The sequence below is a fragment of the Triticum urartu genome, chromosome 5A (genome assembly GCF_056163025.1).
Source record: "Triticum urartu cultivar PI428250 chromosome 5A, HENAU_Tu73, whole genome shotgun sequence".
In the NCBI taxonomy this organism is placed as follows: Eukaryota; Viridiplantae; Streptophyta; class Magnoliopsida; order Poales; family Poaceae; genus Triticum; species Triticum urartu.
This window is the reverse complement of record NC_141877.1, coordinates 254,055,273-254,127,361: the sequence shown is the minus strand read 5'-3', so window position 1 is coordinate 254,127,361 and position 72,089 is coordinate 254,055,273.

The window sequence follows — 72,089 nt, the reverse complement described above, 5'->3', positions numbered from 1 at the left end:
GCTTCCCCAATAAGAGGTACACGCGAGGGGGCTGGACATGGGGGTGTGCCCAGGCCAGGCCTAGCACACGCCACCCTACCAGGTCTGGGTACCTGGTCTTCCCGTGCCCCTCCCAGGCGAAAGCTGGAGAGGAAAGGTATGGGGGCTCCGGATTAACCTCGCCGTCGCCTACGCTTCCTTCATGAGGGCCCCTCGCACGTCAAGGGGGACCTCCTGAGCATCAGGACTCAGGGCCTCACTAGTCACATAGCCCTTCATCCCTTGGTGGCGTCCTAGCAATCCGGACACCCCAACGGCGGTTGAGGTATGCGCGGGGCTGGGCCCTGCCGACGCAGAGCACAAAAGCAAACATGAAGGAAACCATGCACGAAAAGGAAACCGCAGAGCCCTAATAGTTATTACAAGCACGAGTGTTCCGCAAATTCAAACAAAAGTTTTACGCCTCCACGAGGCATGGTAAATGATTGTAGGAATAAAATCAGGAAGAAATCCACCTCCACCTTGGCCATCGCCGCCGCTAGCCCTGGCCGCCGGAAGCCTGCCAACGATGTCGCTAGCACCATCATCACGGCCACCCCCAACCTCCGCTGCCAGAGCTTCGGGGACGCAGAGGAACTTCTTCAGCAGGGCGTCTACATGATCCTTCACAGCCTCTGCAGCAACGGTGCAGGACTCAGTAGCCACCGAGTGGATCAGCGCGTCGAGGTTGAAGCTTGGGTCCTGGAGGTAGAGATGGCTGAAGACGCGTGTCGTAGCCGCAGTGAAGAGCGAGCGACTCTCCGCCTCCAAGAAGGAGTCCACTTCACCAGCGGCACCCTTAAGTGCTTCGGCCAGCTTGTGGAAGAGCCATGCAAGTCCATCTTCGGGAGTCGCCATCAGCTCTTCATACCATCCCCGTGAATGGAGCGCAGCGCCTCGTGAATTCTGAGCTCAAGGGAGAGGAAGGCCTCGCATCCTACGACCGCTTCCCTTCTCTGCAGCGGTAAGCACCTTCTCCCTGGCCTCCAACTGGGTTGTCTCCTCAGAGATGTGCCGAGCGTGGGCTTCCTGGGTGTCGGTCACCTCTTTCTTCAGCGCGTCCAGGCGGTCGCGCTCCGCGGCCTGGTCGGTGGCCACCTGGGATAGCTCTGCATCGCGATCGGCGAGCTTCGCATCATGCACCGGCAGGTCCTCCTCCCGCTGCTAGAGCCTTTGGTTGCACGAGGCTTGTTCCTCCCAGAGGGCCTTCAGCTTGGCCTCCCGATGCTGCATCACGAGCCTCCTTAGCTTTGGCAGCCTCCTTCCTGCTTTTCGCGGCAGTGGCCTTGGCCCGACCCTAGGCCGTCTTGACGGACGTGTCAGCCTGGAGCCACCCAGAGATAAGCCCAAGGTACCCCCTCATGAGGCACCTGTTGGCATCCTGAAGATTGGCCCGGAGCTACTCGAGCGCGGCATGAGCATCGTCCAGAGCGCCTGGTCTGATGAGGGGGGCGCGGTCCGCCAGCGCAAGGGCCTGGGGAGGAGGCAGCACCAACCCGTCGACTGACGCCATCACCGGGGAGGTGGTAGAAAGGATAACTTGGGGCACCCAAGGCTCTGAGCCCCTCACGAGCATGATAGGGATGGGTTGTTCCACGGTCTGCGGGCCTGTGGGGGCAGGCTCCTCCTGAGGCTGCACCACCATGTACTTAGGGGCCTACTCCACAGCAAGGAGACGAGGGTCGTCTTCCCCCGCCTGTGCCGGAGCCACTGTGGCTGCAGCAAGAGGTGGCGCCTCCGGAGTCTGGGCTTCTTCCTTACTCTTCTCCACCACGACGCCCATCCTAGTCATCAGGAAGGGAGCACTGTGAGCAGGGTACAAATATGCGCTAAACAAAAACAAGGTAAGGTGTTTACTTGTCGGGGTTGATGTATGCCCTCTTCTTCTCCTTCTGGGCCGGGGCTGGGACACCCGCGCTTTTCCTTGGAGCGTCCTTGGTCAGGTCGAGGGAGTTGGCGGGGTGCTCTTCGGCCGGCCTTAGGGCGGCGCTGCCGCCTGGCAAGGCGGAAGAGTCGCCCTCAGGGGCCACAGCCTACAGAACCACGTCGACTCCAACGGCGAGAGGGGAGCCCCTCGGAGGAGGTGCTGTCCCGCTCTTCCTTTGATTCACCTGGCCTAACCTTCCCAGGGCCCGAGGAGTGGCCCCTGACCTCCTTACGACCCCAGTGGAGCACAGGGATTCCACGGCCGGGGGCTCGTCGGTGAAGCCACGAAGAAGCTCGCTTCTTGATGGGGGAGAGACCTCCGCCACATCATCCTCGGTCGCCACCGAGTCCTCCTTGTCCTCTTCGCCAACACTGTCACTGGAGGACACCGGCACTGGGGAGTTGAAGTGCTTGGGCGACGCGAGCCCTAGCTCATTGAAGGCAGGCATGGCGGCGATCAGCGCCTGCCTGTCGGCACGGCGGTAGAGCGGGGCGTAGGCCTCTGGGAGGTCCCTGACTCAACCTCGAGCAGGGTGTTCATGGCCTTGTCCAGCTCCTCGCCCATCAGGCTTCCCGGGCGCACCTTGATGTCGTCCACTGCGCCCTGGAGCTTCCACATGGGGCGCGTGTGCAACTGGAGCGAAGCCAAGCGCTGCTCAGGAACTCCTTCACGAGCATGTCCCTCATCAGCGCCCTGACGTCCACGTCTGAGGTCATCTTCCTCAGGACAGGCACTGCCCGGGGGTCGGAGAACTCCTCGTGGCTCCACCTCTCGAGCCATTTGGACAGCACGATCGGCAGCTCCAACCGCTCATTGAGGCAGTGGGTGTCCATGAAGACCCAGCGGCGCCGGAAGTTTACCACCTTCCCGGCCCTCATAAGCACATTGTTCTTGTGGACTGCGATGAAGGACACGCCGCCGGAGCGCTAGGTTAGATTGTGCAGCCGTAGAGAGAAGAAGTGCCGGAGGAGGGGCACGGTGGGCCTAATGCCCACGAAGGCCTCGTAGTAGAAGGCGAAGATGGACAAGAGGAGGATGGAGAGAGGCTGAAAATGCAGGTCCTGGACGTTGTAGTGGTCGAGGATAGTGGTGAAGAACTCAGAGAGAGGAGGCACGAGCCCCGCGAAGATGTCGTGGACGAAGAAGGGGTAAACTGTCCATGCCAAAGTCCGTCGCTTAGCGGAGCCGGCCCAGATTATGGTCTCCTTCCACTCGTTCTTGTTGCTCACAGTGTATAGGAGCACGAGGGCAAGGTGTGCCTCCCCGGTGATGGAGGACGCGTTGAGTGCAGGCGTAGGAGAGGAGGAAGAGCTTGCGGCGTGCGTCGCAGGTTGCAACTTCTGGGGAGCCATCAGCGAACTCACCGGCACCAGAGTTGGAGAAGGAAGGGGAAGCTGAGCTCGATTGGATCTAGAGAGGTCCTTAGCAGAGGAAAGGGGATCTGAGGCAAGGCAAGAAGGAGTAATGATGGCCTAGCGGGGTGATCCTGTCTTTTGTCAGTCGGGACAGTTGCTGAGGCGACGTGGGGGAGCGAAGGCATCCACGTCTTGCCGCACGCCATGTGTCAGCCTGGCCCGCAGGCAATTTGGGCCCGCGGTGCTTCTCCCTTGCCCCTTGGCTTCGCCTTGAAGCCGAGCCTGAGCGCGCCTTAGGCCCGGGGGCTACTGTCGGTGTTCTGGGAACCAGGGTACCCAGACTTGCCTACCTACGGCCCACGGCGCGGCTCACTCGACGGCCTGGTACGGCCCATTTGCAAGACTGCCAAGACAAGACCCTCGCGAGGCAGAAGACACCAAGACCTCCCGAGGGAACGACCTCCCCGGGCGGCCTCCCGAGGAGCAGAGATTTCTATGCAGGTACCCAGCCTAATGAGGCTACGATGACGCAAGCATGATGACCAAGGCCAGGCGGGCACCAGCGGGCGCAAAGGAGGCAATTTCCTCTTTGGTGCTAAGGAGGCAAGGACAGGCGTGGGTTCCCCAGGAATCTGGCAAAGGTCTCCATTTCGGTGCAACGAGACCGACACGACCAGCACGACAGGATGGATGTCATTGCCGAGCCCACCGCTGCGTCACAACTTGAAGCTTTGTAGGCAAAGACCACCTTTCGTCGGGATAAGATGTACTACTTGTCCCCTTTTCAAGTTGGCCACTGTGTTGGTGCAACAAACCCGGCGTATGTTGCCCGGACTATACACAGGCCCAAGAGCAAGGTTGCAGCATCCAAGGCAAGGCCAAGTAGAAGAGATAGCTCTTTGAGAAATCAAAGGGCGGATCAAGAAGACCAAGACAAACCAAATGAGCAAGCTACCATTAAGGAAAAACAGAAGACAAGTCTCTAGACTCCCATGACAAGTTTGTTGGGGGCGCCGAGGGCAGGTTGCCCTGCCAAGGCTCCACGGCTCCACCTCACAGCAACGCAAGTCACCTATCAGTGCGGTGTGGAGCCCCCAGGTGATTAAGTGGCTGTCATTTGGCACGTGGCAGCCATTTCTGAGGAAGAGCACCCCTAAATGACACCTCACTACTGCAGGATGCTGCTAACGTGACACTATGATTAAAGACCCTTCGACGAAACTGTGTGCGATGCAATAATCGCAAACGGTGGTGTAAAAAAACGTCAAAAAGTGCAAAACATTTGCGATGACGGATGCATCAAACATGGTTCAGATTTTAGTTGTGTGTGCGATGCAGGGCATACGGTTCAGTTCAATTAACTGTTTGCGATGAGGAGGAACAAAAGAAACAGGCATCCAGATGAAGGTGTGTGCGATATGCAGCATGCGGTTCACTCGGATGAACTGTTTGTGATGAGGATGAAAAACAGAAATGGGCAGCTAGATAAAGGTGTGTGCGATTGAGGGCATATGCTTCAGAAGGATTAACTGTTCATGATTAGGCAACATAACAGAAACAATCAGCCAAATCAAAGTGTCTGCGATTGATGGCATACTTCACACTGATGAACTGTTTGCGATTAGCCACAACAAAAGAAATAGTTAGACAGATCAACGTGTGTGCACTAGACAGGCACACACTCTAATTAAAAGAAGCATGCGCGATGGTAATAACAAACACGCACGGTTGTTGGAACAAGACGTGTGCTGACATTTCCTATTACGGTGCACCCTATGGTGCAAACGCCACATATGCGGCCGATAAAGTGTGCCCATGTTACGCCTTCCAGGAATAGTGCCGCACTTAGAACCGTCAATAAATTTTGAGCCCGCATCCCATCACATTCCAAATTACTACCACGCTATATTCAATTGCATGCCTGTTCACACCGATCAAAACCTAAACAGTTTACCACTTAGGAGCGTATTAGTACTCGGTTATAAATACTACTGCTCCAAGATGACTGCACATTCCTCCTCAACTCCTCATCGATAAAAACAAGCAAGTCATTCGTCATCATTCCCTTGTGTCTACCATGGCTAGCGTGAGTTCTGGGTTGAGAGATTGCCACCAGGGAGAGGCGGGCATGGAAGCGGAAGCGCGAGATGTAATGCCTCACTGTGAAAGCAGACGGCATGTTCCGCCGCGCGGCCGTAGCAGCACAGAGGTCCCGCCGAGCTGCCGAAGTAGCACGGAGGTCCCACCGTGCCGTGGATGCAATAGATTGGTCCGGCCGCATCGCGGAAGCAGAAGAGATGTCCCGCCGTGACACGAATGCAGCAGAGATGTCTTACCGCGCCGCGGCCGCCTGGGAAAATGTCTCGCGGGCAGGCGGTGACTCTTATAGGCGCATGCATGCAATCGTCCATAGCCAGATGGATCAGCTCTCCGGTTGGGCGAGGGTGCAGGATGACATGAAAGCCTCGTTTGAACAGTCTACCTGTGTCATCCGGCAACTATGGGAGGGCAATGTGAAGCTCCAGGCCGGAAGGGCGAAGCAAGCGGAGGAGACCGCTGCTTGTTGAAGAGGACGGGTGTCATCGTCAAGAAACTTATGGACGAGAATGCCATGCTCCGCATCGAGTGCGAAAGGCTGGTGAAGGAATCTGTGGATGCTGCCAAGCAGCGTGTTAAGGACATGAAACTGATGAAAGAGATCATCGCCGCTCGCCGCGAGAACTAGTCTTCATGACCTGCAACTCATCAAGAAAGTAGAGATCAGCGAGCTAGATCGTTGTATGCGTCTTCCTTCTTCTTTTGCCCTTGTGTATTTCGGGTGTAGCCGCATGTGGCTTTTTTAATTATCTTCCTAATTATGTAAGACAATTATTATGCACTGTCATCGTCCTTATATTCACCAGTCTTGTTATAAGTCGCATTTTATGCTATATAGGTCCGTCAGATCTTACATCAAGATCCGTGCAAAACTTTCATTCAAATTTTCTTTTTCTCTCTTAAATCTCAGTCAAGTGAGACATAGCCATGCCGTGAAATAGGGGCTCGGGCGCCATTAATGGAGACATTTGGTGGGAGGTGCGTGGCGGATAGAGGTCAAAGGGCTCTCCTCCCGATGAGCACGCGTAGGGATTTGATCGCACGCCTCTGGTACTCAAATAGCTACCCCACATGGCACCTACTAGCCAATAAAAAGGGGGACACGGGGCGGCACGTAATTGGTAAGTAGAACGCCCATGGTTTCAATAATACTTGTGTTTCCGATTTTTAACATGACATCACCTATTCCAAAATGACTTTGTTGATTGCTAATGTGTGCGCCTTCGCAAATCGGACAAAAAAAATTACCACAACATGTTGGTGCCATGTCATGACACCATGCCAAGTTTCATGATCTTTAGGCGTGTTTTGGATTTACAGGAATGAAAAAACCAAGTTTCTCAATATTTCCAGCCGAGCCATGACGCCCAGATGTTTGAATTTCATTCTCATTTCTTGCATGGGACCTAGAAATCCACCCAAGGAGACACATGTGATTTTTCAACCAACTTTGGTGCACTGGAGCATGTGCTTGTAGTTCAAATTTGAATTACGCACATCAAATGCCTAGAAATTCAATCAATGTATAAAAAAGGCCAAACGAACCCAGAATAATTCCAGAATTTAGCATGATACTTCTATTTGGTATAATCAACCTGTGTAAAAAAATTAAGGCGGGAGAAGGCAGTTTATGTCGTTTCGCACACAGAGGTGACACGTTCCCTCTCGGAACCACGAGCCTTCTTGAGAGAAGCTCTGGTTTGCAAGAAGCTTATACCAAAGCTTGTCCCAGTTCGGCCAAAAAAATTCCCACAGCATGTTGGTGCCATGTCATGACACCATGCCAAGTTTCATGATTTTCAGGCGTGTTTTGGATTTACTGGAATTAAAAAAACCAAGTTTCTCAATCTTTCCGGCCGAGCAACGATGCCCAGATGTTTGAATTTCATTCCCATTTCTTGCATGGAACATAGAAATTCACCCAAGGACACACATGTGATTTTTCAACCAACTTTGGTGCACTAGAATATTTGCTTGTAGTTCAAATTTGAATTATGCACATTAAATGCCTAGAAATTCAATTAATGTATAAAAAAGGCCAAACGAACCTGGTATAATTCCAAAATTTAGCACGATACTTCTATTTGGTCTAATATGCATGTGTAAAAAAATTAAGGTGGCGGGAGAAGGCAGTGTACGAATGTCGTTCCGCACACGGAGGTGACACGTTCCCTCTCGGAACCACGAGCCTTCTTGAGAGAATCTCCGGTTTGCCAGAAGCTTGTACCAATGCTTGTCCCAATTCGGCTAAAAAATTTAGCACAGCATGTTGGTGCCATGTCATGACACCATGCCAAGTTTCATGATTTTCAGCCGTGTTTTGGATTTACATGAGTTAAAAAAACCAAGTTTCTCAATCTTTCCGGCGGAGCCACGACGCCCAGATGTTTGAATTTCATTCCCATTTCTTGCATGGGACCTAGAAGTTCACCCTAGGACACACATGTGATTTTTCAACCAACTTTGGTGCACTAGAGCATGTGCTTGTAGTTCAAATTTGAATTATGCACATTAAATGCCCAGAAATTCAATTAATGTATAAAAAAGGCCAAATGAACCTGGAATAATTCCAAAATTTAGCATGATACTTCTATTTGGTCTAATCTACCCGTGTAAAAAAAATTCAGGCGGGAGAAGGCAGTGTCTCATTTTGCACACGGAGGTGACATGTTCCCTGTCGGAACCACGAGCCTTCGTGAGAGAAGCTCCGGTTTGCAAGAAGCTTATACCAAAGGTTGTCCCAATTCGGCCAAACAATTTACCATAGCATTTTGCTGCCATGTCATGACACCATTCCAAGTTTCATGATTTTCAGGCGTGTTTTGGATTTACTGGAATTAAAAAACCAAGTTTCTCAATCTTTTCGGCCGAGCAACGACGCCCAGATGTTTGAATTTCATTCCCATTTCTTGCATAGGACCTAGAAATTCACCCTAGGACACACATGTGATTTTTCAACCAACTTTGGTGCACTGGAATATGTGCCTGTAGTTCAAATTTGAATTATGCACATTAAATGCCCAGATATTCAATTAATGTATAAAAAGGCCAAACAAACCCGGAATAATTCCAAAATTTAGCACGATACTTTTATTTGGTCTAATCTGCCTGTGTAAAAGAATTGAGGCAGCGGGAGAAGGCAGTGTACATATGTCGTTTCGCACACGGAGGTGACACGTTCCCTCTCGGAACCACGAGCCTTCTTGAGAGAATCTCCGGTTTTGCAAGAAGCTTGTACCAATGCTTGTCCCAATTCGGCCAAAAAAATTACCATAGCATGTTGGTGCCATGTCATGACACCACGCCAAGTTTCATGATTTCCAGCCGTGTTTTCGATTTAAATGAATTAAAAAATCAAGTTTCTCAATCTTTCCAGCCAAGCGACGACACCCAGATGTTTGAATTTTATTCCCATTTCTTGCATGGGACCTAGAAATTCACCCAAGGACACACCTGTTATTTTTTAACCAACTTTGGTCCACTAGAGCATGTGCTTGTAGTTCAAATTTGAATTATGCACATTAAATGACCATAAATTCAATTAATGTATATGTAAGTCCAAATGAATCGAGAATAATTCCAAAATTTAGCATGATACTCAAATAATTCTATGTTGCCTCTATTAAAAATCATGTGGGGGTGAGGGAGTCCTGGACTAAGGGGTGCTCGGGCGTCTGACCTATTGGATGTGGGCCGGACTGATGGGCCGTGAAGATACAAAGGCCGAAGACACTACCCGTGTCCAGATGGGACTCTCCTTGGCGTGGAAGGCAAGCTTGGCGACCAAATATGAAGATTCTTTTCTCTGTAACCGACCTTATATAACCCTAGAACTCTCTTGTGTCTATATGAACTGGAGGGCTAGATCCGTAGACATATTCGAATAATCATAGTCAGACTGACTAGACATTTAGGGTTCAGCCATTACGATCTCGTGGTAGATCAACTCTTGTAATATTCATATTCATCAAGATCAATCAAGTAGGAAGTAGGGTATTACCTCGATAGAGAGGGCCCGAACCTGGGTAAACATTGTGTCCCCCATCTCATGTTACCATCGACCATATACACACAGCTCGGGACCCCCTACCCGAGATCCACTGGTTTTGACACCGACATTGGTGCTTTCATTGAGAGTTCCACTGTGCCGTCATCAAGAGGATTGATGGCTCCTTCTACCATCTTCAATGATGCTGTCCAAGGGGAAGTCTTCCTCCCCGGACAAATATTTGTATTCGGTGGCTTTGCACTACAGGCCAACTCGCTTGGCCATCTGGAGCAGATTGAAAGCTACGGCCCTGGCCATCAGGTCAGATTGGAGGCTTGAACTACGTCGCAGATATCCGCGGAGACTTGATCTTTGATGGATTCGAGACCACGGCAGCCGCTCCCTGCCACCACGATGAACATGACGTAAATCTGTCATCGGAACATACCCAAGAGATAGTATCTGTAGCTGCTCAGGCTTTAGATCTGGAGCAGATCACGCCATCGGAGGACGGGAAGCTCAACCCCGCCACGGAAGCCGCAGACTCAGCGGCGTTGGAGCCGCACACAGACTTAACTTTAGGTGACATCTGTGTCATCGGAACCATGGACTCGTCTCCGGCTACAAGCTCCGAACATTGCGCGTCCACGTACGTTGAGCTTGATCGGTCATCGATCGTCGAATTCAGCTTCGTGGATATCTTCCGATACTCGTCTTTGGGTGATGTGTTAAACTCGTTAAGAGCCCTATCCTTAGTAGGGGGCTCACAGCTGAATTGTATCCGATTCGAACTGGAGGGTGACGAAGGAGAATTTTTCTTCCCACCCACCGCCCTCTTCATACACACTGTCGAAGACTTAACCAACATGCTCAATTATGGCTCCGAAGACATCGACGGTATGGACGACGATGCCGATGAGGAGCGGGGCCAAGACCCACTGTTTACCGGACGCTAGACGGCCACCCCTTCTTACGACATGTACATGGTGGATACACCTAAAAGAACTAATGACAATGACAAAGAAGATCCAGTTGAGGACAAACCTCCTGTAATACAACCAAAACGCCGGTGTCAGCGGCGCCGCTCTAAGTTGCGTCATGGAAAAGACAGCGATACTGGCACAGGGGAAAATAATATTCCGGACGATGCCAAAGATAACGAAGACCCCGTTGAGATAACCTCCGAACAGGAGTAACGGGAAAACGGGAAAGTTGGCCCCGACGAACAGGTCATAAAGGTTGACTCGGAGGACAGTAATTATCTTCCACTCTCCAAGGATGAGGTAAGCCTCGGCAGCAAGGATTTTATCGTGCCTGAGGAACCTCAGGAGCAGGAGCACTATAAGCGCCGGCTAATAGCCACTACAAGGAGCCTGAAAAAAGAAGTAGCAGCAGCTTCAAGCTGACCAAGATCTGCTCAATGACAGATGGACTGATGTCCTAGCAGCTGAAGAACATGGCCTCAAGCGCCCAGCCAAAAGCTACCCAAAGCGCAAATTGCTACCTCAGTGCGACGACGAGGCGGCGGAGCACATACCATCATCGCGCAATGCGGTTGACCGACCACCACGTGGTCGGGATAAAGCAGCAACTGAAGCCGAACACCAGTCCGCCCCACCTCATCATAAAAGCAGAGGTAAAACAGCTCGCAGTCATACATGCGACCTTCGGCAGGACCTAGACAATAGAGCAGGACATACCAGATCGATCTACGGATCGCGAGGACATGCCCCGACACGTGAGGACGGCTGTCTATTCGGACATGACAAGCCTAGCCACACCCGGGTCGAAAACTGTAGACTGACTCCATTGGAGCTACAACATAGAGGCGTCGCACACCCTCTTTGCTTCATAGATGAAGTAATGGAGCATGAATTCCCAGAAGGGTTTAAACCCATAAATATCGAATCATATGATGGAACAACTGATCCCGTGGTATGGATCGAGGATTTCCTTCCCCATATCCACATGGCTCGCGGAGATGACCTTCATGCCATCAAATACCTCCCGTTAAAACTCAAAGGTCCAGCTCGGCACTGGTTAAACAGTCTGCCTAAAAACTCTATTGGCAGCTGGGAGGTACATATGTCCAAGGTACATATGTCCGGCCACCAGACGTCGATGACTTAAGCCATATAGTTCAACAGCCCAAAGAATCAGCCAGGAAGCTCTGGACTAGGTTCTTAGTTAAAAAGAACCAAATCGTCGACTGTCCGGACGCGAAAGCCCTAGCGGCCTTCAAACACAGCGTACGGGACGAGTGGCTCGCCCGCCACATCGGTCAAGAAAAAAAAATCTATGTCAGCCCTTACTGCTCTGATTACCCGCTTTTGCATGAGAGAAGACAGCTGGCTCGCTCGTAGAAGTAACAACGCCAATTATCCGGGCACTTCCGAAGTCCGAAATGGCAATGGCAAACCTCAACGCAGCAAACACAAACGTCGCAATGATAATGAAAGAACACGCGACACAGCAGTCAATGACGGATTCACTAGTATAGGCAAAGGTGTCCCGTCTTTCGATGAGATGGTGTCTATCGTTTTGGAGGAAATCGACTTTGACGATCCGACTACGAACGTGCGAGGACGTCGGCCTTAGCAATCGCTAAACCAATTCCGAGAGGTTATTGACCACACCGAAGCACGATCAACCTGACCACGAAGGTCTGTTTCCTGCAGGAAAATGAAGAACAAGCAAGAAACTAAGATTGCAATCTGGATATTGCGAATATAAGATGAAAGCTTTATTGATCAAGGTGGGGTTCTGTGACGCCTTTGTCTGGTCGTTAAACACAAACGAAGTACGCAAAGTTGCTGCTATGGCGAACTTTAATCTAAACAAAACCCAAAGTCTAAATGACGCCCTAAGGGCTGTATATATGGAGGAAGAGGGGGGGATTTTGTGGCCCTTGGAGGAGGGGTCCGAAACCAACCCTAACTCTTGTTTCCCCACACATACAGACTCTAAAAACAGCCTATACTTGAGTATTTCAAAAATACATGGGCCTGGCCCAATAATAAGGTGACGCAGCACCTAAAATAGCCTCTGGACGAAATGTATGAAGTGGCATCTTGTATATTTCGTCCAAGGCTTCATGCACTCCTTATGGTGGCTTCAAAGTCCTGAAATCATCACTTGTAACTCTGTTCTTGATCCCCTTGCGCATGCCATCATCTCCATGCTTGAACTTGCTCCAAGGTTCATCTTTCTTGTCCAAGCTAGGCCTTTCATTTGCAAGCAAAACAAAGGTATCCAATTTAGGCAGCATCATATTCTCATGAACATTAGAATCGTTACCAAGAAACGAAAGTACCTGATAATTCAATTGGCATGCGCGAGCTCTAGTAATTGGACCAGTATGTATAGCAGCAGGGGCTGTGGGTGTAACAATGGTATTGATGTCCTCATCATCCTCCCCTTCTTGAAATGAAGTCGTCCTCGACGAAAGTCCATCGTCCTCACCCAAATAAGGCTTCAAATCTGCAATGTTAAAAGTGGGACTAACACCAAAATCTGCAGGTAGCTCAAGTTTATATGCATTATCATTTATTTTCTCTAACACCTTAAAAGGACCATTAGCACGTGGCATTAGCTTTGATTTGCGCAAATTAGGAAATCTATCCTTACGCAAATGTAACCAAACAAGATCTCCAGGTGCAAACACAACATGTTTTCTACCCTTATCTCCAGCAAGTTTATATTTAGCATTCATACGCTCAATGTTTTCCTTAGGTAACTCATGCATTTTTAAAATCAATTCAGCACGTTCTTTAGCATCAAAATTAACCTTCTCCGAAGATGGAAAAGGCAACAAATCAATAGGTGCACAAGGTAGGAAGCCATACACAATTTCAAAAGGGCACATCTTAGTAGTAGAATGCAATGAGCGATTATAAGCAAATTCAATATGAGGCAAGCCTTCTTCCCACATTTTCTTGTTATTCTTCAAAACAGCCCTAAGCATAGTAGACAATGTTCTATTGACCACTTCAGTTTGTCCATCAGTTTGGGGGTGACAAGTAGTACTAAAAAGCAGTTTAGTCCCCAACTTAGCCCATAAACATCTCCAAACGTGGCTAAGAAATTTAGTATCACGATCTGAAACAATAGTATTTGGCACACCATGCAAGCGAATAATTTCACAAAAGAACAAATCAGCAACATTAACAGCATCATCGCTTTTATAACATGGTATAAAGTGTGCCCTTTTTGAGAACCTATCCACAACAACAAATATGCTATCCCTCCCCTTCTTTGTTCGAGGTAAACCTAAAACAAAGTCCACAATATATCCTCCCAAGGAACACTAGGTATAGGCAAAGGCATATATAAACCATGAGGATTGAGTCGTGACTTAGCTTTTTGACATGTAGTGCAGTGAGCAACAAAACGCTCAACATCCCGTCTCATATTTGGCCAAAAGAAATGTGTAGAAAGTATACCCTCCACCTTCTTGATGCCAAAGTGTCCAATTAATCCTCCTCCATGTGCCTCCTGCAACAACAAAAGACGAACGGAGCTAGCTGGAATGCATAGCTTGTTAGCACGAAAGACAAATCCATCGTTAAGAACGAACTTGTTCCAAGTTCTCCCTTCCTTACAATTCTGTAATACATCTTGAAATTCAGCATCATGCACATATTGATCTTTGATGGTCTCCAAACCTAATATTTTAAAGTCAAGTTGTGAAAGCATAGTATAACGATGAGACAATGCATCAGCAATAACATTTTCTTTACCCTTCTTGTGTTTAATGACATAAGGGAAAGCCTCAATGAATTCAACCCATTTAGCATGTCTATGGTCCATTTTTGCTTGACTTTTAATGTGTTTCAAAGATTCATGATCAGAATGTATAACAAACTCCTTGGGCCATAAATAATGTTGCCATGTTTCTAAGTTCTGAACAAGAGCATATAATTATTTATCATAAGTAGAATAGTTCAGACTAGGCCCACTCAATTTTTCGGAAAAGTGTGCAACAGGTTTGCCATCTTGTAATAACACACCTCCTAATCCAATTCCACTAGCATCACATTGAAGCTCAAAAGTCTTATTAAAATCAGGAAGTTGGAGTAAAGGAGCATGTGTCAACTTATCTTTCAATACCGTGAAGGCTTCTTCCTGTGCGGTACCCCAAACAAAAGGCACATCCTTCTTTGTAAGCTCGTTGAGAGGTGCGGCAATGGTGCTGAAATCTCTCACAAAACGCCTATAGAATCCACCGAGGCCAAGGAAACTCCTCACTTGTGTGACCGTTTTGGGCTGCGGCCGACTCTCAATAGCTTCAATCTTGGCTTTATCAACTTCAATTCCCTGTGGAGTAACAACATAGCCAAGAAAAGATACTCGGTCGGTGCAAAAGGTGCACTTTCCAAGGTTACCAAACAAACGTGCATCACGTAGAGCAATAAAAACAGCACGTAAATGTTCCAAATGTTCATCCAAAGATTTGCTATAAATCAATATGTCATCAAAGTAAACTACCACAAATCGTCCAATGAAAGCACGTAAAACTTCGTTCATTAATCTCATGAAAGTACTAGGTGCATTAGTTAACCCAAAAGGCATGACTAACCACTCATATAATCCAAACTTAGTTTTAAATGCTGTTTTCCATTCATCTCCCAATTTCATACAAATTTGATGGTATCCACTACGCAAATCAACTTTGGAGAATATTGTAGATCCACTCAATTCATCAAGCATATCATCTAGCCTAGGAATAGGATGACGATAACGAATAGTAATATTATTAATGCCTCTACAATCAACGCACATACGCGATGTACCATCCTTTTGCAGCACTAAAATGATAGGAACAACACAAGGACTAAGGCATTCGCGTATATAACCTTTGTCGAGCAGTTCTTGTACTTGATGCATAATCTCCTTCGTCTCCTCTGGATTGGTACGGTCTGGTGCACGGTTGGGTAATGATGCACTGGGAATTAAGTCAATTTGTTGCTCAATCCCTTTAATAGGTGGTAATCCCGGTGGCACCTCTTGTGGAAAGACGTCAGCGAACTCCTGCAAAATGTTAGTGACAGCAGGAGGCAAAGAGGAAGGCACGTCCTCGAATGAAAATAATGCCTCTTTGCACACAAAAGCATAGCAAACAGATTTGCTAACATCTAGACCATCAATATCAGATTTGGTGGCAAGTAAACATGCACTTTTCAATTTAATTTCAGAAACAACACAAGATGGTTTATTATTAGGCTTCATTTGTTGCTCAAATTCTTTTGCCACAATCTTATTTTCACTCTTATTTTTCTCCTGTTTTGCTTTATTAGCTATATTAATATCATCTTTCAAAATGGAATCAGGAGTCATAGGAAGCAAAGTAATATTTGTATCCTTATGAACAAGAGTATACTAATTGTTTCTACCATGGTGTACAGAATTTTTATCAAATTGCCATGGTCTACCAAGTAATAAGGAACATGCTTGCATAGGTACCACATCACAATCAACGTAATCAGCATATGTAGAGATACTAAAATGCACATGAACGGTACATGTTACCTTAACCTTGCTGCTGTTGTTGAACCATTGGATGTAGTAAGGATGTGGATGTGGTCTTGTGGTGAGCGATAGCTTCTCCACCATCTCCATGCTAGCCAAGTTATTGCAGCTCCCTCCATCTAGGATGACGCGAACAGAACGTTCCTTCACAACTTCCTTTGTATGGAACAAATTATGCCTCTGATTTTGCTCAGCTTGTGTAACCTTCACACTCAAAACACTTGAGCAACTAAACATTCATACCTATCAGCATCTTCAGCAGCCATGTATTGCGTCTCATGATCAGAATCCTCTCCACCATGTTCTTCATGTGTAATAAGAGTCAAAGTCTCCTCATCATAGTCACTAGCGGACTCATACCCACCATCCTCAGTAACAATCATCACACGCTGAGATTTGCATTCTCTCGCAAAATGTCCTCTTCCCTTACAATGACAACAAATAATATCACTTGTGTGCCCTGTTGATGCCATGGAAGAAGAAGAACTCTGTGCAGGCCTAGCAGGTGTGCTCTTGGCAGATAGTGGTGGTTGTGCTTGCTTTCTTCTATCACGGCTGGAGGTGGCACCTGATGCAAGTGCTGGTGCAGTGGAAATAGAGGATGCACGTGGTGTCCATGATGAAGATCGACCTGCAGAAAAGTTAGTTCGCGCCAATGCATGTTGATCCTGCACTTCACGTTAAGCTTTACAAGCAAGATGGAATAAACGAGTGATATTAGTATACTCCTTATACTCTAGAATCGTCTGAATCTCTCTATTTAATCCACCCATAAAACATGCAAGCATAGCTTTATTCTCCGCAACAATACCACATCTAATCATGCTAGTTTGTAATTCCTGATAATATTCTTCTACAGAATTTTTCCCTTGTCTTAAACGCTATAATTTTTGAAGTAATTCACGTTGATAAAATGGTGGAACCCAACGAGTACGCATAGCAGTTTTCAAAGCAGCCCAAGTAGTTGGAATAGGATATAATCTACAATGTTTAGACCACCGAACACATGCAAAGCTAGTGAAAGCACAAACAATAGCAGGATCACGTCTCTCCTCAGGATACTGTTAACATGTAAATCGTTGTTCAGTCTCTAACTCCCAAGATATATATCAGGAACATATCTACCCTCAAATGGTGGAATGTTCAATTTCATTTTAGGGAGATGGTCATGATCACGTACCTGAGGTGGTTGTGCAGCCCTACCATTGCGATGATATGCATGAGGACGACCTGATGGCGGTGGTGCTGGTGGTTGCACGTAGTTCTGATTTTGATCAACCTCATCCTCGTAATGGTCCTCCAGCTCTGAAGTAGCAGCATGAGCTACAGAAGCATCAATAGCGGCACCAGAATTTTGACCAGGCTCAAGGGGAATGCATAGTGCCCGTCCCACTTGATTTGGAAGGCGATGTTGTTGTTGTAGAGGTGCGTTAGGTGCAGCCGGTGGTGGTGGTGGAAGACGCGCGAGCAATTCATTAAACTTGTTATCGAGTGATAGAGGCAAAGGTGTCCCGATGTTTCGATGAGATGGTGGCTATCGTTTTCTGTGGGAGTCGACCTTGACGATCTGACTACGAACGTGCGAGACGTCGCGCCTTAGCAATCGCTAAACCAACTTCCGAGGGGTTATTGACCACGCCGAAGCACGATCAACCTGACCACGAGGGCCTGTTTCCTGCGAGCAAACGAAGAACAAGCAAGAAACTGAGATTGCAATCTGGATATTGCGAATATAAGATGAAAGCTTTATTGATCAAGGTGGGGTTCTGTGACGTCTTGGTCTGGTCGTTGGACACAAACGAAGTACGCGAAGTTGCAGCTATGGCGAACTTTTAATCTAAACAAAACCCAAAGTCTAAACGACGCCCTAAGGGCTGTATATATGGAGGAAGAGAGGGGAATTTCGTGGCCCTTGAGGGTGGGGTCCGAAACCAACCCTAACTCTTGTTTCCCCACACATACGGACTCTAAAAATAGCCTATACTTAAGTATTTCGAAATTACATGGGCCTGGCCCATTAATAAGGTGACGCAGCACCTAGAATAGCCTATGGACGAATATTATGAAGTGGCATCTTGTATATTTCGTCCATGGCTTCATGCACTCCTTATGGCGGCTTCAATGTCCTGAAATCATCACTTGTAACTCCGTTCTTGATCCCCTTGCGCATGCCATCAACTTCATGCGTGTTCTTGCTCCAATGTTCATCCTTCTCTAAGCTAGGCCCTTCATTTGAAAGCAAAACAAATGTATCCAATTTAGGCAGCATCATAATCTCATGAACATTAGAATCATTACGAAGAAACGAAAGTACCTGGTAATTTAATTGGCGTGCGCGAGCTCTAGTAATTGGTCCAGTATATGTAACAGTAGGGGCTGTGGGTGTAACAATGGTATTGATGTCCTCATCATCCTCCCCTTCTTGAAATGAAGTCGTCCTCGACGGAAGCTCATCTTCCTCACCCAGATAAGGCTTCAAATCTGCAATATTAAAAGTGGGACTAACCCCAAAATCTGCAGGTAGCTCAAGTTTATATGCATTATCATTTATTTTCTCTAAAACCTTAAAAGGACCATCAGCACGTGGCATTAGCTTTGATTTGCGCAGATTAGGAAATCTATCTTTACGCAAATGTAACCAAACAAGATCTCCAGGTGCAAACACAACATGTTTTCTACCCTTATCTCCAGCAAGTTTATATTTAGCATTCATACGCTCAATGTTTTCCTTAGTTAACTCATGCATTTTTAAAATCAATTCAGAACGTTCTTTAGCATCAAAATTAACCTTCTCCGAAGATGGAAGAGGCAACAAATCAATAGGTGCACGAGGTAGGAAACCATACACAATTTCAAAAGGGCACATCTTCGTAGTAGAATGCAATGAACGATTATAAGAAAATTCAATATGAGGCAAGCATTCTTCCCACATTTTCTTGTTATTCTTCAAAACAGCCCTAAGCATAGTAGACAATGTTCTATTGACTACTTCAGTTTGTCCATCAGTTTGGGGGTGACAAGTAGTACTAAAAAGCAGCTTAGTCCCCAACTTAGCCCATAAACATCTCCAAAAGTGGCTAAGAAATTTAGTATCACGATCTGAAACAATAGTATTTGGCACACCATGTAAGCGAATAATTTCACGAAAGAACAAATCAGCAACATTAACAGCATCATCGCTTTTATGACATGGTATAAAGTGTGCCATTTTCGAGAACCTATCCACGACAACAAATATGCTATCCCTCCCCTTCTTTGTTCGAGGTAAACCTAAAACAAAGTCCATAGATATATCCTCCCAAGGAACACTAGGTACAGGCAAAGGCATATATAAACCATGAGGATTGAGTCATGACTTAGCTCTTTGACATGTAGTGCAGCGAGCAACAAAACGCTCAACATCCCGTCTCATCTTTGGCCAAAAGAAATGTGTAGCAAGTATATCCTCCGTCTTCTTGACGCCAAAGTGTCCCATTAATCCTCCTCCATGCGCCTCCTGCAACAATAAAAGATGAACGGAGCTAGCTGGAATGCATAGCTTGTTAGCACGAAACACAAATCCATCCTTAAGAACGAACTTGTTCCAAGTTCTCCCTTCCTTACAATTCTGCAATACATCTTTAAATTCAGCATCATTAACATATTGATCCTTGATGGTCTCCAAACCAAATATTTTAAAGTCAAGTTGTGAAAGCATAGTATAACGACGAGACAAGGCATCAGCAATAACATTTTCTTTACCCTTCTTGTGTTTAATCACATAAGGGAAAGTCTCAATGAATTCAACCCATTTAGCATGTCGACGGTTCAGTTTTGCTTGACTTTTAATGTGTTTCAAAGATTCATGATCAGAATGTATAACAAATTCCTTGGGCCATAAATAATGTTGCCATGTTTCTAAGGTCCGAACAAGAGCATATAATTCTTTATCATAAGTAGAATAGTTCAGACTAGGCCCACTCAATTTTTCAGAAAAGTATGCAACAGGTTTTCCATCTTGTAATAACACACCTCCTAATCCAATTCCACTAGCATCACATTCAAGCTCAAAAGTCTTATTGAAATTAGGAAGTTGGAGTAAAGGAGCATGTGTCAACTTATCTTTCAATACCGTGAAGGCTTCTTCCTGTGCGGTACCCCAAACAAAAGGTACATCCTTCTTTGTAAGCTCGTTGAGAGGTGCAGCAATGGTGCTGAAATCTCTCACAAAACGCCTATAGAAACCAGCGAGGCCAAGGAAACTCCTCAGTTGTGTGACCGTTTTGGGCTGCGGCCAACTCTCAATAGCTTCAATCTTGGCTTTATCAACTTCAATTCCCTGTGGAGTAACAACATAGCCAAGAAAAGATACTCGGTCGGTGCAAAAGGTGCACTTTCCAAGGTTACCAAACAAACGTGCATCACGTAGAGCAATAAAAACAGCACGTAAATGTTCCAAATGTTCCTCCAAAGATTTGCTATAAATCAATATGTCATCAAAGTAAACTACCACAAATCGTCCAATGAAAGCACGTAAAACTTCGTTCATTAACCTCATGAAAATACTAGGTGCATTAGTTAACCCAAAAGGCATGACTAACCACTCATATAATCCAAACTTAGTTTTAAATGCTGTTTTCCATTCATCTCCCAATTTCATACGAATTTGATGGTAACCACTACGCAAATCAACTTTGGAGAATATTGTAGAGCCACTCAATTCATCAAGCATATCATCTAGCCTAGGAATAGGATGACGATAACGAATAGTAATATTATTAATGCCTCTACAATCAACGCACATACGCGACGTACCATCCTTTTTCGGCACTAAAATGATAGGAACAGCACAAGGACTAAGGGATTCGCGTATATAACCTTTGTCGAGCAGTTCTTGTACTTGACGCATAATCTCCTTCGTCTCCTCTGGATTGGTACGGTATGGTGCCCGGTTGGGTAATGATGCACCGGGAATTAAGTCAATTTGATGCTCAATCCCGCGAATAGGTGGTAATCCCGGTGGCACGTCTTGTGGAAAGACGTCGGCGAACTCCTGCAAAATGTTAGTGACAGCAGGAGGCAAAGAGGAAGGCACGTCCTCGAATGAAAATAATGCCTCTTTGCACACAAAAGCATAGCAAACAGATTTGCTAAAATCTAGATCATCAATATCAGATTTGGTGGCAAGTAAACATGCACTTTTCAATTTAATTTCAGAAGCAACACTAGATTGTTTATTATTATTAGGCTGCATTTGTTGCTCAAATTCTTTTGCCACAATCTGATTTTCACTCTTAGTTTTCTCCTGTTTTGCTTTATTAGCTCTATTAATATCATCTTTCAAAATGGAATCAGGAGTCATAGGAAGCAAAGTAATATTTTTATCCTTATGAACAAGAGTATACTGATTGTTTCTACCATGGTGAATAGAATTTTTATCAAATTGCCATGGTCTACCAAGTAATAAGGAACATGCTTGCATCGGTACCACATCACAATCAACATAATCAGCATATGTAGAGATACTAAAATGCACACGAACAGTACGTGTTACCTTAACATTGCCGCTGTTGTTGAACCATTGGATGTAGTAAGGATGTGGATGTGGTCTGGTGGTGAGAGATAGCTTCTCCACCATCTCGATGCTAGCCAAGTGGTTGCAACTCCCTCCATCTATGATCACGCGAACAGAACGTTCCTTCACAACTCCCTTTGTATGGAACAAATTATGCCTCTGATTTTGCTCAGCTTGTGTAACCTGCACACTCAAAACACGTTGAGCAACTAAACATTCATACCTGTCAGCATCTTCAGGAGCCATGTATTGCGTCTCATGATCAGAATCGTCTCCACCGTGTTCGTCACGTGTAATAAGAGCCAAAGTCTCCTCATCATAGTCACTAGCGGACTCATACCCACCATCCTCAGTAACAATCATCACACGCTTAGATGGGCATTCTCTCGCATAATGACCTCCACCCTTGCAACGTCGACAAATAATATCATGTGTTTGCCCTGTTGATGCCATGGATGAAGAAGAGCTCTTTGCAGGCCCAGAAGGTGTGCTCTTGGCAGATAGTGGTGATTGTGCCTGCTTTATTGTATCACGGTTGGAGGTGGCAGCCGACGGAGGCGCCGGTGTAGCAGAACGTGTGGAAGTAGATGATGCACGTGGTGTCCATGAAGAAGGTCGACCTGCAGAAAAGTTAGTCCGCGCCAATGCCTGTCGATCCTGCACTTCACGTTCAGCTTTACAAGCAAGATGGAATAAACGAGTGATATTAGTATACTCCTTATACTCTAGAATCGTCTGAATCTCTCTATTTAATCCACCCATAAAACGTGCAAGCATAGCTTCATTCTCCTCAACAATACCACATCTAATCATGCCAGTTTGTAATTCCTGATAATATTCTTCTACAGAATTTTTTCCCTGTCTTAAGCGCTGCAATTTTTGAAGTAATTCACGTTGATAATATGGTGGAACCCAACGAGTACGCATAGCAGTTTTCAAAGCAGCCCAAGTAGCAGGAATGGGATATAATCTACAATGCTCTGACCACCAAACACATGCAAAACTAGTGAATGCACAAACAGCAGCAGGAACACGTCTCTCCTCGGGATATTGTAAACATGTAAATCGTTGTTCAGTTTCTAACTCCCAAGTAAGGTATATATCAGGAACATATCTACCCTCAAATGGTGGAATATTCAATTTTAGTTTAGGGAGATGGTCATGATCTCGTACCTGAGGGTGAGCCCTACCATTGCCATTATTTGCATGTGGACGACCTGATGGTTGCTGTGCTGGTGGTGGCACGTAGTTCTGATTTTGATCAACCTCATCCTCGTAATCGCTAGCAAAATCATCCTCCTCCGCATCAGCAGCAGGAGCCACAGAAGTAGCAACAGGAGCACCAACAGTTTGGCCAGGTGCAAGAGGGAGACGGCTCGCTCGGCGGAGGGCTGTTTCACGATGTGTAGGTAGTCGTCGTTGTTGTTGTTGTAGAGGTGCGTTAGGTGCAGCCGGTGGTGGTGGTGGAAGACGCGCGAGCAATTCATTAAACCTGTTACCGAGCTTTGTTTTGAACGTCTTCTCCATGTCATCTATCTTCTCCATGGCCTCTTCAAATCTGTTTAGCACATCCTGCACCTGTCCATTCATCATTTGCTGAAATTTATCATGCAACTCCTGATTCGTCATGTTCTCCCAGTCAGTCTCGTCGGCTTGTGATCCTGCCATGGTTAGCAACAATAGAAAACACACAAGAATATGATCCTACAGAATACTAACAAGAGGTGGTGGTGGCGGGTGTCACAAATCCGTCAAGCAAATCTCAAATTCTTACCAGTTCTTACCCAGCAGCAGGCGGTGATCGGCAACCGTTGTAGTCAAAACTCTCAAAAGCTTGGATAGAGCGATTGCCAGGGAGAGTCAAACGCACGACGTAGAGGTATGTGGAGCTGGGAAGGCTTATAGTATGGTAGCAAAAAAGGGTCAGCAATAATCAATTCAGAGATGCAAAGTTGAATAAACGCTCAACGACGGTACTGTGCTGGTCCTAGGCTAGACCGTGCTAGAGACGCGAGCCTAGAACACTAACAAAATCACGGCGCTGCACGTAAATCAGGGAAAAGCACACTCTGGAACTTCTTTTTTTTTGCTTCTTTTTTTTTGCGCTCCTCTTTTTTTTTGCGCTCCTCTTTTTTTTTGCGAAAAATTACTATAATGGCGAGTGTCTCAAAACTCTTCCCTCGTCAAACTGATAGGATGGGCACGAAATTTTTTTTCACTTTTTTTTTCGGAAATCAGGGCAGCGACGATGAAAAAGTGCGACAAAAAAATCACTATGATGGCACGTGGCTCAAAAGACTCAGAAAAGCCTAAAAATAGGATAGGGAAAAAATATTTTTGCCCGTGAAAATTTTGGCCTAAAAACTGCCCGGGGGCCTAAAAATAATTTTTTTTTCCGAGACCTACGCAGGCAAGGAAACACGAATCGGAATTGAGATTGATCTCAAGAAAAAACCTAATATGAGAAGAACTCGGATTGGTGGTAGATATATGGTGGTGGTATATGGCAGCGGTGGTGGTATATGGTAGCGGTGGTGGTATATGGATAGAGATTGATGGTGGTATATGGATACGGATTGGTGGTGGTATATGGATATGGATTCAGAGCGGTGGCGGATAAGCAAAAGTGGTAGATGGGCGATGATGATGGTGCGGCGGCGGCGTGACAACTTGTGACCAGAACTCGAAACTCTAAAAGACTAGACTCTAAGACCAGCAACTTGACACGACGATGCAACCGCAAATTCAACAAAGCAAAAACCCTAAAAAGATTATGCAAAGGCTTAGATTGGTTCGGATATGATGAACTAACCCTAATTTTTTTTTGTGGCTTTTTCGTGGACTGTAGGTATGAAGAACAGACTCGATCTAATCTACGAAAAACTGTAAAATCTCACCGAGCAACCTGGAAATCTGATACCACTTGATAGAGGCAAAGGTGTCCCGATGTTTCGATGAGATGGTGGCTATCGTTTTCTGTGGGAGTCGACCTTGACGATCCGACTACGAACGTGCGAGACGTCGCGCCTTAGCAATCGCTAAACCAACTTCCGAGGGGTTATTGACCACGCCGAAGCACGATTAACCTGACCACGAGGGCCTGTTTCCTGCGAGCAAACGAAGAACAAGCAAGAAACTGAGATTGCAATCTGGATATTGCGAATATAAGATGAAAGCTTTATTGATCAAGGTGGGGTTCTGTGACGTCTTGGTCTGGTCGTTGGACACAAACGAAGTACGCGAAGTTGCAGCTATGGCGAACTTTTAATATAAACAAAACCCAAAGTCTAAACGACGCCCTAAGGGCTGTATATATGGAGGAAGAGAGGGGAATTTCGTGGCCCTTGAGGGTGGGGTCCGAAACCAACCCTAACTCTTGTTTCCCCACACATACGGACTCTAAAAATAGCCTATACTTAAGTATTTCGAAATTACATGGGCCTGGCCCATTAATAAGGTGACGCAGCACCTAGAATAGCCTATGGACGAATATTATGAAGTGGCATCTTGTATATTTCGTCCATGGCTTCATGCACTCCTTATGGCGGCTTCAAAGTCCTGAAATCATCACTTGTAACTCCGTTCTTGATCCCCTTGCGCATGCCATCAACTTCATGCGTGTTCTTGCTCCAATGTTCATCCTTCTCCAAGCTAGGCCCTTCATTTGAAAGCAAAACAAATGTATCCAATTTAGGCAGCATCATAATCTCATGAACATTAGAATCATTACGAAGAAACGAAAGTACCTGGTAATTTAATTGGCGTGCGCGAGCTCTAGTAATTGGTCCAGTATATGTAACAGTAGGGGCTGTGGGTGTAACAATGGTATTGATGTCCTCATCATCGAGCTTTGTTTCGAACGTCTTCTCCATACCATCTATCTTCTCCATGGCCTCTTCAAATATGTTTAGCACATCTTACACGGTTGCACCTGCCACTCATCATTTGCTGAAATTTATCATGTAGCTCTTTGTTCGTCATTTTCTGCCAATCTGTCTCATCGGCTTGTGATCTTGCCATGGTTAGCAGCAATAGAAACACACAAGAATATGATCCTACAGACTACTAGGAAGTGGTGGTGGTGGTGTATCACAAATCCGGCAAGCGAATATCAAATTCTTACCAGTTCTTACCCAGCAGCAGGTGGTGATCGGCAACCGTTGTAGTCAAAACTCTCAAAGCTTGGATAGAGCGATTACCAGGGAGAGTCAAATGCACGACATAGATGTATGTGGAGCTGGGAAGGCTTATAATATGGTAGCAAAAAGGGTCAGCAATAATCAATTCAGAGATGCAAAGTTGAATAAATGCTCAACGACTGTACTTTGCTGGTCCTAGGCTAGACCGTGCTAGAGACGTGAGCCTAGAACACTAACAAAATCACGGCACTACACGTAAACAAGGGAGGAGCATGCTCTGAAATTTTTTCCTTTTTTATTTTTTTGCACTTTTTTTCCTCTTTTTTTGCTCTGCAACAAAAAAATTTCGAAAAAGTATACAAATGGTCTAAAAACCGCCTAGCCAGAATTTTCCAGACTTAGTTTTTTTGTCATGACTCCAAGTATCGTGTGATCTGGAACTTGAAGACAAAGAAAGGAATACTGGACTCGGACTGGTGGCGGAGATGAATCTGGTGGAACTCAGACTGCTGGCGGCGATGAATCTGGTGGAAATCGGACTGGTGGCGGATATATGTTGCAGGTGGACTCGAATTGGCGTGATGGCGGCGGATATGTGGTGGCGTATATGGACTCGGATTGGTGGTGAATATGTGGTGGTGGTATATGGTAGCGACGATGAAGTTGGTGTGGTGGTGGTATATGGCAGCAACGATGATGATGATGATGCAATGGTGATATATGGCAGCGGCGACGTGATAACCTATGAACAAAACTCGAAACCCTAAAGGACTAGACGCTAAGACATGCAACTTGACACGATGATGCAACCGCAAATTCAACAAAGCAAATACAGAAAAGATTATGCAAAGGCTCAGATTGGTTCGGATAGGAAGAACTAACCCTAATTTTTTTGGATTTTTCGTGGACTATAGGTATGAAGAACAGACTCAATCTAAACTACGAAAACAGTAAAATCTCACCGAGCAACCTGGAAATCTGATACCACTTGATAGAGGCAAAGGTGTCCCGTCTTTCGATGAGATGGAGGAAATCGACTTTGACGATCCGACTACGGACGTGCGAGGACGTCGCGCCTTAGCAATCGCTAAACCAACTCCGAGAGGTTATTGACCACGCCGGAGGACGATCAACCTGACCACGAAGGTCTGTTTCCTGCAGGCAAATGAAGAACAAGCAAGAAACTAAGATTGCAATCTGGATATTGCGAATATAAGATGAAAGCTTTATTGATCAAGGTGGGGTTCTCTGACGCCTTTGTCTGGTCGTTGAACACAAACGAAGTACGCGAAGTTGCTGCTATGGCGAACTTTAATCTAAACAAAACCCAAAGTCTAAACGACGCCCTAAGGGCTGTATATATGGAGGAAGAGGGGGGAATTTCGTGGCCCTTGGAGGAGGGGTCCGAAACCAACCCTAACTCTTGTTTCCCCACACATACGGACTCTAAAAATAGCCTATACGTAAGTATTTAGAAAATACATGGGCCTGGCCCAATAATAAGGTGATGCAGCACCTAAAATAGCCTCTGGACGAAATTTATAAAGTGGCATCTTGTATATTTCGTCCAAGGCTTCATGCACTCCTTATGGTGGCTTCAATGTCCTGAAATCATCACTTGTAACTCCGTTCTTGATCCCCTTGCGCATGCCATCATCTCCATGCTTGAACTTGCTCCAAGGTTCATCTTTCTTGTCCAAGCTAGGCCCTTCATTTGTAAGCAAAACAAAGGTATCCAATTTAGGCAGCATCATATTCTCATGAACATTAGAATCGTTACCAAGAAACGAAAGTACCTGATAATTCAATTGGCATGCGCGAGCTCTAGTAATTGGTCCAGTATGTATAGCAGCAGGGGCTGTGGGTGTAACAATGGTATTGATGTCCTCATCATTCACCGGCCCCAAACCCGATCAACGAAAAAAACCATTCAAGGCAAACAGAGACGAACCATCCAATTTGGACAAGACATTGGATCGGCCCTGCCAGATTCATGGCAACCCCGATAAACCAGCTAATCACACAAACAGAAGTTGTTGGGTCTTCAAGCAGGCCAGCAAGCTCAACGCCAAACACAAGGGGAAAAGGCCTCCCAATGATAGCGACGACGAGGAGACTCGCCAAACAAATACCGAGGGTCAGAAGCAATTTCCTCCTGAGGTAAAAACAGTGAACATGGTATACGTGACACACTCCCCTATAGAGGAGCATGAGACGCACTCCCTCCGGACTGAGATCATACTACTTTCCCTCTAGCCGGAGTACAAATTGGTCTTATTAAACTGCATACCTTGTCGGTCATTAAGCCGCCAGTCTCCATTTAGCAGGACTGACCAACTATGGAGCTGGACTAGCAGTTCGGCTTCCACCGTCCACCTCATACACCCGCGAAATTTGTACCACGCAGACATAACTATGCACTTAAAATACCATGGGCATCGGCGGAGGCACAATACGGACGGGCCTACAAGTACTCCCATAACCTCCTTCTTTTCTTTTCTAACCACTCTTTCTTTTTCATTATCCTTTACCACAGGTGACTCGCAGGCTGGTCATCTCACCGACTCTACCGGAGTTTCGGTTTGTACATTCATCCAAAAGCTACTCCCTTTAAGGTGCCCCTTCATCGAGGAAAGGCGGCGCAGACGTGCGACAGGAGGTCCAAGACAACTTTTTGTAGACCACACTCTCTATTTTGCGAGCCTGTAAAGTGCCTTCTACCTCAGTTGTCGACCCTTGGCATGTCAAATAGCCGGGGTCATGGCGTTATTATATACAAAACAACGATTGGCATATCACTCAAGTTCTAGTGAATATAATCTGTATCTAGTATTCACTTTTCTCTAAAAAAACTGCATTTTTGCTCCTTGTGTTATTTCACACGCCCCGACATAACTCGCCAGGGGCTCAATATGGGAACAAAATAAATTGCCAACAAGTCCGAACAGCTTTATAGCATACTTCGGCGTCGCAAGTTTGGCCTTATATGCATCAGCTCCGAATCATGTCTTGGATCAATAGTTGGGTTGCCCGGCTCCTGTGCTTGCTACCTTACGTTTCGCTCTATCGGCTATGGTAGTAAAGGGAGAACTACTGCGATTTTGTTTCTGGTTCATCTGGTCAAACACCTCAGTAGAGAAAGCCGAAAACTGACTGTCATGATGTGGCGAGAGATGGTCAACCACTTGACGGTTTATCAGAATCTTTCGCGATTCCCCCCGTATTACACGAAGGACCTTTCTTCAGGTCATACATGTAAACGCACCACATTGGGATAACCGCGTACATACTAGGGTTTACATTCGACCAAGTTCATCACCATGGGGAGCCCCTGTGCTCTTAGTTGAGAAGAAGGATGGATCTTTGAGAATGGTTGTTGATTATCGTGCATTGAATGAAGTGACGATCAAGAACAAGTACCAACTATCGATGATCAACGATTTGTTTGACCAGCTACAGGGAGCCAAAGTATTCTCCAAGATCGATCTTCGATCGGGATACCGCCAGCTGAAGATCCGAGAACAGGATATACCTAAGACAGCTTTTACCACCAGGTACGAGCTATATGAGAACTCGGTCATGTATTTTGGATTGACTAACGACCCTGCCTATTTTATGAGTATGATGAATGAGGTTTTCATGGAGTTCTTGGATAAGTTTGTCGTGGTGTTCATTGATGATATATTGGTGTACTCAAAGAATGAACAGGAACACAAGGAACATTTGCGCTTAGTTCTTGAGAAGCTCAGGGAACATCAGCTATATGCCAAGTTCAGCAAATGCGAGTTTTGGTTGAAGGAAGTTAGATTTGTCAAACATGTTATATCAGGAGAAGGTATAGCAGTAGACCCTACCAATGTTCAGTCTGTCACTGAGTGGTTGGCACCCACCTCAGTTGGAGAGATACACAGTTTTCTTGGACTCGCAGGGTATTACCAGAAATTCATTGAGAATTTCTCCAAGATTGCGAAGCCCATGACAGATTTATTGAAGAAGGACACCAAGTTCAAATAGACCAAGGAATGTGAGGCCAGTTTTCAGGAGTTGAAGAAACGTTTGGTTACAGCCCCAGTGCTAATTCTTCCAAATATACGTAAGGATTTCCAAGTTTATTGCGACGCTTCTCACCTGGGACATGGAGGTGTACTTATGCAAGACGGAAGAGTTGTTTCATATGCCTCATGACAGCTTCGACCACATGAGTTGAATTATGCTATGCATGATTTGGAGTTAGCAGCCGTAGTGCATGCGCTCAAGACCTGGAGCCATTTTCTTATTGGAAACCGTTGTGATGTATACATGGATCATAAGTGCTTGAAGTATATTTTCATGCAGAAGGAGCTGAATATCAGGCAAAGGAGATGGTTGGAGCTCATAAAGGATTATGATATGAAGCTGCATTATCATCCAGGAAAGGCCAATGTTGTAACAGACACTTTAAGCCGCAAGAGTTATGTAAATACTCTAGTAACCAGAGGATTACTGTAGGAGTTAACAGACGATCTCAGAGAACTACTGTATTGTTGCATCTTTGGAAGTTCGATCCACGTTATTGGGAAAGATTCGAGAAGCCCAGAAGACTGATAAGGAGATTGCTGAGATAAAGGAAAAGATGAGTAAAGGAAAAGCCAAGGGTTTTCGTGAGGACGAACACGAAACTTTATGGTTTGAAGATCGTATTTATGTGCCTAATGACCCAGAGATCAGGAAGCTAATACTTCAGGAGGCTCACGACTCGCCATACTCGATTCACCTCGGAAACACTAAGATGTATTTGGATTTGAAGGAACATTTCTGGTGGACAGGTATGAAGAAGGATATTGCCGAGTATGTAGCAGTATGTGATGTATGTCAGAGAGTTAAGGCAGAACACCAGAAGCCAGCAAGATTACTTCAGCCTATGCCGATACCCGAATGGAAGTGGGATAAGCTTGGCATGGATTTCATCACCGGATTACACAGGACACGATCAGGCTATGATTCCATCTGGGTTGTATTTGATCGCTTAACCAAAGTGACTCACTTTATCCCCGTGAAAACCACTTATACGAGCGTGAAGTTGGCCAAGATATATATGACCAAGATCGTATGTTTGCATGGACTTCTGAGGACCATCGTATCAGATAGAGGAACACAGTTTACCATCAAGTTTTGTAATCAATTGCACCAGACTTTGGGTACTAGGCTAGAGCTCAGTACAGCCTTTCACCCACAGACAGATGGACAGACCGAGAGAGTCAATCAGATTCTGGAGGACATGTTGAGAGCTTGTGCACTAGATTATGGATCTAGTTGGGACGATAATTTGCCCTACGCAGAGTTCTCATACAACAATAGCTACCAGGCTAGTTTGAAGATGGCCCCTTTTGAAGCCTTGTATGGAAGAAGGTGCAGGACACCATTGATGTGGGATGAAGTTGGAGACCCTCAGTTGTTTAGACCAGATTTAATCAAAGAGTCTGAAGCGAAGGTTAAGTCAATTCGTGATAGACTAAAGAGAGCTCAGTCCAGGCAGAAGAGTTATGCTGATACTAAACGCAAGGAGGTACTATATGAAATCGGAGACAGAGCATATCTTCGTGTGTCATCACTGCGAGGAGTTAAATGATTTGGAGTCAAAGGAAAGTTAGCCCGAAGATTTGCAGGACCATACCGAGTTTTGGAACATATGGGAGAAGTGGCGTACAAGTTGGAGTTACCCGAAGGTTTGTCAGGAGTTCATGATGTGTTTCACGTTTCCCAGTTAAAGAAGTGCCATGGAGAAATGGCCGATATTCCTCTGAGAGATACAGTGCCCCTGGAAGCAATTCAGTTGGAGAGTGACCTAACCTACAAGGAGAAACCCGTCAAGATTCTCGAGTTTGCCAACCGAGTTACACGCAACAAGGTCATCAAACTTTGCAAAGTTCAGTGGAGCCACCATACCGAGGAGGAAGCCACCTGGGAGCGAGAAGAAGACCTACGGAAAGACCATCCACACCTATTTGCTAGCCAACCCGAATCTCGAGGACGAGATTCATCTTAAGGGGGGTAGGTTTGCATCATCCCAATTTTCAAGTTGGATGTTAATCATTAGGTCAACATCTGCATCCATGCTCATGCATTTTTTTATTCGGTTTTATTTGGACATTTTGATCCAAGAGGCCTTAAGCAACTCAAGGACCATTTGAGAGAGTTGGAGGTTTTCATAAAATTCCATTTTGAATTTTCAAAATTGGTATAGTGGATCAAAGTGATTTTTATTTGAAATTATTTTTCCAATTATTTCCAAATAAATAAATAATGAAAGATAATATGACTTCTTCAAAATAGAGGAAATAATGGAAATTTAATTTTAAGTAAATAAATATATATATATATTACTGGATTTTTATTTGAGATTTTATTTAATTAAATTTGGGAAAAATTGCATTATAGCCTAGAAAAATGTTCATGTTATCCTAAATATTAGTAGAGGACAGTGGGAATTAATTTTGGGATTTTAGGATTTTTATTTATTTATTTTTTAGATTTTTTCGTTCGGCAAAAATAATTTAAAAAAAAGTTCCTGGGCCGACCTAGCCGAGCCGGGCCTTGGCCCAGCAGGCCGTCGCCGCCTTCCCCGCGCGGGAGACCGCCGCCGCCAGAGTCCGATCCGGACTCCGCCTCCGCGTTGTGCCCCTCCCCATGTCGCCCCCACTCCCCTCTTAAATAGTCCCCCCGGCGCCCTCCTCCTCAGCCACCGCTACGTCCCGCCTCCGCCGCCCGCCGCCGAGCCGCTGCCGCAAGCCCGCCGCCCGTGCCGCTCTGCCGCCACCGCCTACCACCACCGTCGCCGACGCCGCCTCTTGCCGCTGCCGCCGCCGCCCGGTTTTTCCGTCCCAAACTGGTATAAAACCGAACTGCCACCCGATTTTTTTCGGTTTATTTGTTTAGATCGATTTTATTTTTTTAGGTTTTCTAATTAGCGAGCGTTCACCCGATTCTCTCTATTAGCGAACGTATTCGTCTGTTAGGTTCTGTTAACAAACGTTCGTTCGTTAGATTTTTCTTTTTAGTTTTATTTTTGGCCAGGGACCTACGTGTAATTACTTTTATCACAGATTAGTCCCTGATCTTCAAACCCTCACTACATTTTGCTCGTTTGTCTAAATCCAGTGAAACCAACGCCAAAATCTTCATATTGTTCCCCTCTATCCAGATAATCAACTTGACCATGATTTTGAAAATTTAAATTTTGGTTTCAAGCTTATTTGAATTTGGACTTCTTTTGATCATAGTTTGAGTTCCGTATCTCCGATTTGATTAATTCTTTTTGCAAATCGAAGCTCTTCTCTTTATAGAGGCAAAGGTGTCCCATATTTCGATGAGATGGTGGCTATCGTTTTAGAGTAATTCGACTTTGACGATCCAACAACGAACGTGCGAGGACGTCGCGCCTTAGCAATCGCTAAACCAACTCTGAGGGGTTATTGACCATGCTGGAGCACGATCAACCTGACCACGAGGGCCTGTTTCCTGCAAGCAAACGAAGAACAAGCAAGAAACTGAGATTACAATCTGGATATTGTGAATATAAGATGAAAGCTTTATTGATCAAGGTGGGGTTTTGTGACGTCTTGGTCTGGTCACTGGACACAAACGAAGTACGCGAAGTTGCAGCTATGGCGAACTTTTAATCTAAACAAAACCCAAAGTCTAAACGATGCCCTAAGGGCTGTATATATGGAGAAATAGGGGGGATTTTCTGGCCCTTGGAGGAGGGGTCCGAAACCAACCCTAACTCTTGTTTCCCCACACATATGGACTCTAAAAACAGCCTATACTTAAGTATTTCGAAAATACATGGGTCTGGCACAATAATAAGGTGATGCAGCACCAAAAATAGCCTCTAGACGAAATTTATGAAGTGGCATCTTGTATATTTCGTCCAAGGCTTCATGCACTCCTTATGGTGGCTTCAAAGTCCTGAAATCATCACTTGTAACTCTGCTCTTGATCCCCTTGCGCATGCCATCATCTGCATGCTTGAACTTGCTCCACGGTTCATCTTTCTTGTCCAAGCTAGGCCCTTCATTTGTAAGCAAAACAAATGTATCCAATTTAGGCAGCATCATATTCTCATGAACATTAGAATCGTTACCAAGAAACGAAAGTACCTGATAATTCAATTGGCGTGCGCGAGCTCTAGTAATTGGTCCAGTATGTATAGCAGCAGGGGCTGTGGGTGTAACAATGGTATTGATGTCCTCATCATCCTCCCCTTCTTGAAGTGAAGTCGTCCTCGACGAAAGTTCATCGTCCTCACCCAAATAAGGCATCAAATCTGCAATGTTAAAAGTGGGACTAACCCCAAAATCTGCACGCAGCTCAAGTTTATATGCATTATCATTTATTTTCTCTAACACCTTAAAAGGACCATCAGGACGTGGCATTAGCTTTGATTTGCGCAAATTAGGAAATCTATCCTTACACAAAGGTAACCAAACAAGATCTCCAGGTGCAAACACAACATGTTTTCTACCCTTATCTCCAGCAAGTTTATATTTAGCATTCATATGCTCAATGTTTTCCTTAGTTAACTAATGAATTTTTAAAATCAATTCATCATGTTCCTTAGCATCAAAATTAACCTTCTCCGAAGATGGAAGAGGCAACAAATCAATAGGTGCACGAGGTAGGAAACCATACACAATTTCAAAAGGCCACATCTTAGTAGTAAAATGCAATGTACGATTATAAGAAAATTCAATATGAGGCAAGCATTCTTCCCACATTTTCTTGTTATTCTTCAAAATAGCCCTAAGCATAGTAGACAATGTCCTATTGACTGCTTCAGTTTGTCCATCAGTTTGGGGGTAACAAGTAGTACTAAAAAGCAGTTTAGTCCCCAACATAGCCCATAAACATCTCCAAAAGTGGCTAAGAAATGTAGTATCACGATCTGAAACAATAGTATTTGGCACACCATGCAAGCGAATAATTTCACGAAAGAACAAATCAGCAACATTAACAGCATCATCGCTTTTATGACATGGTATAAAGTGTGCCATTTTCGAGAACCTATCCACGACAACAAATATGCTATCCCTTCCCTTCTTTGTTTGAGGTAAACCTAAAACAAATTCCATAGATATATCCTCCCATGGAAAACTAGGTACAGGCAAAGGCGTATATAAACCATGAGGATTGAGTCGTGACTTAGCTTTTTGACATGTAGTGCAGCGAGCAACAAAACGCTCAACATCCCATCTCATCTTTGGCCAAAAGAAATGTGTAGCAAGTATATCCTCCATCTTCCTGACTCCAAAGTGTCCCATTAATCCTCCTCCAAGCGCCTCCTGCAACAACAAAAGATGAACGGAGCTAGCTGGAATGCATAGCTTGTTAGCACGAAACACAAATCCATCGTTAAGAACGAACTTGTTCCAAGTTCTCCCTTCCTGTTCCAAGTTCTCCCTTCCTTACAATTCTGCAATACATCTTTAAATTCAGCATCATGCACATATTGATCTTTGATGGTCTCCAAACCTAATATTTTAAAGTCAAGTTGTGAAAGCATAGTATAACGACGAGACAATGCATCAGCAATAACATTTTCTTTACCCTTCTTGTGTTTAATGACATAAGGGAAAGTCTCAATGAATTCAACCCATTTAGCATGTCTACGGTTCAGTTTTGCTTGACTTTTAATGTGTTTCAAAGATTCATGATCATAATGTATAACAAATTCCTTGGGCCATAAATAATGTTGCCATGTTTCTAAGGTCTGAACAAGAGCATATAATTCTTTATCATAAGTAGAATAGTTCAGACTAGGCCCACTCAATTTTTCAAAAAAGTATGCAACAGGTTTGCCATCTTGTAATAACACACCTCCTAACCCAATTCCACTAGCATCACATTCAAGCTCAAAAGTCTTATTAAAATCAGGAAGTTGGAGTAAAGGAGCATGTGTCAACTTATCTTTCAATACTGTGAAGGCTTCTTCCTGTGTTGTACCCCAAACAAAAGGCACATCCTTCTTTGTAAGCTCCTTGAGAGGTGCAGCAATGGTGCCGAAATCTCTTACAAAATGCCTATAGAATCCAGCAAGGCCAAGGAAACTCCTCACTTGTGTGACTGTTTTGGGCCGCGGCCAACTCTCAATAGCTTCAATCTTGGCTTTATCAACTTCAATTCCCTGTGGAGTAACAACATAGCCAAGAAAAGATACTCGGACGGTGCAAAAGGTGCACTTTCCAAGGTTACCAAACAAACATGCATCATCTAGAGCAATAAAAACAGCACGTAAATGTTCCAAATGTTCCTCCAAAGATTTTCTATAAATCAATATGTCATCAAAGTAAACTACCACAAATTGTCCAATGAAAGCACGTAAAACTTCGTTCATTAATCTCATGAAAGTACTGGGTGCATTAGTTAACCCAAAAGGGATGACTAACCACTCATATAATCCAAACTTAGTTTTAAATGTTGTTTTCCATTCACCTCCCAATTTCATACGAATTTAATGGTATCCACTACGCAAATCAACTTTGGAGAATATTGTAGAGCCACTCAATTCATCAAGCATATCATCTAGCCTAGGAATAGGATGATGACAACGAATAGTAATATTATTAATGCCTCTACAATCAACGCACATACGCGACGTACCATCCTTTTTCGGCACTAAAATGATAGGAACGGCACAAGGACTAAGGGATTCGCGTATATAACCTTTGTCAAGCAGTTCTTGTACTTGACGCATAATCTCCTTCGTCTCATATGGATTGGTATGGTATGGTGCACGGTTGGGTAATGATGCACCGGGAATTAAGTCAATTTGATGCTCAATTCCTCTAATAGGTGGTAATCCGGGTGGCACGTCTTGTGGAAAGACGTCAGCGAACTCCTGCAAAATGTTAGTGACAGCAGAAGGCAAAGAGGAAGGCATGTCCTCGAATGAAAATAATGCCTCTTTGCACACAAAAGCATAGCAAACAGATTTGCTAAAATCTAGATCATCAATATCAGATTTGGTGGCAAGTAAACATGCACTTTTCAATTTAATTTCAGAAACAACACTAGATGGTTTATTATTAGGCTTCATTTGTTGCTTAAATTCTTTTGCCACAATCTGATTTTGACTCTTATTTTTCTCCTGTTTTGCTTTATTAGCTCTATTAATATCATCTTTCGAAATGGAATCATGATTCATAGGAAGCAAAGTAATATTTTTATCCTTATGAACAAGAGTATACTGATTGTTTCTACCATGGTGTACAGAATTTTTATCAAATTACCATGGTCTACCAAGTAATAAGGAACATGCTTGCATGGGTACCACATCACAATTAACATAATCAGCATATGTAGAGATACTAAAATGCACACGAACAATACGTGTTACCTTAACCTTGCCGCTGTTGTTGAACCATTGGATGTAGTAAGGATGTGGTCTTGTGATGAGAGATAGATTCTCCACCATCTCCATGCTAGCCAAGTTATTGCAGCTCCCTCCATCTATGATCACGCGAACAGAACGTTCTTCACAACTCCCTTCGTATGGAACAAATTATGCCTCTGATTTTTCTCAGCTTGTGTAACCTGCACACTCAAAACACGTTGAGCAACTAAACATTCATACCAGTCATCATCTTTAGCAGCCATGTATTGCGTCTCATGATCAGAATCCTCTCCACCATGTTCTTCATGTGTAATAAGAGCCAAAGTCTCATCATCATAGTCACTAGCAGACGCATACCCACCTTCCTCTGTAACAATCATCACACGCTGAGATTTGCATTGTCTCGCAAAATGTCCTCTTCCCTTACAGCGACGACAAATAATATCACTTGTGTGCCCTGTTGATGCCATGGAAGAGGAAGAACTCTGTGCAGGCCCAGCAGGTGTGCTCTTGGCAGATAGTGGTGCTTGTGCTTGCTTTCTTGTATCACGGCTGGAGGTGGAACCTGATGGAGGTGCTGGTGCAGTGGAAATAGACGATGCACGTGGTGTCCATGATGAAGATCGACCTGCAGAAAAGTTAGTTCGCGCCAATGCCTGTCGATCCTGCACTTCACGTTCAGCTTTACAAGCAAGATGGAATAAATGAGTGATATTAGTATACTCCTTGTACTCTAGGATGGTCTGATTCTCTCTATTTAATCCATGCATAAAATGTGCAAGCATAGCTTCATTCTCCTCAACAATACTACATCTAATCATGCCAGTTTGTAATTCCTGGTAATATTCTTCTACAGAATTTTTTTCCTTGTCTTAAACGCTGCAATTTTCGAAGTAATTCACGTTGATAATATGGTGGAACCCAACGATTACGCATACCAGTTTTCAAAGCAGCCCAAGTAGCTGGAATAGGATATAATCTACAATGTTCAGACCACCAAACACATGCAAAGCTAGTGAAAGCACAAACAGCAGCAAGAACACGTCTCTCCTCAGGATATTGTAAACATGTAAATCATTGTTCAGTTTCTAACTCCCAAGTAAGATATATATCAGGAACATATCTACCCTCAAATGATGGAATGTTCAATTTCAGTTTAGGGAGATGGTCATGATCACGTACCTGAGGTGGTTCTGCAGCCCTACCATTGCGATGATATGCATGAGGACGACCTGGTGGCGGTGGTGCTGGTGGTTGCACGTAGTTCTGATTTTGTTCAACCTCATCCTCGTAATGGTCCTCCACCTCTGCAGTAGCAGTAGGAGCTACAGAAGCATCAACAGCGGCACTAGAATTTTGACCAGGCTCAAGGGGAATGCGTAGTGCCCGTCCCACTTGATTTGGAAGGCGATGTTATTGTTGTTGTTGTTGTTGTTGTTGTTGTTGTTGTTGTTGTTGTAGAGGTGCGTTAGGTGCAGCCAGTGGTGGTGGTGGAAGACGCGCGAGCAATTCATTAAACTTGTTATCGAGCTTTGTTTCAAATGTCTTCTCCATGCCATCTATCTTCTCCATGGCCTCTTTAAATCTATTTAGCACATCTTGCACCTGTCCACTCATCATTTGCTGAAATTTATCATGTAGCTCTTTGTTCGTCATGTTCTCCCAATCTGTCTCATCGGCTTATGATCCTGCCATGGTTAGAAGCAATAGAAACACACAAGAATATGATCCTACAGACTACTAGGAAGTGGTGGTGGTGGTGGTGTATCACAAATTCGGCAAGCGAATATCAAATTCTTACCAGTTCTTACCCAGCAGTAGGTGGTGATCGGCAACCATCGTAGTCAAAACTCTCAAAGCTTGGATAGAGCGATTACCAGGGAGAGTCAAATGCAAGACGTAGATGTATGTGGAGCTAGGAAGGCTTATAATATGGTAGCAAAAAGGGTCAGCAATAATCAATTCAGAGATGCAAAGTTGAATAAACGCTCAATGACGGTACTGTGCTGGTCCTATGCTAGACCATGCTAGAGACGCGAGCCTAGAACACTAACAAAATCATGGCGCTGCACGTAAACAAGGGAGGAGCACGCTCTGATTTTTTTTCACTTTTTTGCACCTTTTTTTCCTCTCTTTTTTTGCTCTGCAATTTTTTTTGAAAAAGACTACAAATGGTTTAAAAACTTCCTAGCCAGAATTTTCCTGACTTGGTTTTTTTTAGTTTGGAAATATTTTTCTTTTGCGGGTAGCACGAAAGTTCGGGAGTCCTATTCTGTCACAACTCGGAGTATCGCGTGATCTGGAAAGCCAAAACAGAGTAAGAAAATACTGGACTCAGACAAGGACTGGTGGCGGAGATGAATATGGTGGAATTCGGACTGGTGGCGGCAATGAATCTGGTGGAACTCGGACTGGTGGTTGTATATGGTGATGGTATATCTGGACTCGGATTGGTGGTTGTATATGGCAGCGGCGATGTATATGGTGGGGTGTTGGTATAAGGCAATGATGATGACGATGGTGCGGCGGCGGCGTGACAACCTGTGAACAGAACTCGAAACTTTAAGGGACTAGACGCTAAGACCAGCAACTCGACACGACGATGCAACCGCAAATTCGACAAAGCAAAACTCTAAAAAGACTATGCAAAGGCTTAGATTGGTTCGGATATGATGAACTAACCCTAATTTTTTTGGCTTTTTTTTGGTGGACTGTAGGTATGAAGAACAGACTCGATCTAAACTACGAAAAACTGTAAAAATCCCACCGAGCAAACTGGAAATCTGATACCACTTGATAGAGGCAAAGGTGTCCCATCTTTCGATGAGATGGTGGCTATCGTTTTAGAGGAAGTCAACTTTGACGATCAGACTACGAATGTGCGAGGACGTCGCGCCTTAGCAATCGCTAAACCAACTCTGAGGGGTTATTGACCACGCCGGAGTATGATCAACCTGATCACGAGGGCCTGTTTCATGCGAGCAAATGAAGAACAAGCAAGAAACTGAGATTGCAATCTGGATATTGCGAATATAAGATGAAAGCTTTATTGATCAATGTGGGGTTCTGTGACAGCTTGGTCTGGTCGCTGGACACAAACGAAGTACGCGAAGTTGCAGCTATGGCGAACTTTTAATCTAATCAAAACCCAAAGTCTAAACAACGCCCTAAGAGTTGTATATATGGAGGAAAAGGGGGGGATTTCATGGCCCTTGGCGAAGGGGTCTGAAACCAACCCTAACTCTTGTTTCCCTACACATACGGACTCTAAAAACAGCCTATACTTAAGTATTTTGAAAATACATGGGCCTGGCCCAATAATAAGGTGACGCAGCACCTAAAATAGCCTCTTGACGAAATTTATGAAGTGGCATCTTGTATATTTCGTTCAAGGCTTCATGCACTCCTTATGGTGGCTTCAAAGTCCTGAAATCATCACTTGTAACTCCGTTCTTGATCCCCTTGCGCATGCCATCATCTCCATGCTTGAACTTGCTCCAAGGTTCATCTTTCTTGTCCAAGCTAGGCCCTTCATTTGTAAGCAAAACAAATGTATCCAATTTAGGCAGCATCATATTCTCATGAACATTAGAATCGTTACCAAGAAACGAAAGTACCTGATAATTCAATTGGCGTGCGCGAGCTGTAGTAATTCGTCCAGTGTGTATAGCAGCAAGGGCTGTGGGTGTAACAATGGTATTGATGTCCTCATCATCTCTTGAACTTTCAGTTCAGATCTTTTCTTTTGGGTTTTACCTTTGCATCTTATGCTTGAGTGCTTATGTATGCTATTGTTTGTTCACGATAGAGTTTCCGGAGTGCGAGGCGTGCTACTACGAATCTCTAGGGTTTTCTGATTGTGAGCAAGGAAAGTAACACTTTGATCATATCCCTTTTATACCCAGTTTTTATGCATTAGTTTCAACCTTCAAACATTGCATGAGTAGGATTGATAACATGTGGGTATTGGGAAGTAGTTGATGAGGTAGGAACCTATTGCCTTTTATTCAAACCTTGGGTGTTACTACGTTATGCTTATACTGATATGCTATGCTGGTAGACGTGGTTTGGTTTTGAGAGAATTCATGAAAGATGTGAGAGTTATTGTTAACTAAGGTTTAACTTAAGGTGGCTACCTTAATACACATCTCGGTGGATTGGTTGTGGGCACCTGGGGATATACTAGTGTTGTCCAAGGAGGTCCCGAGGAACCCGTGTGATCATCCTATGGTTTGCCACCCATGCTCAAAGGGATCATAATGCTATTCATGCTGGAAACTTCCGTGTGTAGCCACAAGCCATTATGTGCTCTGGCATAGTTGAGTATGTTGTGTGACCTCTTTCATTGGTTGACTAGCAGATGTAGGGGATGTAGGTGGTACTGTCTACCCGTCGTAAAGAGTTAACGCTTCTGAAAGATTGTGTCTCGGTCATCCGTTTCTCAAACATCATGTAGTGGGAGAAATTTAATGGAGGAGATCGAGTCTTGTCGGGACAAGTGCGCAAACCTCTGCAGAGTGTAGAAACTAATCATGATTAGCCGTGTCCCCGATTATGGACATCTTGAGTATCTAGTACTTGAATTATTATGATGATCTCATCACTTTGCTTAATTAATTTGTCGGGTTATAAATTTTAATTTTGGAATTGAGTTGGCGTAACCTTCTCAATAATTTCAACAAACTTTCTAGTTAAACAAAATATATTCCTTTGTTGTAGGGAAAAACTAGCTTTATGCAAATCATAACCATAGAGCCTCCACCAGCCATATATGCATGTAGTGATAGCTGTTATTCTGTTCATTGCTCTATAGTGTTATATTGCCAGCATATTCCATGTGCTGACCTACATAGGCTGCAACGTATTATGTTGCAGAATTTTCAAAAGAAGAGAAAGGTGCGCTAGGTCGTTGTCGTGCACTCAGTTTTGCCGTGGAGTAGGATGGACTTTTCTACCTTCGAAGCTTCCGTTGTTATCTTATTTAGATGGCCTTCAGCCATATTATTGTAATAAGTTCTCTTTTGAGACATTTGATGTAATAAGTCTGTGATTGAACTCTGTTATAAAACCTCGAGTACCGTGTGTATCAGCAATACCGATCCAGTGATGAGACTCAAGCACAGAGACTTGACCGTCTGAGGTCAGGTCGCTACATCGACAAAGGTTATATACATGAATCCCTTAGTCCTTGTGTTGTTCCTATTATTCTAGTGTCGAAAAAGGATGGTACATCGCATATGTGTGTTAATTGTAGAGGCATTAATAATATTACTATTCGTTATCGTCATCCTATTCCTTGGCTAGATGATATGCTTGATGAATTGAGTGGATCTACAATATTCTCCAGAGTTGATTTGCGTAGTGGATACCATCAAATTCGTACGAAATTGGGAGATGAATGGAAAACGGCATTTAAAACTAAGTTTGGTTTATATGAGTAGTTAGTCATGCCTTTTGGGTTAACTAATGCACCTAGTACTTTCATGAGATTAATGAACGAAGTTTTACGTGCTTTCATTGGACGATTTGTGGTAGTCTATTTTGATGATATACTAATTTATAGCAAATCTTTGGAGGAACATTTATGTGTTGTTTTTATTGCTTTACATGATGCACGTTTGTTTGGTAACCTTGGTAAGTGCACCTTTTGCACCGACCGAGTATCTTTTCGTGGCTATGTTGTTACTCCACATGGAATTGAAGTTGATAGAGCCAAAATTGAAGCTATTAAGAGTTGGCCGCAGCCCAAGACGGTCACACAAGTCCGGAGTTTCCTTGGCCTTGCTGGTTTATATAGGAGTTTTGTGAGAGATTTCGGCACCATTGCTGCACCTCTCAACGAGCTTACAAAGAAGGATGTGCATTTTGTTTGGGGTACCGCACAGGAAGAATGATGCGGAGCATCCTACGATCATCCCCATGTACACTCGAGCATACGCCATTGGACACAAGGTGAACTCGCTCCTTTCCGAATCTTCCCTTTCCGCATGTAATACGTGCATGCTACTTCAAGTGCGGACCTTGTGCATACTCAGGTACACCCGAGGAGACCATGGAGAACCCAAGGACCAAGGCCAAGCATGCGCGGAAGCGATGACAGAAGAAGAAGGAGACAGCTCCAGGACCCGGACATCCGGCCCCAAGTCCGGGCATCCGGCCACTGGAGACGACCCCTACAGCAACAGGCTCCGAGCCGCCAAGTGCTACTGGCCCCGGACATCCGGCCTCGGCCCTGGAAATCCGGACACCGCCGAACCCGAGAGCAACAAGACCAACCCCACCAGCCCGGACATCCGGCCCCTCCAGCCCGGACATCCGGCCCACCGCGAACGCCCGGATATTCTGCCCTCCGTGAACGCCCGGACATCCGGCCCTCCGCGAACGCCCGGACATCCGGCCTTCCCTGCCTGCGTCCAGTGCATCTGGGCCGAGGCCCATGTACCCATTCACCCCTTAGACTATATATACTCCCCCTCCACCTACGTTCTGGGGTTAGCATTGATTTAGCTCATTTTGGAGATAGAGCATTGCTCATCCACATCGGATCTACTCCACGAGAGAGACCGCAGCCTCTACGGAGAAGATCCCTTTGGATTCATGACCTCCTTGCGGAGAAGAACATCAGGACCTCCTCACGGAGAAGACCGGCTACATTTCTATTGTCCGTTGTTGACTTTGGATTTTGTATCTTCCTTTGTGTTCATGGATCTAGCGCATGTGTGATCATACTTGTTGGTTTGAGTGTTCTCTTGTGTTCCCCTTGTGATTTTCCGCTCGTTCCCCTCCTCGTGTTCTTCTTGTTCATCGCGGGATCCGCTCCTTCGTGAAAGATCGACCGATTAGGGTTCTACCCTACATCATCTTGGTATCATGAGCCACGATGATCACGATTTCGGAGCCTCCCCTCTTTGTTTTCTAGCCTAATTTTGTTGATTTCGTCCTAAATTCGAAAATCCTCACCAAAAAATAGCCCCATATTTTTTTGTGATTTGTTGGTTTGATGATGTTTTGTTGATTTTGATCCATGGATTTGTTTGGTTTCAAGTGGATCTAGCATATCCCCAAGTTTCTCCACTTTCCATCCACGAAATCTCTCCAATTTTGACCTTGGAATCATCAATTTCCGCCTCCAATTCGAAAATTTCCGCCCCAAACGAGATCTGGAATCGTCCGGCCGGACATCCGGGCCTCAGACCGAACATCCGGGCCCCAAGTCGGACATACGGCTCTGGGAGCGCCAAATCTGCATAGTGCTGGACATCAGGTCCCGGATTTCCGGCCCTGAGCCCGGATGTCTGGCCCGTGGCATTTCAGCCTTTCCTATTTCACCGTTTTGTCCATAACTAATTCATCCGAAGTCCGTTTTTGACGTTCTTTAGCTCGTTGAAACGCTCTTGACATCCCCCTTCCCACAAATATAATACCATCACCATTTGAATCCATCAAATGTTTGGAACTTTGGCATCTTTGCCTAGGGCTTCCACCACAACCTCTGCATAACCACCACCGACTTCCGCAACCTAACCAATTTTGTTACTTATAGCATTTGTGGTTGTTTGAGTTGTGATTTGAGTCTCCTAAGGTGTTTAGGCTACTTAGGGACGGTTGCTTCTTCATCAACCACCACGACCACCACCATAAATTTCGCATAGGCTTTCTCACCATACACTTCCACCACCCCAACTTAACCCAAATTTGTTTGTGTTGTGAGTTGTGTCTCCTAAGGTGTTTCGGCTACTTAGGGACCATGCTTCCAACTCCGGCACCGTGTATAGTCCACCACCTTACCCTCCATTTCCGCATTGCGTACTCCACAACCCATCATTGCCATTCCGCAATTCCCTTTGAGCTTCCGCAACCACCACTGCATCCCGCTACCACCATTTTGACATTTGATGTTTGAGATTTTGAGTTCGCGGTTTTTCTGTTTCCTAAAGTGTTTCAGCTACTTAGGGGCGAGTCTCCATCATCTTGGTATCTCCATCAAGATCACCGCCACTCATCATTGCCAAGGACGGTAACCTCCATATCATCTTGGTATCGTGGTATCCCCCCATTGTATATTCCCTTACCATTGCATTGTTAACCCCTAGCCCATTTTGCATCACTTGCCCATCGAGACTAGCCATTTGAGTACTGCCGGCAATGTTACTTATGCACATTAGTGATCTACACCATACATTGCATACATACCATACCATATCGGTATCATGTTGGTATCATATCATGCTTTGTGCCACAAGTTTGTTCCCGCACATATACAATAAATATCTTGGTTTGTGCATTGTGCAAAAGTGGCCATACAAAAAAAAAGCTTTTAAGATAAAGAGAAAGAGCAAAGAAGCTTGTAAGCAAGTGCCATAGCATCATACCACATTGCATATAAGATTATCATATCCGATCATCTTGGATCATACCACCGGAGCATCATATACATAGCATACTTGGGATAGAAGTCGTTGCATTTTTGTCTCCTATAGGTTGTGCACAAGTGTCGTATCCGCCTATTGAGCAATCGTGCTAGCGTCTCTCTAGAGTTGTGCAACAAGAGCATTTTCCATGGATTCCACATTTTGAGCTCATTCCTTGGTTGCACGACCCCATTTATCTATCCGTGTGTGCGTTTCTATGTGCCATATTGCTATTGGTCTACTTGTTACACTTGCGAATTTGTGAATCTCTTTCAAACATTATTGGCTCTTGCTAACATTTCGCATCAAATTTTTGTGCCACTATCCTCACCGAGCTCCACCATAAGCCTTATTTGTGTAGGTGTGAGAAACCGACAAGAATTGGTACCAATTGTGCTATTTCCTTGTCCACATTGGAGTGATCATTGATCCACTTTCAACTTCAGTCAAGGTACATTTGGTATTCATTCTTCTCTTTCTACCACTCACATTTTTCTCTTGGAGTGATGGATAGGCAAGGCATTTCAGCTCCGGTGTTCCACAACAACGACGGCATGAACAACTACATCACCAAAGCGTCAATCTTCGATCTACAACGACAAATGCAAGGCGCACAATCAAGATTGCGAGATCGCATTGAGAACCTCTCCACTGACATTCGCCACTCCAAAGCGAGGAAAAGGGACTACATCGACAACAAGCTTTCCGCACAAAAGGAGGAGAAAGATGCAAGGATGGAGGAGATTTGGACCTTGTTGATCAACCGTTCTTCCCCTTCATCATCCTCAAGGAGGCGACATTCCAATCACAAGTCTTCGGAGCGCGAAAATGATGCAAGCGCAAGTCGTCCACGTCCACATCTCCATGGCGACCACCATCATGTTCGTGATCCACCTCGTCATGCAGGGCAAGTCACCTCCAAGCAACACGTGCACGACGATGACGAACGACATCTACTACGATCTCAAGTGCGACAACGCCAACATCATCATGATGATGCTCACCAAGTGCAAATGCACAAGTCCCAACAAGCCCTACTTCACACCAAGTCCAAACTTCATGAGCACAAGAGAAGACTGCGAGACGAGCACCACCAAGATGGCGCTACGGCTACTACCACCAACACTTTGGCATCTTCGCCAAGTGCTATCAAGGCATCTTCGCCTACTTCCCGTGAGTTTGCCTACATCGACATCATCAAGTACAAGTTGACCAACTACGAGCGAGGGCGACACTTCCATCTTCGGAAGCATCCCAAGGAAGATGGCCGAGCATGGGACATTCCCTTCGGTCAAGGAGACGAGCTATGAGGTGCCACATCATATGGGCCTCCTACAACAAGACGGCGACAAGAAGGTCGAGCAAGGGCCATCCCCTTCGACCATGGCGACGAGCACGAACCTCTTCAACAACATGAAGATGGCGCCCATATTGGACTCATACTCCGAGTCAAGCTACGAGACCGCACATGAGACATTATCTTTGGTCTTGGAGGAGAGTGATGATGTGCCATCTTCGGCCTTCATCCATGGCTACGACTACGACGTGATTGAGCATGGAGACATTTGCACCAACATCTCTCTGACACCGACATGTGACGAGATGCCCCAATTGCCATGTGAGGAAAGCCACCACCACATGAGTGACATGAGTGACTCCACCATACGTGACATTGAGAGCATTTACTATGAGAGGATGAGTGTGACCACCACTAGCCCCGCACTTGAGAGCATGCCACACATCCTATGTAATGTTGAGAGCCATTTGAGTGACTCCACCAACCTGAAAGTGCGTTATATCGACTAGAGGGGGGTGAATAGGCAATTTTTACGAAATTCTTCACTGAGGAATTTGCCGGTGAGGAAATTCCTTAGCGAAGAACTACTAGCAGCGGAATAAGTACTCAAAGGTAAACATAACAGAATACAAGCATAGTCATCTTGATAAAATGAAGACAGGCACAGAGTACAGGAAACATAATCACAAGATAACACAGGACGAAGACAAACAGACTGAAGAAATTGAACTGAGGAAATTGAGAAAGTCTTCAGTCAAAGTCTTCAAACACAGATATGAACAAACATACAACACAGTTATGAGGAAATGAAAGAGTTGAGGAAATAGAACCAGTAAGCTCGGTGAAGACAATGATTTGGTAGACCAGTTCCAACTGCTGTCTCAGTTGTACGTCTGGTTGGAGCGGCTGAGTATTTAAACTCGAGGACACACAGTCCCGGACACCCAATCAAGGACACTTAGTCCAAGACACCCAGTCCTCACCGTATTCTCCTTGAACTAAGGTCACACAGACCTCGTCCAATCACTCATGGTAAGTCTTCAGGCGACTTCCAAACCTTCACAAACTTGGTCACCCGGCGATCCACAATTCCTCTTGGATGCTCTAGACCATGACGCCTAACCGTCTGGAAGAAGCACAGTCCTCAAAGGTAACAAGCGTCAGATCCACTCAGGATCAATCTCTTTAGTGATGCTCAATCACTTGGGGTTTGTAGGTGTTTGGGTTTTGGGTTTTTGGTTTTTCCTCACTTGATGATTTTCGCTCAAAGTCCTTGGAGGATGGGTTGCTCTCAAATGACAAGTGTTGGTTTCTCTCGGAGCAGCCTCGACCCGCTAGTGGTTGTAGGGGGCGGCTATTTATAGCCTAGGGAGCAGCCTGACATGATAAGACATAAATGCCCTTCAATGATATGACCGTTAGGTGGATAGATATTTTGGGACAGCTGGTGCATAGCACAGCAACGGTCGGAATTTTGAGTAGCAAAATCCTCAGGGCTATCATGTTACTCACTGTGTAGGCAATCCGCACTGGCGAATTCCTAACTCCTCAGTCAGGACAAATTCCTCAGAGACCAGAAGAACTTCGTCTCTGTCACTGAAGAAATTGACTGAACTGTATGAGATTTCCAATGGCTTCACTCGAAGGGATTGGTAGGTGTAGGATTTTGAGTTGAGCATCACATGGAAATTTTTCCTTAGTATTTCCTCGACCCCCTTTAAAAGTACGGTGTTTCCTATGACTCAAGAAAGAGAAAAACAAAACTATGAAAACGGAAGTCTTCAAGCTTCATATTCCTTGCATGAATATCAAGTCTTCACGGACACACCAATTTCTTAACTTTCAAAGTCTTCATGAAAGTCTTCAGAAATGCCAAAATCTTCAGGCGAAGATATTCATTTTTAGGGGTCGACTTTTCCTGTAAATATCAAACTCCTCATAGACTTATAGACCTGTGTACACTCACACACGCATTAGTCCCTTAACCTATAAGTCTTCAATACACCAAAATCACTAAGGGGCACTAGATGCACTTACAATCTCCCCCTTTTTGGTGATTGATGACAATATAGGTTAAGTTTTCAACGGGAATAACCATATGAAGTGTAAATACTGATATTGAGGAATTTGATTGCAAGATATAGAAGAACTCCCCCTGAAGATGTGCATAGTGAGGAATTTTCTTTTGAAGCAATGCACACTTGAAGAGTTGAATCATGGAGATCTCCCCCTATATCTTGTAATTCATACACGCATTTAACATATAATATGAAGAATTTGAAATGCATGATGAAATATGGTGCCTGATGAAATTCAGCATGCGTGCAATAATATTAACGAGGAATAAGCATGCAGAATAGAGTATCAGAGCATAGTGCATCAAAAGTATCAGAGCACCATCGGGTTTAAGATTACAACTCGATCCAATAAAGTTTCAGAAAAACAAGAGTTGTAACTTAGCAGATAAAAATGTTGTATATGGGAGTTAAAATAGACCCTCTTAAAGACTAACTCAAATTTCTCCCCCTTTGTCATCGAATGACCAAAAGGATCGAAACTGAGGACTAACGCCCCTGAAGATAATCAAGTTGATGAAGGAGCGCCAGCGTTGTTGGGGTTGTTGGTTGATGTAGGGCCTGCCGCAGTGTCGTCCAAATCTTCATGTTCATCAGTGTCGCGCGATGAAGAATATGAGCTGGCCACCAGAGAAGGAACCTTGACCTTCTTGAATTTCTTCGGTGGAGGTGCAGACCAGTCAAAATCTTCATTAAGACCCATGTTCTTCAAATCTTCTTCACCATACAGATGTGACAGGATTGCCCAGGTGCGACCGAAGACTTGATGGAGGTAGTAGTGGTTTTTCTTCACTGCATTGTGTGTAGCAGTCATGTTGTGAAGAAGTGAACCAAACTAACGCTTAACCCATTTGTGATTTCGATCCACCTTCTGGTGAAGACTAAGCAGAAGTTCACGGTCTGTCATCACGCGTGGAGCAGTGGCTTGAGGAGTGGACTTGGGAGCATTGGCAGAGTCATGTGTGGCAGAGTCATCATTGGTGGAATAAGATGCAGCTTTGCAAAACTGACCATCCAATGGACGAATGCCTTCATCAATTACAGCTGGTGCCTTGCCCTTTCCATCAACTGAGGAATATGTCTGCTTGAGGACTTCAATTGGGGGCAAGTAGCTGAGATGATTCTAGAAATCAGCTTTGTAGTTGAGTGAAGACCTTGTCCTGAGGAATCTCATGATCCAAGGTGCATAAGGCCTCAGCTCAAACGGAGACAGTGCAACATTGGCCATAGTCCTCATGAAGAAATCGTGATAGTTGACAGGAATGCCATGAACGATGTTGAATACCAGATTCTTCATGATGCCAACAATTTCCTCATTAGATGAGTCGTGCCCTTTGATAGGACTGATTGTCCTCGTAAGAATACGATAGACAGTTCTGGGCACGTACAGCAATTCCTTCACGAGGAATTTGGTTCGTGGTGCCTGACCTGGTTTCAAAGGCTTCATCAGCACTTGCATGTAATGATGTGTGAGCTCAGATTCACTGTAGATGCAGCGAGATTCTTCAAGGGGAGGACTGAGTGGCAGAGCACGAAGCAATTCAGAGGCTAGTGCAGTGTAGTGAGTGTTTCCAGACATCCAGTCCGGCACCCATGAATTTACATCTTCAGCATGTCCGGTGATGTGAAGCGTTGCATAGAATTAAAGAATCAGTTCTTCATTCCAATCACAGATGTCAGAGCAAAAATTGAGCAGTCCAGCATCATGAAGAACACTGAAGACTAGTGCAAAGCACGGCAAAGATTCCATATCCACGTGAGGAATATGCTCACGGTAGAAAATCTTCTCCTTGTTGAACAACACTAAGGAATAGAAATTGGCTTGACTAGCAGTCAAAAAACGCCTCTTCCTAATGCGAGCAGAGTCATATGGGTTGTAATCTTCGAAGAATACGTGCTCGCTGAAGAAATCATCAGCCTTGAACTTTTGCTTGCGTGAGAATGGATCCTTTAGCTTCGGCAGAGGAGTGTCAGTGAGTTGCATCACGACCTCAGGAATCTCAATCGCAGGTTCTTCAGGCTGAGGAATTTCTGGTTCTTCCTCAGTGGCAGTCTGCGTTGTTGGTTGTTCAGCAGCAGCAGTTTCTTCAGTGCTAGTGGCTGGAATTTCCTCATGGACAGATGCAGTGGGATGAGTTTCTTTAGAGCCCATGTGAACAGTTTTTGTGGGGGACTGAGGAATTTGCTGTAGAGGGGTGAACATTGGAGAGTTTGGATGTTGACTTTTCCAGAATTCATCACTGGTTACGGGTGTGGAGTAGCCAATGTCCACATCTTCATCTTCCATTTCTTCAACGCCAGCCTCTTCAGCTGTGAACTGAGGCATAGGCGAGGAGATGATAGGTGTTGAAGGGATCACGTCCACTTCAATTTCTTCATCCAACGGTTCAGACGAAGCAGCAGAAGGAGTTTCTTCATCAGATCCGCTGGGGATCACGTATTCTTCATCAAAAGGAACAAGGTCCTTTGATGGCCTGGTTGAGATGGGAATAGCATCAATCAGATGTGCAAATGAACTTGTCATAGGCTTCATTTTCTTCGGAGCTGAAAAATCTGAAGCAGCTGATGCTTTCCTTTTCTTCACTGCAGCACGCTCTGCAACCTTGGTCTTCTTCACATCTGATGCAGATGGAAGGATTGGAGTTGAAGTTGGTGCAGGAGCGGCTGAGGAATCTGGTTGATTTTCTTCAGGCACAACTGATGCAGTTGCCCTGAGTTCTTCAGTTTCTTCAGGCACACCACTAGTGGGTGCCCTGGCAATTTCTTCAGTGGCTGGAATGCAGTCATCAGCCCTGGAACTCACATTTTCTTCAGTAGCCTGATTGTCATCAGCGGTGCTGGCATGTTCTTCAGTCGGCTGAGCAGATGCTTCAGCCTGAGGAATTTCCTGTTGCATTGGGGCAGCAACATTTGAAGTGAACTGTTCAGTTATCTTTACAAATCTAACTTTGGCTCCTTGCCAATCAGCATAGTAGGCTTTGAAGTCATCGCTGAGGGTTTTGATTTCAAATTGGATTTTTACAAGTTCATCAGTTGTCATAGTGACAATGTTGTTCTTCAGATATTTCTCCTTTCTGTACTGGGCCTTCTTGATCTGCCTGGCCTGGTCATATTTCCATTTATCCTCTTGGATGAAATGAGTCAGCATGTGATTTTGACCAGGTGTCAGCTTGAAGTCAGGCATAGGAGTATTTGGGTCCTTGTGCCAGAGATCAATGTAGTCGAGGATCAGCTTGGGATCCAAAAGCAGTGGCACAGGTGTGCCTTTGGCTCTAGCGGCCCTAACTTGTCTGTCTCTGATGATTTCTGCAAGTTCATCATCATCAGCTTCATATTCTTCAGGTGGCACTTGGAAGGCGACCTATTTCTTCTGAGGACTTGGCCGAGGACCTCGTCCAGCAGTTGCCTTGGTCTTCAGTAGAGTGGGGCCAGATGAAGAATTTGGTGCAGCTGAGGAGCTTGCTGAGACACCAGAGGCAATGGAGATGCCTGCAGTCCTTTGGCACGAGGCCAGATGCGTAGGTGCTGAGGACTTTGTCGGAACAGCTGAGGACTTTGGAGGAGGTGCTGAGGATTTTGAAGGAGTAGCTTGAGGGATTGGTCGTGAGGACTTTGAAGAGTCTGGCCGTGAGGGCGCAGCTGAGGAACTTGGCCGTGAGGGCACTGTTGGTGAAGCACTGGGCTTACGAGCAGGCTTCTTAGGCATGGATTTCCTCGGCTTGACAGAGGCCTCAGCAGAGGCAGCAGCAGCCGCAGCAGAGTCTTCATTGAATTTCCTCACTGCTTCTCTGGCTTGCTTGGCCAGCTTGGCTTGGCGCTTGGCCCATTCATTAGGATAGTCCTCACCACGCTTGAGGCTAGTGGGATCAGCGATTTGGCCAGGTGCTAATGGAGGTCTTGGGCATGGAGGATTGAGTGCGAATTTCTTCATATACTTAGGAGTGACATATCTGTACTCCCTCCATTCTCTTGCCCATCTCCTCTCTATCTTCTGAATGCGCACTTTGCGCTCATTCTTGGTTTCCTCAGTAGGTGTGCAGTACCCAACATATATGTCATCAGGGATTTCAAACGCTGTATTTACCTCAGGCCTCTTTCCTCCCTTCTGTGGCATTTTACCATCAGTCATTTTCTTCAGTTGAGGAATTTGAACAATTGAATTCTCTGAAGAAGTATGCAACTTTTCTTCGAGGAACGCTGCAAATGAGTTAAGTTGATGAGAACCTAGTGATTCAGCAGCGGACATGTGTACCTGTGAACAGAGTATAGTTGCAAGGAATTTGGAGAGGTCATATGCATTCTCAAAGGGTTTTAAAAAAACAAGTTTGAGGAATTTGACCAGATGCGTCTTGAAGAATTTCACTAAGCGTGCTTTGTCTTAGGTTCCAGAGTTGTATAGATCGAAGACCCACACAATTGAGGAATCTTGAAGAAAATGATGCTTAGGGAAACGAATCAAGAACAGATGACATGTGAGGTGTTTAGTGTGTGAAGATTTGGAGAATAAAACACCTTTGAAGATTTTGTAGAGAAACTTCGAATCAAAGAGGGCAGTAAAAGTAACTTTTAATTACCCTGAATGAAGAACACGACGAACAGTGAGGTGAAACAGTGGAGTTCGTCGGTGTAGATCTTCCACGCCCTAACTTGGCGGAGGAAGACGTCTACGGCGGTGGCGGAGGTGAAGATTTCCGCGGTCGGCGCGAGTACGACGACGATGAGGTCGAGGTAGTGAAGCTCTTCCTCACCGGCAATGATGGAGTAGCGGCGGCGCTAGGGTTTGAGAAGCTCGAGCTGGAGAGAGACGTCGAGCGGAGTAAAAGAAGTGAGGAAGGGAAAGAGGGGTATTTATAGCCTTGGTAAAAAACTGCTCGCCCGAAGAAATTGGACGAACGTGCCCCTGACCCTTCTCATTCGCATGACATGTGTCACCCACGTAGTGAGAGGTGGAGATCATGTTAGATCGTTGGTGAGTGGATAAGTGTATCGTGGGATGCAGAACGGTTTGAGCGGCAAAGCCGAAAATTTAGATAAGATAGATTTTAAAGTTCCGTTCACAATTTCTTCAGCTGACAAGGACACAGTGAAGATTTTGAATGAGTTTCAAATAGAACGCACATGAAGAATTTGTGAATATATTGGGTTGAGTATAGCATAGAGGGGAAGGGTCCGATCACATTCACTTAGCAGAAAACCAACTTGAAGAAATAGCAATAAGTGAATGCTGTAGAGGACATAAACTCATATATATATATATAGCCAATGAAGAAAAACGGCAGAAACAGTGAAGACTATGCAAAGTTGAAGAATATGAATAATTTGAGGAATTTCAACTTTTGGTGGTGGCGTAACCCACCGTATAAGAATGATGATTTCAGACACCACGTACAATTATCGTAGGGTTCTGAGAATCAAATTCTTCATTAATTTCTTCACACTAAGAGTGTTATTCTTCATTGATTGAAGTAAAACATTTCTTCATGTGTTGCACATCTAAGTCATCAATTTTGCTTAAGTGTTAGGATGAGTGTCCTTTTCACAGAACATTCGAAGATTCTAGGATATTTAGCTCACACCGCAACTTGCTAAATCTCTTCTCATCCAAGGGCTTTGTGAAGATATCGGCTAGCTGTTCTTCAGTCTTCACATGCTCAATAGAAATGTCTCCCTTCAACACATGATCACGAAGAAAATGATGACGAATCTGAATGTGCTTTGTCTTCGAGTGCTGAACTGGGTTGTGAGCAATCTTGATGGCACTCTCATTGTCACAGAAGAGAGGTACATTTTTCATGTTGACACCGTAATCCTTGAGAGTTTGATTCATCCATAGCAATTGGGCATAGCAAGAACCAGCGGCAATGTACTCAGCTTCAGAAGTAGATAATGATACGCAGTTCTGTTTCTTCGAGGACCAACAGACCAAAGATCGTCCGAGGAAATGACATGTACCAGATGTTGACTTGCGATCCACACGATCATCAGCATAGTCAGAGTCAGAATATCCAACAAGATCAAAAGCCGAGCCCTTGGGGTACCATAATCCAAGTGTTGGTGTGTGAGCTAGATATCGAAGAATATGCTTCACAGCCTTATGGTGTGATTCCTTCGGTGCAGCTTGAAATCGGGCACACATGCAAACACTAAGCATTATATCTGGCCTAGATGCACATAAGTACAATAAAGAACCTATCATGGAGCGGTATACCTTATGATCGAAGTCAGTACCATTTTCATCAGTGCACAGATGGCCATTTGTGGGCATAGGAATTTTGACGCCTTTGCAATCTTGCATGCCGAATTTCCTCGGTACATCCTTGAGGTATTTCTCCTGAGATATGAATATGCCATTGCGTTGTTGACAAGTTTGAAGACCTAAGAAGAATTTCAACTCTCCCATCATAGACATTTGATATTCTTCACTCATCATATAGGCAAATTCATCACTATAATGTTGGTCAGTACAACCAAAGATAATATCATCAACATATATTTGGCACATAAACAATTCACCATCATAAGATTTAGTGAAAAGAGTAGGGTCGAGTGAACCGGGTTTGAAGCCTTTCTTCATAAGGAATTCCTTCAAAGTATCATACCACGCCCGTGGGGCTTGCTTGAGGCCATAGAGGGCCTTATTGAGTCTGAAGACTTTGTCAGGATTCTTTGGATCTTCAAAACCTGGGGTTGAGCAACATATACTTCTTCCTCAAGCTTACCATTGAGGAATGCACTTTTCACATCCATTTGATATAAAGTGATATCATGATGGTTAGCATAAGCAAGTAATATGCGAATAGCCTCAAGTCTAGCAACAGGTGCAAAAGTTTCATCGAAATCAATTCCTTCAACCTGTGTGTAGCCTTGAGCTACAAGCCATGCCTTATTCCTCACAACAAGGCCATTTTCATCTTGCTTGTTGCGGTAGATCCACTTTATGTTGATGATATTATGCTTGCGAGGATCTGGACGTTTGACCAGTTCCCAGACATTGTTGAGCTCGAACTGATGTAGTTCTTCTTGCATGGCCTGAATCCACTCAGGCTCCAGAAATGCTTCATCTACCTTAGTGGGCTCTGTAATAGAGACAAAAGCATACTGCCCACAAAAGTTAGACAAATGTGAAGCTTTTGAGCGTGTGAGAGGACCTGGCGCTTTGATGTCATTGATGATCTTTTCAACTTGCACTTCTTTTGCAATGCGAGGATGAGCTAGTTGTCGTTGAAGAATTTGATCAGCGTTTTCTTCAGCACCATTTTCTTCAGGTGCATTAGCTCGATGTTCTTCATGTTCTGGAATGAACTCTTCAGCAGATTCTTCAGTAGGAATGACATCCTCAGTAGCCTTGAACTTGATAGTTTCCTCAGGTGCTGGTTCATCTATCACAGTAGGTAGGTGCTCTCTTTGCGAGCCATTAGTTTCATCGAACCGCACATCTACAGTTTCAACAACTTTGTGAAGAACGTTGTTGAAGACTCTGTAGGTGTGCGAGTCCTTTCCGTAACCAAGCATAAAACCTTCATGTGCTTTCGGTGCAAATTTTGAGTTGTGATGAGGATCTCTAATCCAACATTTAGCACCGAAGACTTTGAAGTAACTTACATTGGGTTTCTTATCAGTGAGGAGTTCATAGGCAGTCTTTTTGAAGAATTTGTGAAGATATACTCTGTTGATGATGTGGCACGCAGTATCAATTGCCTCCGTCCAGAAACGACGAGGCGTTTTGTATTCATCAAGCATAGTGTGATCCATCTTAGCAAGAGTCCTGTTTTTGCGCTCCACGACGCCGTTCTGCTGAGGAGTGTAAGGAACAGATAACTCATGAGTAATACCAAGTTCATCAAGATAGTCATCGAGACCAGAATTCGTGAACTCGGTGCTATTGTCACTTCTGATGTGCTTGATCTTCACACCAAAGTTGGTTCAAGCCCTCGACGAAAATCATTTGAAGACTTCCTGCACTTCATGTTTGTAAGTAACTAGGTGTGCCATGTGTAACGAGAATAATCATCAACAATAACGAAGCCATATTGAGATGCTTCATTTGAGATAGAAGAATAATGATTAGGACCAAAGAGATCCATGTGAAGCAATTCAAATGGGCGAGTGGTGGTCATGATAGTCTTCGCTGGATGCTTGGCCTTGGTCATCTTCCCAGCTTCACAGGCTCCGCATAGGTGATCCTTGAGGAATTTGACATTCTCGATGCCAATGACATGCTTCTTATTCGCAAGCGTGTGCAAATTCCTCATGCCTGCATGACCAAGTCGTCGATGCCAGAGCCAGCCTTCTAAAGCTTTTGCAAGTAAGCACACGGCTGGTTCTGGTCCTGTAGAGAAATCAACAATATACAGGTCTCCTCTCCTAAAGCCTTTGAAGACTTTGGAATTGTCAGCTTCCATAACCACAACACAACGGTACGTGTCAAAGACAACAACCATATCAAGATCACAAAGCATTGAGACAGACATAAGGTTGTATCCTAAGGACTCAACAAGCATGACTTTGTCCATGTGTCGATCCTTTGTAATCGCAACCTTACCTAGACCCAATACCTGACTTTTGCCTTTGTCAACAAAGATGATATGCTTCAGATGCGACGGTGATAATGGAGCATCCATCAATAGATTCTTGTCACCAGTCATGTGGTTTATACATCCACTATCGAGGACCCACTCAGTGGCTTTGGGTTGATCATCCTGCAGATGAATTAGTGCAGCTTACAAACTCATATACTTCATCAGTGAAGAATATGACATCAATTCATCAGATCAATTTCATCAAGTAAAAGAACTGATAAAGCAATATGAGGATGTGAGAAATGAAAGTTCATTTCTTCATGATTAGCCTGCATCCTTTCAGGCGGCTCAGGTCTCCAGCAAATTCTTCAGACGATTATGTGCGTCTGGAGACCTGACCCTGCAGAAGAGATTAGTTCGTTTTCTTCACCACCCACATCTGAGGGGGTGGCAAAGAGTTCATCATTCTGCGAGCTCCATACGAGAAGGATGGCATAGAAGCCATTCCATTTCATTTCACATAAGAGGGGTTAGAGTAAGCATAAGAGTATGTAGAGAAATTCTTCGAGGACTTATGGACATAATGATTTGAAGAATAATGCATATATCCATAATCCCTAGATCTTCCCTGCAAAACAGACGGGTTAGCACGATGATGTTCATATGAGGACTTTGATCCATATGAGGAATTTGGTCCGTATGAGGACTTAAATCCATATGAAGAATTTGGTCCATATGAAGAATTTGATCTGGGGTTCCTATTCTTCACAGGTGGCTTCATGATGACATTCACCTGAACATTTTCAAGGCCTCTTTTGGGAACCCAGATTTTCTTCATCGGGGAGCCATTCCTGCAGTTAGTGCCAACATATCTAGCAAATACTTCACCATTCTGATTTTTGAATAGCTTATAGTTGGAGTCAATTGACTCATCATCAGAATGAGGAGATTCACATGCAAATCCAGATAAGTTAGATGGATCAACTGGAGGTCCCTTTGCAGCAACCCATGTAGTTTTGGGGTACTGCTCAGGCTTCCAATATGTACCATCAGCATTGATTTCCCTCTCAAAGGCGATACCCTCTTTCCTAGGGTTCCTGTTGAGGATCTGCTTTTTAAGCACATCACAAAGAGCCTGATGCCCTTTGAGGCTTTTGTACATGCCTGTCGTGTACAATTCCTTCAGCCCTGCATCGTCAGTGATACTAGCAATGTCCTCAGATGAGGAATTAGTAATAGCAGAGGCATGTGAAGAATTTGAAACATTAGCAACATTTGAACATTCAGGTGAAGAATTAGCAGATTCACGTTCAATGCACTTCAAGCATGGAGGAACAAATTCTTCCTGAGATGCGCTGATTTGTTGAGCAAGTAATGAATCGCGCTCCTTCTGAAGATCTTCATAACTCACTCTTAGCTTCTCAAGGTCTTGCTTTATTTGAATAAATTCATAAGAAAGATTCTCATGATCCGATAAGAGAGTGTTATGTTGATCTTGAAGGGTGTCATACTTAGTATGAAGTCTCTGAAGACTTTCAGCCAAAGCTTTTGACCGATCCATTTCCTCACCCAACATATCATCGCTCTTGTTTAGCATATAGTAAGCTTTTTCCAAAGCTCTTTGTTGTTTAGTAGCCAGGAAAGCAAGTTTGACATAGCTGGGTCCAAATTCATCACCAGATTCATCATCACTGGACTCGGATAGGTAGCATTCGGTTACCTCAGCATCTTTTGCCATAAGGCATGATGCAGAAGATGATGATTCTGGTTCGAATGTCATCGTTTTGAGAGATTCCTTGAAGTCCTCAAACCAAGGATCATGAAAAGTTCGATGACCTTCATACACCTCAGAGAGATGGTCCTAGATGAGCTTCGCATGATCGAGATGCATGATATTCCTGAACTGATTTTCTGACAGGCTAGAGCAGATGACATCCTTCGCCATGAGGTTGAGAAGAGTATACTTGCGAATGTCACCAGCATCCGCCATCTTGCACAGATGAGTCAGGCCAATCTCAGTGATGGTCCACAACTCGCTGTTCATCGCCATGAGGCGTTTCTTCATCATGGCCTTCCACTTGGGATACTCGTGACCGTCAAAGATGGGGCATGTCACCTTCGTCATACCTGCGGTCGATATAACTAAAACTCCAGGCGGTTAACCCAAAATCACACAGAACAAGGGAGTACCTTGCTCTAATACCAATTGAAAGTGCGTTATATCGATTAGAGGGGGGTGAATAGGCGATTTTTATGAAATTCTTCACTGAGGAATTTTTCTGTGAGGAAATTCCTTAGCGAAGAACTACTTGCAGCGGAATAAGTACTCAAAGGTAAACATAACAGAATACAAGCATAGTCATCATGATGAAATGGAGACAAGCACAGAGTACAGGAAATGTAATCACAGGATAACACAGGGCGAAGACAAACAGACTGAAGAAATTGAACTGAGGAAATTGAGAAAGTCTTCAGTCAAAGTCTTCAAACACAGATATGAACAAACATACAGCACAGTTATGAGGAAATGAAAGAGTTGAGGAAATAGAACCAGTAAGCTCGGTGAAGACAATGATTTGGTAGACCAGTTCCAACTGTTGTCTCAGTTGTATGTCTGGTTGGAGCGGCTGAGTATTTAAACTCGAGGGCACACAGTCCCGGACACCCAGTCAAGGACACTTAGTCCAAGACACCCAGTCCTCACTGTATTCTCCTTGAACTAAGGTCACACAAACCTCGTCCAATCAATCATGGTAAGTCTTCAAGCGACTTCCAAAACTTCACAAACTTGGTCACCCGGCGATCCACAATTCCTCTTGGATGCTCTAGACCATGACGCCTAACCGTCTGGAAGAAGCACAGTCTTCAAAGGTAACAAGCGTCAGATCCACTCAGGATCAATCTCTTCAGTGATGCTCAATCACTTGGGGTTTGTAGGTGTTTGGGTTTTGGGTTTTTGGTTTTTCCTCACTTGATGATTTTCGCTCAAAGTCCTTGGAGGATGGGTTGCTCTCAAATGACAAGTGTCGGTTTCTCTTGGAGCAGCCTCGACCCGCTAGTGGTTGTAGGGGGCGGCTATTTATAGCCTAGGGAGCAGCCTGACATGATAAGACATAAATGCCCTTCAATGATATGACCGTTAGGTGGATGGATATTTTGGGACAGCTGGCGCATAGCACAGCAACGGTCGGAATTTTGAGTAGCAAAATCCTCAGGGCTATCATGTTCCTCACTGTGTAGGCAATCCGCACTGGCGAATTCCTAACTCCTCAGTCAGGACAAATTCCTCAGAGACCAGAAGAACTTTGTCTCTGTCACTGAAGAAATTGACTGAACTGTATGAGATTTCCAATGGCTTCACTCGAAGGGATTGGTAGGTGTAGGATTTTGAGTTGAGCATCACATGGAAATTTTTCCTTAGTATTTCCTCGACCCCCTTTAACAGTATGGTGTTTCCTATGACTCAAGAAAGAGAAAAACAAAACTATGAAAATGAAAGTCTTCAAGCTTCATATTCCTTGCATGAATATCAAGTCTTCACGGACACACCAATTTCTTCACTTTCAAAGTCTTCATGAAAGTCTTCAGAAATGCCAAAATCTTCAGGCAAAGATATTCATTTTTAGGGGTCGACTTTTCCTGTAAATATCAAACTCCTCATAGACTTATAGACCTGTGTACACTCACACACACATTAGTCCCTTAACCTATAAGTCTTCAATACACCAAAATCACTAAGGGGCACTAGATGCACTTACACAACCATATGAGTGAGAGCATCCAAGAGGGGGTGAGTGAGCCACCACACTTAGTGAGTGAGGTAGTTGACACGACACGTGAGGCCACTATGATTTCTAACGAATTAACCTCTACTCCGAGTGTGTTTTCTTATTTGGTGCTAGGTCTCCTACATGAAGACATGCCTATCCTCGATGAGCCCATATCTCCAATGGAGACAACGATGGCCATGGTGGAATATGATGCACCCCCCACATGGTTCCATCAAGATGAAGATGACCACGACTTCGTCTTTGACACCTCACCTACAACACATGAGCGATTGATGCGGAGCATCCTATGGACGTCACCATGTCAAGAGTCCGTTTGGCGAGTGACACGTGCGACATCTACTTAACATACATAAAGGTGAATCATCTCCTTTACACGTGCTCACTTGACCCCTTCGAGGATAGTATACAACTTGACATTTCTCCCGTGTGCATGCATAGGTATTGTCGGAGTTTCACGGATGTTGAGGAGGAGTGCAAGCATAAAGGAACAACTACACCATCCACGAGGGAAGCCTGGAAGCGACGACGGAAGAAGACAGAGTTGTTGAAGCATCAGCGGCCGTACATTGGCCCATGTGCCCGTACATCCGGCGCCTCAGCAACGCCCGAACATCCGGCATCCAACCCCGGAAATCCAGAGACACCTATCCAGAGAAGAAAAGATTCGGCCACCGCCAGGCCAGACATCCGGCCCGTGCCCCGGACATCCGGCGTCTCGTGAACAGCCGGACATCCGGCCCCCAGCCCGGACATCCGGCGCCTGCCTGCGCGCACAATCGGGCCAAAGGCCCATGTATCCCTCTTTCCCACTTACCCCTTCGTGGCTTGGACTATATATACTACTCCCCCTCCTCCTAGTTAGGGTTAGCATTGGTTTAGCTCATTTGAGAGATAGAGCTACGATCATCCATATCGGATCTACTCCACGAGAGAGACCGCGGCCTCTACGGAGAAGATCCCTTTGGATTCAAGACCCCCCTTTAGCGAAGAACATCAAGACCTCCTCACGGAGAAGACCAGCTACCCTTGTATCGTCCTTGGTTGATTGTGTACTGTGTGAATCCTTTGTGTTCATGGATCTAGCGCGTGTGTGATCATTCTTGTTGGTTTGAGTGTTCTCTTGTGTTCCCCTCGTGATTTTCCCCTCGTTTCCCTCCTCGTGTTCTTCGTGTTCATCGCGGGATCCGCTCCTTTCGTGAAAGATTAGCCTATAGGGTTCTACCCTACATCATCTTGGTATCATGAGCCACGATGATCACGATTTCGGAGCCTCCCCTCTTTGTTTTCTAGCCTAATTTTTTTGATTTCGTCCCAATTTCAAAAATCCCCACCAAAAATAGCCCCAAATTTTTTTGTGATTTGTTGGTTTGACGAAGTTTTGTTGATTTTGATCCATGTATTTGCTTGGTTTCGAGTGGATCTAGCATATCCCCAATTTTCCCCAGTTTCCATCCACGAAATCTCTCCAATTTTGCCTTTGGAATCATCCATTTCCGCCCCCAATTCAAAAATTTCCTCCCTAAACGAGATCTAGATTCGTCGGGCCGGACATCCGGGCCATCGGGCCGGACATCCGGCTCCTGGAGCACCAAATCTGCTCGGTTCTGGACATCAGGTCCTGGATTTCCGGCCCCGACCCCGGATTTCCGGCCCCTGGCATTTCAGCCTTTCCCATTTCACCATTTTGTCCATAACTAATTCATTCGGAGTCCGTTTTTGACGTTCTTTAGCTCGTTGAAAAGCTCTTGACACCCCCCTTCCAACAAAAATACTACCATAACCATTTGACTCCATAAAATTTTGGGAACTTTGGCATCTTTGCCTAGGGCTTCCATCACAACCTCCGCATAGCCACCACCGACTTCCGCAACCTAACCAATTTTGTTCCTTATAGCATTTGCGGTTGCTTGAGTAGTGATTCGAGTCTTCTAAGGTGTTTAGGCTACTTAGGGATGGTTGCTTCTTCATCAAGCACCACCACCACCATAACTTCCGCCTAGGCTTGACCACCATACACTTCCACCATCCCAACTTAACCCAATTTTGTTAGTGTTGTGAGTGGTGTCTCCTAAGGTGTTTTGGCTACTTAGGGACCGTGCTTTCAACTCCGACACCATGTATAGTACACCACCTTACCCTCCCCTTTTGCTTTGCCTACTCGCAAAACCCATCATTGCATTTCCACAATCCCATTGAGCTTCCGCAATCACCATCGCATCCCTCTACCACCATTTGGCATTTGACATTTGAGATTTTGAGTTCGCGGTTTTCACGTTTCCAAAGGTGTTTCTGTTGGATATATGCCCTAGAGGAAATAATGTATGATGATATTTCCTATGTGTTTATGAATAAAGATAGTCCTTGGACATTATCAATGATGTGTATCAGCAAGTACGTGACTTGTTTGTGGGACTATGCATTGTATGATGACTATCCTAAAAGGTCCCTAGTCGAAAGGGCTGTGTGGATGCGCAGCCGACTAGACTAGCATATGACACGGTCGATGGCTTGGTCTCACTAGCCATGGAGCATTGGATGCTAACCGGATAATATGGACTTGGAAGGATCTGGTCGGATTCGACGTAGTCGGATCCGAGTCGAGATAAGGTCCGAGTCGGACAGACCCAACTATGAGACGCAGTGATATGTCATATGTGAGTCTCTAGTACAACATATGTTCTATGTCCTAAGACCTGAGCTGACGCATGTACTCGGGATGGTGACAGACTTGCTTTGGGACGACCAAACGCTACTCCATGACTGGGTAGTTACAAAGGTAGGTTTCAGGCTTGTCCAGACCTATGCTGCGAGACATGATCGAGCAAGATGGGATTTGCCCCTCTAATCAGGAGAGATATACTCTAGGCCCCTCGTGTGATCCGACCAGGATAAGCATGGCCATGTGCTACCTCTTGAGCACTGCGTTGGATTTCCCCGAAGAGGAGAGGATGATGTAGCAAAGTAGCGTAAGTATTTCCCTCAGTTTTTTAGAACCAAGGTATCAATCCAGTAGGAGGCTACGCATGAGTCCCTTGTACCTACACAAAAACAATAGCTCAACGCAACCAACGCGCTTAGGGGTTTTCAATCCCTTCACGGTCACTTACGAAAGTGAGATCTGATAGAGATGATAAATAATATTTTTGGTATAGAGATGAAAAGTAAAAAGTAAAAGCAAAGTAAAAGCAAAGCAATAATAAAGTGATAGAGATTAATATGATGAGAAAGAGACCCGGAGGCATAGGTTTCACTAGTGGATTCTCTCAAGAGCATAAGTATTCTACGGTGGGTGAACAAATTACTGTTGAGCAATTGACAGAATTGAGCATAGTTATGAGAATATCTAGGTATGATCATGTATATAGGCATCACGTCTGAGACAAGTAGACCAAAACGATTCTGCATCTACTACTATTACTCCACTCATCTACTGCTATCCAGCATGCATCTAGAGTATTAAGTTAAAAACAGAGTAACACCTTAAGCAAGATGACATGATGTAGAGGGATAGTTTCATGCAATATGATAAAAAAACCATCTTGTTATCCTCGATGGCAACGATACAATACGTGCCTTGCTGCCCCTTCTGTCACTGGGAAAGGACACCGCAAGATCGAACCCAAAGCTAAGCACTTCTCCCATGGCAAGAACAACCAATCTAGTAGGCCAAACTAAACTGATAATTCAAAGAGACTTGCAAAGATAACCAATCATACATAAAAGAATTTAGAGAAGATTCAAATATTATTCATAGATAGACTGGATCATAAACCCACAATTCATCGGTCTCAACAAACACACCGCAAAACGAAGATTACATCGAATAGATCTCCATAAGAGAGGGGGAGAACATTGTATTGAGATCCAAAAAGAGAGTAGAAGCCATCTAGCTACTAACTATGGACCCATAGGTCTGAAGTAAACTACTCACACTTCATCGGAGGGGCTTGGATGATGATGTAGAAGCCCTCCGTGATCGATGCCCCCTCCAGCGAAGCTCCGAAACAGGCCCCAAGATGGGATCTCGTGGATACAGAAAGTTGCGGTGGTGGAATTCGGTTTTTGGCTCCTGTTCTGATCGTTTGGGGGTACGTGGATATATAGGAGGAAGAAGTACGTCGGTGGAGCTTCGAGAGGTCCATGAGGCAGGGGCGCGCCCTCCACCCTCGTGGCCACCTCATGGCTTTCTTGACGGAGGGTCCAAGTCTCCTGGATCTTATCTGATGAGAAAATCACGTTTCTGAAGGTTTCATTCCGTTTGGACTCCGTTTGATATTCCTTTTCTTCGAAACCTAAAACAGGCAAAAAGCAGCAATTCTGGGCTGGGCCTCCGATTAATAGGTTAGTCCCAAAAATAATATAGAAGTGGATAATAAAGCCCAATAATGTCTAAAACAATAGATAATATAGCATGGAGCAATCAAAAATTATAGATACGTTGGAGACGTATCACCATGCGACAAGGATTATGAGATAATCCGGTTTGTGGTCGGCATCACTGGAACGAGAAAGAGGTCGGGCTACCACAAGGATGACAGACTCGCCTTGAGCTCGACAACATATATCGTGTGGCAAAAGGAATGGAAGTGTGATGTACAGGTTCGCTAACCAGCTTCATAGTCTGCTTGGTGTTCGGCATGCCTTGCTAGAGGCCGCTACCAACTGTGCAGTTCGGAGGTGATCCGAACTGCGACCAAGCCGACTTGAACCTAAGGGGTCGTGCGCTTAAGGGAAGGAACCTACGAGGTTGGATCCGAGGACACTGGTCGGATGTGATCCGAACTGTATTCGGATTATGGCCGAGTAGACTTATGGGCTTTAGGGTCCGTGCGAGGCCCAAGTGTTGAGCCCGCGATGGACGCCTATATATAGTGGAGGTGCCACACACTCATGCAGTTGAGCGCTTCGGTGCTGTCACCAGGGTTTTCATGTGTTGCGAATAGACACCTCCGCTCGCCGCCGGTTGTGTGATCGGACCTAGCAGTCCGCCGCATGACGTTCCTCCTGCACGTGCGGATACCGTTAGAGGCGGTGCACTTGTGCCGCTCTGGCGAACCTGTACGTGGGAACCGACTACCGGCTGTACGAGGGAGATCGGACGAGGCGAGACAATCCACGTGGACGCGCTGCCCCAACTCTTCTTCCGCTGCACGGCACTGCGCGTCTAGTGGTAACGAACTGCGATCCATCTCCCGTAGCATGTTCTTGGTTGTTCTGTTCATAGGAAATTTTAATTTGCAGTCGACGCACCCTACCGTAGATCCCAACAGTGGTATCAGAGCCTCTGCTATAGGATTTGGATTCAGATCGTATGCATATTGGATATGTGGAGACGATAGATGAGATCTGTTGTCGTTGATTAGATCGGCTGTGTGCACGGTTGATGAGATCAACTGCACATGGGGATCGATGTGGCTATGTTTTCTGTTGATTGGGATCGATGAGGTCGTGACACGATCTACCCCTACCAGTCGGTTATCCGCCATTGGGGTTAACAGTGAAACATAAATCTGAATCGGATTCGCGATGATCGATGAGATCGGTCAGATCAGAGAATTTGGCATGATCGGAGTTCAGATGTGATCTGTAATTTCCGAAAACGTCGGGCGCTGCCCGCACCCGCGAGGGGTGCTGCCCCTTCGAACCCCGCCCGCTAACCGGCTAGCAGGACCGTTGTGTGCATAGCGCCTTGTATTTCGTACACGATCACTCAAACCGGTAGAATGCGATTCCATGCATAAGTTTGTTTTGCAGGTTTGATGTGAATAGTATGGCTCATGTGTATGTGATGCATGTGTGTAAATTATACATGGCCTGCGTGTCATGTTTGGCAGCCGGCAGGAGCCAAAGTGCTGTCATTATATTGTATAACGACCTGCGTGTCGACTTATGACTCTATGTAAAATTCATTACTAGTTGTAGTAGTTGGATAATAGAGATCAGATTGGCGGCTTGGCGTCCCGGCGTGACAAACAAGATGGAGTTCCTAGATGGTCATCGGAGTCGGAGCTGACCTAGAAGAACATCCATGGAGGGGCCATACTATTTCACAATATATGTTTTACTTGTGATTGTATGCTTCTTTGTTTCTATGCATGTTAGAATGGTAGAAACATCCCTCATGAATATCAAGTAAATTGCCATTCCCGATGTTCCACCTTCGCACGTCAAGTACGTCTAGTAGTGGGCTCATAAAATTGGGGTGCTGCTAGGTTTCCTTGAACTGAAGGGTTTGTGTCGGACACGGACATGCACTGCATTAGGTTAACTTGACAAGGCTATCAAAACGGTTTTGGGCCTTGTGGCAAAGAAGATTGGGAGCCGGGGTATGAGATACCTACCCGACCGACATGAGTCGTATGGAGATACGATTAGCAAGGAGTTGCTTGCCGGATAGACATGTTGTCTAGCAGTGATGCTAAAGCTCACTAGTCGCATGTACTAGTCGGATCCTGAATCACTGAGAGTTTGCGAAGGGATGCTGACTTTAGTGGGAGTATTTCTGTTAAAGGCTAGAATTACTCTACATAAACACATTGCTTAGTGAATGCATGTTTTCTGTTGTAGATCAATGGCACCACCTGCTCAACCAAACTTTGCATTCAAATCAATTCTGGAAAAGGATAAAGTGAATGGAACAAACTTTACTACCTGGTATAGAAATTTGAGAATAGTTCTCAAGCATGATAAAAAGGAACATGTTCTAGAGGATCTGCTTCCAGAGGAACCTGCCGACAATGCTAGTACCACAACCAAGAATGCCTACCAAAAACTCATTGATGAATCAAACGAGATCAGTTGCCTCATGCTGGCTTGTATGGAGCCCGATTTGCAGCAGCATTTCGAAGACGTTGGGGCTTTCGATATGATCGAGAGTCTCAAGAGCATGTTTCAGGTGCAGGCTAGGACCGAAAGGTTCAACGTCTGGCGATCCTTGATGGATTGTAAGCTGAAGGAAGGTGATCCACTGAGCCCGCATGTGATCAAGATTATCGGATATGTGCAAGCTTTGTATCGGCTGGGCTTCCCGCTCTTGGATGAGCTGGCTACTGATGCAGTTCTGGGTTCTCTTCCGCCCAGCTATGGAACGTTCATCTCGAACTATCATATGCATGGCATGGATAAGAAGCTCACCGAATTTCATGGGATGCTCAAAGTGGCAGAGCAGGGTATTAAGAAAGGCACGCATCAAGTGTTGATGGTGCAGAAATCGGCTAAGTTCAAGAAGAGTTGGTCCAAGAAAAAGGCTAAGGCAAAGGGCACGGAGACGGTAACCTCTGCCGCTGCGCCTAAGTCTGGACCGGACTCAAAGACCATTTGCTATCATTGTAAGGAAACTGGTCACTGGAAGAGGAACTGTAGCAAGTGGCTTGCAGAGCATGGCAAGAAGGCCGGGAATGCTGCTTCAGGCAAAGGTACACTTGTTGCATATGTTATAGACATTTACCTTGCTGACATACCTAGCAGCTCTTGGGTATTTGATACCGGATCGGTTGTTCACATTTGCAACTCGATGCAGGGGCTGGTAAGAACTAGGCGTGTGGCACAAGGGGAGATTGACATCAGGGTCGACAACAAAGCAAGAGTTGCTGCGTTGGAGGTCGGCACGATGCAGCTCCAGCTTCCTTCTAGATTTATTTTGGAATTGAATAATTGTTATTACATTCCTGCACTTAGTCGGAGCATTATCTCTGCCTCATGCTTGATGAGTCAGGGTTATGAATTCAATTTAAAGGACAATGGTTGTTCAATTTATTTGAATGGTATGTTCCACGACTATGCACCCATTGTTGATGGGTTATTTACATTGAATCTAGAACAGGAACCGGTCTATAACGTGAATGTAAAGAGGCATAAGCCTAATGAGATAAATCCGACATACTTCTGGCATTGCCGGCTTGGACACATTAGTCTGAAACGCATGAAGAAGCTCCATGATGATGGACTCCTAACTTCGACCGACTTTGGGTAGTTCGAGACATGCGAATCATGCTTGCTCGGCAAGATGACTAAGTCTCCTTTCGCAAAGAGTTGTGAGAGGGCATCCGAGCTATTGGAACTGATACACAGTGATGTGTGTGGACCAATGAGCACAACTGCCATAGGTGGCTATCAGTACTTCGTGACTTTTACCGACGACTTGAGTAGATATGGATATATCTATTTGATGAGGCACAAGTCGGAAACTTTTGAAAAGTTCAAAGAGTTTCAAAATGAGGTTGAGAATCAGCTCAGCAAGACTATAAAACTTCTACGATCTGATAGTGCAGGTGAGTACATGAGCCAGGAGTTTGATGATCATCTGAAAAGCAAAGGTATAGTACCTCAGCTCACACCTCCGGGTACGCCATAGAGAAATGGTGTATCGGAATGAAGGAATCGTACCTTGTTGGACATGGTTCGATCTATGAGGAGCAAATCGGATTTACCCTTGTCATTCTGGGGATACGCTCTAGAAACTGCAGCTTTCACACTTAACGGGGTACCATCAAAATCCGTAGACAAGACACCACATGAGATGTGGACTGGGAAGAGTCCCAGTTTGTCGTTTCTAAAGATTTGGGGTTGTGAAGCATTTGTCAAGAAACTTATGTCAAACAAGCTTACACCCAAGTCGGATAAATGCATATTCGTGGGATATCCGAGGGAAACCTTGGGATATAGCTTCTACAACCGAGAAGAGAACAAAGTGTTTGTTGCTCGGAACGGGGTTTTCCTTGAGAAAGAGTTTCTCAGTCGAGAGGCCAGTGGGAGGATGGTCCGCCTCGAACAAATTCGAGGACCACTCGGGGACGGCTCGGCTGGTGATGAGATCATACCGGAGTCAGTCAAGGAACCCGTAGTGGAAGCGGCACCGGAACCACGAAGGTCGGAAAGATTGCGCAGAGTGCGCGATGTATTGTTGCTAGAAAGCGACGAGCCAGCCACATATGCGGAAGCGATGGTGAGCCCAGATTCCGAGGCATGGCTGGAGGCCATGAGATCCGAGTTAAAGTCCATGGATGAGAATCAAGTTTGGGACTTGGTTGATCCGCCTCCTGGCGTAACGGCCATTGGTTGCAAATGGGTCTTTAAGAAGAAAACCGATGTGGACGGAAATGTTCAGATCCACAAAGGTCGGCTTGTCGCTAAGGGTTATGGACAAGTTCAAGGAATTGACTATGACAAGACTTACTCGCCGGTAGAGATGCTGAAGTCGGTGAGGATCGTACTAGCTATAGCTGCATATTTCGATTACGAGATATGGCAGATGGATGTCAAGACGGCTTTCCTTCATGGAAATTTAACCGAGGACATGTATATGATACAGCCCGAGGGTTTTGTCGATCCGACTAGCACTAGTAAGGTATGCAAGCTCAAGAGATCCATTTATGGGTTGAGGCAAGCATCTCGGAGCTGGAACATTCGTTTTGATGAGGTCATCACTGGTTTCCGCTTCATCAAAAGCGAGGAGGACTCTTGTTTATACAAGTTAAGTGGGAGCTCGATAGTGTTTTTGATCTTGTATGTGGATGACATACTACTGATCGGAAATGATATTTCGATGCTGAACTCGGTCAAGGAGTCATTGAATGGCAGGTTTTCAATGAAGGACCTTGGTGAGGCAATGTACATTTTAGGCATTAAGATCTATAGAGATAGATCAAGGAGGCTGCTCGGCTTAAGCAAGAGCACATACATAGATAAAGTGTTGAAGCGGTTCAACATGAGTGAGGCAAAGAAAGGGTTCTTGCCACTCTCACATGGTATAAGGCTAAGCGAGACTCAGAGTCCTTCGACATCTGATGAGCGAGGCAGGATGAGTAGGATTCCGTATGCCTTGGCAATCAGATCCATCATGTATGCCATGATATGTACGCGGCCCGATGTTGCTTTTGCAATAAGCCTAACAAGTAGATACCAGGCCAACCCAGGTGAGAGTCACTGGGCAGCGGTAAAGACTATTTTGAAGTACCTGAAAAGGACTAAAGAGATGTTCCTAGTTTATGGAGGTGAGGAAGAGCTCATCGTAAGGGGTTACGCCGATGCTAGTTTCCAAACCGACAGAGATGATTGTCGATCACAGTCCGGATTCGTGTACGTCATGAACGGAGGAGCAGTGAGCTGGATGACTTCCAACCAAGATATGGTGGCCGATTCTACTATAGAAGCCGAATACATTGCGGCTTGTGAAGCTGCAAAGGAAGGTGTTTGGATCCGGAACTTTTTGGATGATCTTGGTATTTTCCCAGCCTTGGTAAAACCATTGGACCTTTATTGTGATAATTCTGGTGCCATCGCACAAGCCAAGGAGCTGAGGAATCACCATAAGGTCAGACACATAAATCGGAAATATCACATGATACGAACGGTCGTAAAGAGTGGTGATGTAGAGTTATGCAAAATTCACACGGATGCAAATGTTGAGGATCCGTTGACTAAGCCGCTTCCACAACCCAAGCATGAGGGGCAAGTTAGAGCTATGGGCATTCAATGTCTATTTGATTGACTCTAGTGCAAGTGGGAGACTGTTGGAGATATGCCCTAGAGGCAATCATGTACGATGATATTTCCTATGTGTTTATGAATAAAGATAGTCCTTGGACATTATCAATGGTGTGTATCAGCAAGTACGTGACTTGTTTGTGGGACTATGCATTGTATCATGACTGTCCTAAAAGGTCCCTAGTCGAAAGGGCTGTGTGGACACGCAGCCGACCAGACTAGCATATGACACGGTCGATGGCTTGGTCTCACTAGCCATGGAGTATTGGATGCTAACCGGATAATATGGACTTGGAAGGAACTGGGCGGATTCGATGTAGTCGGATCCGAGTCGAGATAAAGTCCGAGTCGTACAGACCCAACTATGAGACACAGCGATATGTCATCTGTGAGTCTCTAGAACAACATATGTTCTATGTCCTAAGACCTGAACTGACGCATGTACTCGGGATGGTGACAGACTTGCTTTGGGCCGACCAAACGCTACTGCGTGACTGGGTAGTTACAAAGGTAGGTTTCACGCTTGTCCAGACC